The 60,948-nt window shown below is 36.0% G+C and overlaps 1 protein-coding gene across 1 annotated transcript; it reads left to right on the top strand.

Annotated features, from left to right (window-relative positions):
- The first annotated feature begins 1,565 nt into the window (after positions 1–1,565).
- Positions 1,566–39,528, top strand: LOC132551856 (carcinoembryonic antigen-related cell adhesion molecule 5-like). Its single transcript, XM_060215999.1, has 9 exons — positions 1,566–1,647; positions 26,762–27,163; positions 27,594–27,941; positions 28,657–28,920; positions 33,186–33,290; positions 37,060–37,185; positions 37,648–37,669; positions 38,097–38,175; positions 39,391–39,528. Exons 1-9 carry the CDS (start codon positions 1,566–1,568, stop codon positions 39,526–39,528), a joined length of 1,566 nt encoding a protein of 521 aa, XP_060071982.1.
- Positions 39,529–60,948: the final 21,420 nt, after the last annotated feature.

Raw genomic sequence — 60,948 nt, 5'->3', positions numbered from 1 at the left:
AAATATAATCTCTGATTCAAAACTATGTACAGTCAATTACTTAATAGCTACACACAGTTGTGTTGTCTTTTTGATCCAGCGGTACTGTGTGTTTGACCTACAGTGGTTTATACCCTGAAGGCAGCGGTACAGGTATTGATATCGCGTGACCATATAAGGAAGTTATAATCTATGGTGATTTACATGCTTACCGGCGTCTTTCATGTTTAATGACAGGTGATGAAGCACCAGCCATTTGTACAGAGTGATAACAGGTGCTAGGTGGATTTCTTACTTCTTGGTTCCTCAATATTGGTATACCTGTCATTCGAGGAAATCACTTTTAATACATCACGGTATAGAATAGAAATATCCCAGATTATTCACAAAATAAATCTAATTATTCGCCTTACGTAAAAGGAATGTTCATAAAAATGGGCCTCTTTCAAAAATAGAGAATATTGTATCTTAACCCCCTCTCCTTCAATAAAAATCGGTGGCTTTCGTTATTACATAAAGTATATATAACATTAACTGTTGCCAAATTCCTTCCTGTTAAAAATGGACATTAACCACAACTTTCTCTCTCAGCTGTGTCCTCCTCCTCTCGTTGTTTTCGTAGAGAGAGAGAGAACGAGAGCGTGTGAGTCGTGTTATATCGCCCCTGTCGCCGACTAAATAACATTTTCAACAACATGGAGATCTCGGAACTCGTGTTGTGATCTTGAACAACAGTCTCCAATCAAACTGTTGTCCTCCATAAATCTTCCTATTGTGATCTGCTCAAGATTGTGACATTTTGTTATGATGACACTATAAATGAGGGGCGCTGTAGGATGGTCCGACCGGGGAGTCCACTTAATTAGCACAATTACTGATCAAATTAGCACGCCAAACAAACGTACAGCAGCTCATATTGGCAGTCAGTGTGGTTTACGTCATATAGGACGAATATCTTGTAACGAGTTCCACTTCTTCGATGTAAGATCGGGAAAACCATTATTACAATCACGCAACAAATATCTTCTGGAAAAAGTTCCGTACATTAACTACAAATAAAAAAAGAAACATGATTCATGTGCTTCAGGTCAGTTAAACTCAGCTGGATTTCATGCGTTTCCAAAATATTACTCAATAAATTTAGACAGTATTTCAGAATAATTTAGATGTTTGGCTGACTATCGATCTAAATATTCAAGTTGACAGTCATCGCTCACCGAGTGTTACTCATTACAGCTTCCTATGTTGTACCTTCCGGAGGTCAAAGAAGGGTATTTTTATCATCAACAAAATAAATATGCTGAGCTATCTTTCTTTACCTTAACAGCAGTCATTCGTATAAATTAGAACGATTTTTAAAGAACTGTTATGGCAAAGAGAGGATTTTAAAAAAATCGATTTTTTTTTATTGATTGCACGAAAATGTCCATAACAATGTCCCCGATGGGGCCTCAGACAATCTCAGGTGGATAGTTTTACCTGAGCCGAACTGCATTGTGGGCATTTCGGGAAGTGACTCAAACGATGGCGGATGTGTTGTGAATTTGAATTGAGCAGCAAAGAACTTTCAAACAAGCTTTTTCGACATGGATCTTAGGAAAACTAGTACAATGGAATTATTGCAGTTTTGTCTTTATACGACTGTCGCAGTTTTGCTGTTTGTCAAAGGTAAGTTTTCCGGGACATGTGCTAAATCAACACCGTCATGTCGAACAGCCGGTTATGTCGTCTACATATGATAAAAATAGCGTCTGTTTTGGGAGTGTTTCGCTTGGTTAAACCTACACACAACTGTTATTTTTCTCTAGATTAAACCAGAACGTGTTAATGTCACTTAATACTGTATGTTTGTAGAAGAACTTTATCAAGAAGCGAAAACCTGATCCGACAGTCAAATATTAAAAAAATAACGAAAACCGCTTCCTCAGGAACGGGCACCTGTTCGGAGATATAGGCCCAGTTACATTTGCCAACCTTGGCTGGGCTGAATGGAACTGTTGACCTGTAGGAGATAAAATGATTCAAACTGCACGATGTTTAATAGAAAGTTTGAATCTACTGTACACTGACAATAAGTATTGTCCTATTAAGCTGTCTGCGTTGTTATGACTAAGGTTAGGGTTGTCGGTTAGACAAAATAATTATTTATTCATTATGTTTGCCATTGTTCATATAAAAAGATACACAGACAGTAAAAATGTATTAAAGTTTAGCGACTAGGAAGTTTCATTGCAATTTTTCGTGAAACTAAAAAACACCCCACAAAAACAACATATTTCAAATTTTGATTCAGTTATTTGAAAAAAACCCAGCAAATTCATACAAATACAATACTGTTTTAACTTTGCTTTGTAATAATATAACTTTATGACAAAGTACACTTATATATGTCTATTTAAAAGCCATTTTGTTCCCTTTGTAGCAGACTGCTTTAAAATTAGGGGACAAAAACAAACTGAATATCTGAAACAAAATAGTTGACAATGCATCAGATAAAGGTTTATAGAAACTATTTGTCCAAGTAGTGTTACAAAAATCATGAAAATGATTGTAAAATATCGCTCAGGGTACTTAGCATGGTTTCACTTCCAAAATATTTTGGTTGAGCAAGTGAAGATATCAAACTTCAACTGTGCAAAGTTTGTAGATATAATTGTTTATTTGAACAGTATATTCAAAATTCTCTCAAGCCTCAGTTATTAATGTGACTAACTGTGAAGATAAATGATAAGGTAGGTCCTTTAGATATTTTATCTCCCAGGGAAAGAGTCTTACCCGAAACTTACCTTGAATGTCATAAATGTATTGGTCATGGTAAATACACTTGATATACATTAATCTTCATAAGAAGTGGATGTAAAACATTGTGACTCTCAGTAGATTTGTGGTGATTTCAAAATTTTTGTCTGACTATAATGGACTGAAGAAAAAATACCTATACATGATTTGATGTTATTGATTCAAACACCTGTTTAAGCTTTTCTTAATATTTTTGATTGAGTTGAGTCTTTTAAATCAGGACTTTTGGAGAACCTTGTCCTGGATATATCACATTTAGAATGAAGTTGTCAGTTTACAGTTAAAATTTTTCTGTAGACAAAATATTGGTCTTTCACTGGAGACGAAAAACTTTGACAACAAAACTTCAGTTTAAGAGCTGATCAAGATGATATAGGGTCATCCATGTATTAGATTGGACTTGAAGAAACAAAATTCTACTCTGAAATCCTTTGAACTTGTATCAACTATCAAGGGGAGGTGTCAGTGGAACATGGAGTTGTTTTGGCATTTCACTTCAAGGATCATTCATTGTGTCATTAATCAAATATTCAATGAACCTTGTCATTGAGGTGAAGATTTACCAGTCTATTTGCACACTTAGAATTTTTATCCCAGACAATTGCTGCACCATTTCTTGATGGTCTGTATGACGATAAAGTGGGCTTGACTAATTACATTAAAATTGTAAGAAAATGGGGCTGAAAATTCAAAGTTTCTGTCCTTAATAGAAATGGCTACCAAGCAAATTGATGGGTTTAACAGAATTTGATCCAAATGGTGATAATTTACTTGCGGAATAAATTGACCAGTGGTATGCTTGAAATCTGAACCCCTGACTTAAATACCATTAGCTGTTACTAACTCTTAAAGTATGTCTGCAGTTTCTACCCAGCTCTGGCCCCAACTGTATAAATGTAGTTTGATGTCTGGACACATGGATAGGCCATAAACAGGCTATTAAACTCTCAAACCGTTTAAACTAGTCCCATGACATGTTACTCAGTTTTAATAGGAAGTAACAGACAGTCGTAAATTGTTATAGCTTGGATACAGATAGAATCATCAGCGAGTCAGTCATTTCTGTAACAAAGTTCAAACGTATCTATGAACTGAATAAATATTTCTTGTTTTGATGTGTGTTTCAAGTAAGTATTTTGACCGAATTGTTTATAAACTTTCAAAATTACACATGATATATACTGGTGTTGGCAATAATCATCTCATTCAGTTTAACAGTTAGGTTTACAATGTAACTGATAAAACAAATATCTAAATAGAAATATCAATTAAGACAGATCTTGCATTTGTTATAATTTTCTGCAAAACACTGAACAACTGATGTACAATTTGCAACAAATATTGAACATGAGATGAAATAGGCCCTGAGGTTTTATCTATGTCCGACAGAGCAATTACATCACAGAATGGAGAATGATGTGTGACATCTTTCCCATTACCCTTAAGCTACCTCTAACACAAATGTACCATTAGTTAGCCTGTCATATATGGTATGGTTTACTATACAATATATATAGTAGGTCAGTTGTAGGTTTAGCCTTGTCAGCTTTAATATTAACCTACATATTAAGCTGTATATTACCAAAATTAAACATCTGTCACATCAGATCTAGAATTGCTGGCTACTTTATCACTAACATTAAAAATAAATTGCTACATTTTTGGAGTCTCCTGCAGCACTGTATTTCCTTAATTTTTTGCTTCTTTTAGAACACAATAACATCCCTGTATATTGAAGGCCCTTCTGGATAACATTTTTTTCTTGTCACTAAAGTACAACTTGGGAAATATTGAGTGACTTTAGTTTCAATTTGGAAATCATACATAGTACAATTTAATAATTTCACATTTGGATTTTTTTTTTGAATAGGGTAAAAATATAGACTGTTTCTGATTGGAAGTCAAGTGCAATCTATTAAAGAGGTAGTTTTATAGGCAAAGTCCCCAATCAGTTTTATAGGCAAAGTCCCTGATGTAAGAGAAATGTAAGAGAGAAAAACTTTTCATAGTATTTGACCTGTCAGTTGTCATGTGTTGCTAAAAAATCCTGTAGTAATATTGGAAGTCTGAAGAAAGAAATGATTTCTTGTTTGTCTTGTTAAGTCTTGATGAACTTCTGATAACAAACTGCTGAATAAGAGAAATATTGTGAATTAATTGATCTATTTAGATTAGATCAGGAAAAATGAAAGGAAAAAAAAAGTTTTAAATGTGATTTGACATTAGATACTGGAAGTGCAGAAAACTTAGAAAATAAACCTGTGATGTTTGAAAAAATACAGGTTAATTTTTCCACTGAATGAAGGTACTGCTGTGTATGTATCTGGGGTCATGTGCTGTGACAGGGCAATGTTTGGGTTACTATAGCAATATTCATCCATCTGCTGTGTAATGTAGTACCCATAGGGACATAGGTATACAAACTTAGAGGTAATCTCAACAGGTATACTCACCTGTCAGTACAGCTAGTGATAGATAGAGATTGTAAGAAGGAAGAATTGGCAAAAACAACCCCCAGGATGGCTAGAGAAGCTGATGAATGTTCCCCAAAATAAACTTTAATTGACTTGATAATTTTAACACAGAACAACATTTCTGGAAATGATGAGTTTCGGGTCCTGTATTGAAACACTCTCATCCTAGCTCTTAGTATGTCCAATGTAAACACCAAAATCAACCATAGCAAAGTTATGCCAAAAAATGTTTGGGAAGCACAAAAACTGGGGATAGACAATAAGCTTTTGGAGGGATGTGATCATGAGATAAATGGGTGTGTGATACATCCCTGGCATGTGCAGGGGTAATTCATATGTGTGAATAATATATGTTTAGGATGTTATATGTAATAGGATGAATTGAAAAAAATTGTTGAGATTTACACAAATTGATGTTGTTGTTTATAAGGGTTGGTGTGGCTTTAAAAGTAGTTGTTTGTTACTAAATCAGTTGACAGCTCATGCACAATGTTTCTGTGACAGCTACAGTTGATAGAGTTCCTGCACATGAACTACCCTACAGCTATATTTGATTGCTTGACAAGATTGAAATGAGCATTTGAATATAATGAAACACTGTGAAATGATCTGGTTTAAAAACTAATATCTAATATGAGGTCATAACCCCATGTTGAAAATAAAAACTAGAATTGATTTCAGGAAATGTTTTAAGTGAGTTTGTTTCCTTTTACTAAAAATGTAAATATATCTGTTTAGCAAAGTCAATATTTATATTCATTGATTGGAATCAAGACAAAAAATTACAAATAATTTACACATATTAAGTCAATATTAGCTAAACATGGTTTATATACATACTAATGTACTGTGGACAATTATATAGTCCGTTATACACTTAGATGTCAGTGAAGTTTGATTGTAACCTGATAATATATATGTTATTGATTAAGCTCTGTTACACACAGTGATTTATGTACTGGACACATTGTTTTAGGAAATCTTGATTCAAAGTGCCCTTCAAATACTGCATATCATTGTGTGGATTGTATATACACACCATAGTTTTATAAATTAGTAGGTCATATTTTGTGACAGAGAATGGTTTTGTTCTAAATCTGTACATCTCGTCTTGGATGAATATCGTATATAAAGAAAAAATGAAATTCAGAAACTTGTATAGCAGATATTTAAAAAAGGAAAAACAACTTTTGAAGTTACAGATATTGTATGAACCTCTGGTTAATGTCCAGTCCTTACTAGCTAGCAAGTTAGATATTTAATGAACTTGTTTATGACCAGTCCTTATTAGCTAGCAAGTTATAGATATTGAATGAACTTGTTTATGACCAGTCCTTACTAGCTAGCAAGTTATAGATATTGAGTGAACTTGTTTATGACCAGTCCTTACTAGCTAGCCAGTTGTAGATATTGTATGAACTTGTTTATGACCAGTCCTTACTAGCTAGCAAGTTATAGATATTGAGTGAACTTGTTTATGACCAGTCCTTACTAGCTAGCAAGTTATAGATATTGAGTGAACTTGTTTATGACCAGTCCTTACTAGCTAGCAAGTTATAGATATTGAGTGAACTTGTTTATGACCAGTCCTTACTAGCTAGCAAGTTATAGATATTGAGTGAACTTGTTTATGACCAGTCCTTACTAGCTAGCAAGTTATAGATATTGAGTGAACTTGTTTATGACCAGTCCTTACTAGCTAGCAAGTTATAGATATTGAGTGAACTTGTTTATGACCAGTCCTTACTAGCTAGCAAGTTATAGATATTGAGTGAACTTGTTTATGACCAGTCCTTACTAGCTAGCAAGTTATAGATATTGAGTGAACTTGTTTATGACCAGTCCTTATTAGCTAGCAAGTTATAGATATTGAGTGAACTTGTTTATGACCAGTCCTTACTAGCTAGCAAGTTATAGATATTGAGTGAACTTGTTTATGACCAGTCCTTACTAGCTAGCAAGTTATAGATATTGAGTGAACTTGTTTATGACCAGTCCTTACTAGCTAGCCAGTTGTAGATATTGTATGAACCTCTCGTTTATGACCAGTCCTTACTAGCTAGCCAGTTGTAGATATTGAATGAACTTGTTTATGACCAGTCCTTATTAGCTAGCAAGTTTAGATATTGTATGAACCTCTCGTTTATGACCAGTCCTTACTAGCTAGCAAGTTATAGATATTGAGTGAACTTGTTTATGACCAGTCCTTACTAGCTAGCAAGTTATAGATATTGAGTGAACTTGTTTATGACCAGTCCTTACTAGCTAGCAAGTTATAGATATTGAGTGAACTTGTTTATGACCAGTCCTTACTAGCTAGCAAGTTATAGATATTGAGTGAACTTGTTTATGACCAGTCCTTACTAGCTAGCAAGTTATAGATATTGAGTGAACTTGTTTATGACCAGTCCTTACTAGCTAGCCAGTTATAGATATTGAGTGAACTTGTTTATGACCAGTCCTTACTAGCTAGCAAGTTATAGATATTGAGTGAACTTGTTTATGACCAGTCCTTATTAGCTAGCAAGTTGTAGATATTGAATGAACTTGTTTATGACCAGTCCTTACTAGCTAGCAAGTTATAGATATTGAGTGAACTTGTTTATGACCAGTCCTTATTAGCTAGCAAGTTATAGATATTGAGTGAACTTGTTTATGACCAGTCCTTACTAGCTAGCAAGTTTAGATATTGTATGAACCTCTCGTTTATGACCAGTCCTTATTAGCTAGCAAGTTATAGATATTGAATGAACTTGTTTATGACCAGTCCTTAAGGGTTTACTGGACCTAGATATTTCATTAAGTGCACAGCAAAGCCTTAATCAGAGTAATTATTTTTTCCTCGGTCTTTTTTCTGCTGCCAGTTATAGCTGTACAATCAATTTGATAAACAGGCCATGACTGTATTATGTACAACATAACAGTGGATGATAAGATAATGCTTCAGCTTAGGCTGTGCTGTCATTGATTGTGTTCCAGCCACTCCTACAGAACTCCACCCAGTGAGTCAGGTCCTGTGTCCATTTGTTGATTGTGTTTCTATAGTGACAGACCACATCTTTAAGGATGGCTCTGATCACAAACATCATTATAAGACAGAAAATCTTTGTCAAATTTGTGTGAAAATTCGTTGAAAGAAATGAAACTTGAAATTTTACTCTCATTGATACTTGTTGATATATGCCACACTTCTTTTTCATTCATTTAAGAAAAAATTTTTTTTATCTCTCTTAGGGAAGAATATTAATAATTTTAAGGACTAAACAATATCTCATAGTAAATTAGTCATATTTTGAAATATTTAAATCCAATGGGGAATGTATGGCTGTTGGTTCCACTGTTGTATCCCTGGTTTGTTGGTTCCACTGTTGTACCCCTGGTTTGTTGGTTCCACTGTTGTACCCCTGGTTTGTTGGTTCCACTGTTGTACCCCTGGTTTGTTGGTTCCACTGTTGTACCCCTGGTTTGTTGGTTCCACTGTTGTACCCCTGGTTTGTTGGTTCCACTGTTGTAACCCTTGTTCTCCTTCCAGAACACTACATATTACTTACCAAGATTTACATGGTGGGTGTCATTGATTAAGGTAAAGACGCTTACTCTTCCGGAACATCTGGTCTTATTATCCTGGTACTTTCTTTTGCTCATATTTTGCCCTAGTTTTATTGAATGTGGATTTGAATTGGACTGTGATTATTTTTGCATTATGATATTTTCTTTGTTGTTATGGTACATCTTAAATGTCTTGTATTCATTTGAGATCATTTTAAACATAAGAATGATTCTATTAATATTGGTTAGCCAGGAAAACAACCCTGCCCTACCTCCCATATATCTGTCTCCTACACCTGTTATACAGTCTATCATTGTCACTAATCAGTCATCATTGACAGGTAATAAACACATGTAATTTAATCTATAGACATATATCTGCTCACCTTATACAGGTAACACATCATTTCTTACACACTTATCTGTCAATCATTTCTCATCCTATTGTTACATAGAATTACCAGAGCTGTTTTAGATACAGTGTTTGTTATTTATATTCTGGGTTTAACAGCTATCAACACACAAATAAAGATAGAAAATGAGTTGAGCCTGCAAAGTGAATAATGAAGTGAAAAGTAGAGAAAGGAAGAAATTGTTGGGGGAATATAGATATATGATATATATCATATACAGGAGATGACTGTCCCATTACTAGTGTTTCTATTGGAGTGGGGGAGGGGGTTAGATATATGTCGGGTATATTGCTGTCCTAAAGTTTGTGTTTATTAAGTTTTGTAGTGAGTTCACCTTCCTAATTGTGTGCTATACTGTAATTTTTTTTAAACATTGATAGATTGCTTTTATTTATCCTTAACAGCTAACTGACAATCTAGAACAGAAAATCTTTTACATTTTGTTATGGTGAAATGCACGGATACAAACTTAGTACTAATATCTACAAATGACACTTTTAACACTTCGTTACACCATCACCATGTTGATACAAACCTACATACTTAGCTGTGGTATGTCATTGCGGGCTACTTAGTGAATGGATTGTGACAGATTACCATAATTAGCTGACTTAGGTACATGACTTTGGTCGATGAGTTCTTCATGTGTCATGCAACGAGTGGGAAATTAGATATATAGTATATACATGTTTCAGGAATCGTTCTTTTCCTGTGGCAATTTTTCATCAATATGTTGAAAGTCTGATCATTAATAGCCATTTAATGAAATCTAGGGTCAGGAAATGTCTGGAAAATTATATATGAAAATCCTTGGAATTCGAAAAAAAAACCAAGGGTAAAAAAAATCATCAAACTTCAAAATTGGTGAAATGAAGACAAGAAAGTCAACATAGATTAAGATAACACAAAGTCTCTTTGTCACCAACTCTTACAGAGATATTCTGATCAACGCCTGACCTACTTAAACTAAAGGTGACTTTCAGGACGCTTACAATAAATTTTGATACTAAATAGGGAAAACCACTGGTATAAAATGTTCATAATTAATGATTTTTGTCTTTATGTCACCAAATTCTCAGAACTACTTAAGGTGATCTCAGTGAGAAATATTCCAAGTCTTTGTGTGACATGAAGTTGGACATGCGTGATGCTTGTTAGTTTGGCTGTTGGTTCTGTTGTGTGACATGAAGCTGGACGTGTGTGATGCTTGTTAGTTTGGCTGTTGATTCTGTTGTGTGACATGAAGTTGGACGTGTATGATGCTTGTTAGTTTGGCTGTTGATTCTGTTGTGTGACATGAAGTTGGACGTGTATGATGCTTGTTAGTTTGGCTGTTGATTCTGTTGTGTGACATGAAGTTGGACTTGTGTGATGCTTGTTAGTTTGGCTGTTGGTTCTGTTGTGTGACATGAAGTTGGACTTGTGTGATGCTTGTTAGTTTGGCTGTTGGTTCTGTTGTGTGACATGAAGCTGGACGTGTATGATGCTTGTTAGTTTGGCTGTTGGTTCTGTTGTGTGACATGAAGTTGGACTTGTATGATGCTTGTTAGTTTGGCTGTTGGTTCTGTTGTGTGACATGAAGCTGGACGTGTGTGATGCTTGTTAGTTTGGCTGTTGGTTCTGTTGTGTGACATGAAGTTGGACATGTGTGATGCTTGTTAGTTTGGCTGTTGGTTCTGTTGTGTGACATGAAGTTGGACGTGTGTGATGCTTGTTAGTTTGGCTGTTGGTTCTGTTGTGTGACATGAAGTTGGACATGTGTGATGCTTGTTAGTTTGGCTGTTTGGCTTCTGTTGTGTGACATGAAGTTGGACGTGTGTGATGCTTGTTAGTTTGGCTGTTGATTCTGTTGTGTGACATGAAGTTGGACGTGTATGATGCTTGTTAGTTTGGCTGTTGATTCTGTTGTGTGACATGAAGTTGGACTTGTATGATGCTTGTTAGTTTGGCTGTTGGTTCTGTTGTGTGACATGAAGTTGGACGTGTGTGATGCTTGTTAGTTTGGCTGTTGGTTCTGTTGTGTGACATGAAGTTGGACTTGTATGATGCTTGTTAGTTTGGCTGTTGGTTCTGTTGTGTGACATGAAGTTGGACGTGTATGATGCTTGTTAGTTTGGCTGTTGATTCTGTTGTGTGACATGAAGTTGGACTTGTATGATGCTTGTTAGTTTGGCTGTTGGTTCTGTTGTGTGACATGAAGTTGGACGTGTATGATGCTTGTTAGTTTGGCTGTTGGTTCTGTTGTGTGACATGAAGTTGGACGTGTATGATGCTTGTTAGTTTGGCTGTTGGTTCTGTTGTGTGACATGAAGTTGGACTTGTATGATGCTTGTTAGTTTGGCTGTTGGTTCTGTTGTGTGACATGAAGTTGGACGTGTGCTTGTTAGTTTGGCTGTTGGTTCTGTTGTGTGACATGAAGTTGGACGTGTATGATGCTTGTTAGTTTGGCTGTTGGTTCTGTTGTGTGACATGAAGTTGGACGTGTATGATGCTTGTTAGTTTGGCTGTTGATTCTGTTTTGTGATATGAAGTTGGACTTGTGTGATGCTTGTTAGTTTGGCTGTTGGTTCTGTTGTGTGACATGAAGCTGGACGTGTGTGATGCTTGTTAGTTTGGCTGTTGGTTCTGTTGTGTGACATGACATGTGTGTGTGATGTGATGCTTGTTAGTTTGGCTGTTGGTTCTGTTGTGTGACATGAAGCTGGACGTGTGTGATGCTCGTTAGTTTGTATGTTGGTTCCGTTGAGTGAAATGAAGCTGGTCGTCTTTGATGCTCGTTAGTTTGGCTGTTGGTTCTGTTGTGTGACATGAAGCTGGACTGTATGATGCTTGTTAGTTTGGCTGTTGATTCTGTTTTGTGACATGAAGTTGGACATGTGTGATGCTTGTTAGTTTGGCTGTTGGTTCTGTTGTGTGACATGAAGTTGGACATGTGTGATGCTTGTTAGTTTGGCTGTTGGTTCTGTTGTGTGACATGAAGCTGGACTGTATGATGCTTGTTAGTTTGGCTGTTGATTCTGTTTTGTGACATGAAGTTGGACATGATGCTTGTTAGTTTGGCTGTTGGTTCTGTTGTGTGACATGAAGCTGGACTTGTATGATGCTTGTTAGTTTGGCTGTTGGTTCTGTTGTGTGACATGAAGCTGGACGTGTGTGATGCTTGTTAGTTTGGCTGTTGGTTCTGTTGTGTGACATGAAGTTGGACATGTGTGATGCTTGTTAGTTTGGCTGTTGGTTCTGTTGTGTGACATGAAGCTGGACGTGTGTGATGCTTGTTAGTTTGGCTGTTGGTTCTGTTGTGTGACATGAAGCTGGACTGTATGATGCTTGTTAGTTTGGCTGTTGATTCTATGGTTGTATACCTTGTTCCCATTCGAGAATGTGACATTATTTACTTGGATTGACCAAGGTTTACATGGAGGGCATTGTCGATAAAGCAGAAAACACTTACTCCTCCAGAACACTTGGTTTTATTCTCCTTGTACTTTTTCAGGATTATCTGTTTAAATATTTCTTTTGCTTATATTTGTCCTAGTTTTATGGAATTTGAGTTTGAATTATGATTATGTTGCCATGTTGGTATTTTCTTGATGTTTCCTGTATCACATGACTGAGTTGTGACAAGTTTGAGATATTAGCCTGAATTAAAGCGAACCTATTCCCAATCGCAAAAAAGGTTCAATTTTTCCCAATTTGCTTCTCTAAAATTCCCAATTCGCACTTCTAGAAAACAAATTTATGATTTTTTTTTTAAATTTTAAAATGCAAAAAAATACCCTGATAAACCCCTTGATTTAATTTAACATTTCATCGTAATATCCCATTGCTTCATATTTTTCTCTTTCTACTCATTTTTCTATCTTTTGTCTGCTGAAAGACCAAGAGGCTGTAATAACGGATGTAAAACCTGTTAAATAAATCAATTAAAACTCATTAACATTCATATATGAATTATTTCACAAAATGTAAAAAATAAGGCTGCCATGTCTTGTAAGGTTTAGTGATTACTTAAGTGAATAATTTGAAAATAATTTAAATATATGAAATTGTTGTACTAAAAATGACAAGATATGTTACTGTATATTGTCTAGCTAATTAACAGTATGTTTTGTTGTAGGATAGTGCATGACAGTTTGACATTGTGATGAAGCTGATAGTGCTTGTCAGCATGTTCAATAAACAGTGTGGTTACACAGCTTTTTCTTCAATGTGTATTAGCTATAATACTGAATTACAATCACCCTATGAACAGATATCTACCAATAACAGGACAGTTGTAAACAAAAGTGTAACTTATCTAGGAATCAGAGCATGACCTACACATATACTACAACATGTCTGTCCTACATTCATTTGTTTTGTGACAAACTGACAACTGGTATTTCAAATTTTCAAACGGGACTGACTAAGCTCATTCTGTTGTATATACCAAGCTATCTCCAGACATTTTTGCAGCCATCTTGAACTAAAAAAACTGTATGAGAATTGTGATTTTAAAATCTTAAACAGGTGCATTTTCTTTTATATATAAAATTTGTGTTTAGTTCATTGTAATGTGATTTGACTGAGTTAGTGAAGCATATTAAAGTCTGTTCTGAAATGGGATTTAAATCTAGTCTTCTTCAAAAAACTGAAAGTTAGGAATTAAAGTCCTACCAAGGTCAGTGTTTAATATTTTACACTTGGGTACTATAGATATTCAATTTCATGTTAAAATCATCATCAGGATGACTGGGCAGTTTTAAAGGTACACTTAAATGGGACTGATTTTTTTTAAGATAAAAGAGAATGTTGATGTTTTTATGTTTGTGCGTCATGATCAATAGATTTGTCAAGTTTGTAAAGAGTCCAACTTGTTAGAAAACACCGAGTGATATATGAAGTAAGTTTGGTTTCTTAAAAGATGTTCAAATGAAAAGAACAGACGTGCTAGCCACTATTTTTGTCTTTTCTGTACAGGATTAAAGCTAGTGTTTGATACATATTATAGGATATATTGTAATTTAACATGTGAACAAGAACCTGACAGGTATATAATAGGTTGAATATTAAATATATGTATTAAAAACCAGTAAAATGGGGAAATGTTTTCACCACAGGAAATTAATGCTGTAGTTTAATGTTGAGTATTGAGGGACGAGGCAAAGTTGATGTTAATATATAAATTATTTTTGGCTCATAAAACTTTTCACATGAAATATTTATTAAGTGAATTTTACAGTTAGATCAGAGTGGAAGTGATATCAGTATTTCTCATGAGATCATACTGATTTGTGAAAATTTCCTTTTAATAATTTTATACATTTCCCTGCATCTTTGAAATTCACAAAAATGGATTTTAACTTTGTAAGTGATAACAGATATTATGGTATATTCAGAATGGTGTGTCCTTTGTAAGGTATGCCCTTGAGAAGGTAAATTTTGCCCTTGGGATGGTGACTACTTTTATGTCCAGTGCTCTTGGGTAGATCACTGACATATTATACTTTACTTAAAAATGAATTGAATTAGAAAATTTATCCAGTAGAGGACTTTTTTAACTGTAGTTTTTATCAGAAATCTTGAATCTGACTTCAATAAATAGTTCTAGTAAAGCTTATTATGTACAACTTCCTTATGCAGTTCTTAACTGAATGTGTTACAGGGAACTTTTGTGATGATGAAATTTGGATAAATAGTTAATTCTAGATTAAATCCTGCAATATATCAGTGATGAATTTTAATAGAATGTTCCTTTAGCTGATTTATATATTTTCAAACTAATCCTGCAATAAGATGTCAGAACACTGACATCCAATGCCTAGAGATAGGACAAGTCACAGAGACGGAAAACTGTAACCAAGCAACTGCAATAAGGCCAAGGGGGGACGAGTCACAGAGATGGAAAACTGTAATAAAGCAACTAAAATAAGGCCAAGGACAGGACGAGTCACAGAGACAGAAAACTATAACCAACCAAATGCAATAAGGCCAAGGGCAGGACGAGTCACAGAGACGGAAAACTGTAACCAACCAACTGCAAGAAGGTCAAGGGCAGGACGAGTCACAGAGACGAAAAACTGTAATTAAGCAACTGCAATAACGCCACGGGCAGGACGAATCACAAAGACGGAAAACTAACCAACCAACTACAATAAGGTCAAGGGCAGGACGAGTCACGGAGACGGAAAACTGTAACCAAGCAACTGCAATAAGGCCAAGGGCCAAAGCATTCTATCTTTGAATACAAATCAATGTTGACTTAATGTTACTAAACAGCAATTTATATCATGGATGGGCTTATTACCAGGCATGAGCTTATTGACAAATAAAAATGGAAACCTGTCATCAGAGTATGACCTGTTGTTAGGATAGCATGGATAACAAGTGGACATGTCACTACCTACAGTACTAGTAGAATGTTAGGATAGCATGGATAACAAGTGTCACTACCTACAGTACTAGTAGAATGTTAGGATAGCATGGATAACAAGTGTCACTACCTACAGTACTAGTAGAATGTTAGGATAGCATGGATAACAAGTGTCACTACCTACAGTACTAGTAGAATGTTAGGATAAATGGAAAGTTCAGAAGTTGCAGTGAAGGAACTGGATAAAGTAAAAATACTAGTATTTCTTTTACTGAATATGTTTTGCCTATGTCTTGATGATTTGGACAGTGATGGCATTAATTTTTTGGAGATGAATTTAGAAATTACTGATATTTCCTATTTTTTTGACAGAAAATAAGACTTTTTATCTAGGAGAAAGGGTTAATTTCTGGATGTAAAAGCCATTGTACACATTGTTTCCACTAAAATGTTAGTAATGTTCAGTTGTTTGTTCATGCAATAGACCAACAGTTATTTCTCTTTGTAAAATTCCTTAGAATCAGCCATTACTAAATATATATTTGATGTAATACAATATCATATTTGGCCTACTGATAAAGTTTTAATTTTCTGTTCAAATGTTTGACAAAGTTTCTTGTTCTGGTCTGAAACATCCAACATTTGTCCATGTTTATCACCAGACTTCTAGTTTTACTGATAAAAACTGCCATTGTTATCTGTCACATTGGTCATTGTCCAGACATTTCAAGTCTTGTCAGTTTAAAACAGTTAAAAGTCTAGCTAGGAATACCTGCACAATATTCACACCAGAGTAAAATGTGAGTATGGAATATGAACACGATTTGAAAGTAAACTACTACTGGAATTTCAATGTTACTCTTGCTTGAGTTGATTTGTTAGGTGAAGCTGTTGGTAAATTCGTTTTTGTGAGGAGATGGGTTTGTTATCCCTGCCCAGGTCAGGACAGGGCACCTGTGAAATCTCACCTCACACCTTCATTGTTTGTTGCAGGTTCTCTCTACCCTCCAATACACTCTACAGCAGTAAATTAAAACTTGACACTCTCATTCTAAGGGGCACCTCACAGGCAAATCTTTACCTGAAATACTCATTTTCAGTTAAGAGAAATTAGACATTTATATTATGAGAGTCAGCTCCTGACTGGGAACAGTTTCTTTAAACACTCAATGTCAGGAACATTTTAGGAATATAGATAAGAAATAGACAAAGTCATGTGAAATATACATTGTTAGGTAGGGGCACTACAGGAGGGGAATTGAAACGTGTAGGTAGAAAGATTATGACTGTTTGTCCCTGAGGGTGGTACTCATCCTCAGGTAAAAAACAAATAGTTAGAAGAGGTACCATAGGAGAAAATTACACTTAAGAAACATTCCTAAGTGGATTATCAGAGAAAAAGATTATCATTGGTACTGCTGATGTTCAGTTCAGTTTTATAAAAGGTTACAATGGATGTGTTGTCCTTGGTTTTGGAGGTTATTGGGGTGGAGGACAAATTTGTAATGTTTATATTTTAGGGAAGTAACTGACAGCTGCTCATTAGGACCATATAATTGATGTTGCTCCACAGCACACTAGTGGTCGTGTTATCAGGGTGTCAGAAACAGATCTGAGAGGCATTGTTTACATTTCTATAATGGTATTTACAAAAACCTGACAGTTGAATTACCTCCCCCTGGTGATATATGAGCTTAGGCTCAGAGGGGACAGTGGAGAGGTTGTTATTGCTGACAGTCTTGGAGACAATTTTGGTCAAAACTATACAGAATATTTATTGGGAGTTTACTTGGTCAGTTCTATTTCTAGGTTTCTTTTGAATAAGAACTTGACAATAATATTTAAACCTAAAATCTAATTGATAAAAGCAATCAGTCAGAAATTACATCGGTTTGGAGACGACTAGTTAGTTACAATCCAGGTACATAAGTCGTATAATGTTGAAAAAAAGTTATCATATAAAAAGTTGGAAATGAAACATTGTTTTTCTAAATTTTGAATCCAAGGAAATTGATTCAAATGTTGATATAAGACCAAGAGTTCCAGCTTATAGCTATAAAAAATCCTTGTTTCCAAAGTGATACCCCCACCCCAGTATGGCCCTAATAGGCTAGCTGTTCCCCCAGTGATCTACAGAACATTTTTTGCTATGTTTCCCACTTGAACATTAACAGGTAGCTGTAAAATCCAGTTTCAAATGATATAAAATATTTTGGTGAACATTTTTCTGAGATGAAGGCCATTTAATCACTGATTAAATTTAGGTGCTGAGTATTTATAAATTCTCATTGTTTTCAGCTCTAAGATCTCAGGAATACTACTTATATTATATGTCTTACTAGGTAATTCAACTTTGTATGAATTTTAGTTCAAAAGGCAAGAAGCCAGATATCTGGGCTTCTAGATTAGTTTGAGGTCAAAGTTTAAATATATATGCAGGTATTACATATCAATATGTGTATAAGGTTGTATAAGGAATCAAACATTTATGAAATATAACTCAATATAGACCAGAGCTAGGTAAAGTTTTGTTAGATTAATCACGAAATTACCAATATTTCTGAAATCAATAAAACTTAAACTATCATGCATATTGTGGGATTGAATAATAAATTAGATAAATGATATAGATAGTTAAAAAGTATTGAAGGATTTGATGAAATATTTAATTTGAAAGTGAAAAAGAATTGAAGTGTTTGAAATATTTCATTTTGAAAGTCTCAGACTTGTAACACAAAATCCAAAACTACTGATGGATCCTGATCAATGTCTCCATTCACACAACAGATCTATTGATAATTTTGTGCATGATTGTATGTCTGTTGTATGGTTTGAGGTTTATGGTGTAGAAAAGATTGGTTATGATCATGATCAGAAATTGATTGTTTGAGACTATTACAGTGTGTTGTGGTTAATATTTAATATCAGTGATTCGTTCTTCATGCTCGACAACACATGCCTTTGTAGATATAAAATGCAACATAAATTCTTTATGACACTGAAGAATTTCAGATGAAGTAATATATTTTTATGAAAAAAGAACGGAAAGTATGCCTGACAGTGGAAATGAGTGATGATCTGTATGGCTAGCTGTTGTCTGTAACAACACTTAAATGTTTTCTTTAATTGATAAATGATAAAGAAAATAACATTCTCTTTAATTGATAAATGATAAAGAAAATAACGAACATAATCTGAAATACACATGTATGAGCATCAACAACATTGATAGACCAGGAAGTGTGAGTAGAAATGATTAATACACCATTATACTGAGTGGTGCATGTAGCTAGAAATATCAAACAAAAAAATACAAAGTTCAATTTGTTGCCCCATGTGTACAGGGATAAAGTGAGAGTTACAAATTTGGGTATGAATTATTCATTATGTTAGTGTTGATACCATCGCAGCACACCTGCACACATTGGTTAAACATGGCATTGGGAATTTATCAGTTGTTTCTGAAAGAATTTTTTATTTTGGATTATTTCCCAACAGAGGTAAATTGTTTTTTAGTTTTTATAACCTCTTCCATATAAGGGTCCAATAAAAGGAGAGAAAAACTGATTAGAAAACTCAATTGGCAATAAGTCCATTTCTGGTAATAAGCAAACTTATGTATATAACAAAGCAGTAAAATAACAATCTTTGCTATTTCATTGTCCTGTAATAAGCCCACCCCTGGGTTTGAGTAAAATATTAATGTGTTGGCTCCATGGGTGTGATGACTAAAATATGTTATTACGGAGTACAAAGGGGTATACATGACTACTGGTGTCTCGTATTGATAAAATGAATTGTAAATTGTTTGGAATCAGGTGGTTTGCATTATTTTAGAAAAATATTGAGCATACATTGAAATGGGTTGAAATATAGGAGATTGAAGATTTGATAAATATTTGGTTGTTCTTGTTGGCAATAAGTTTTTACCAAGAAAACTGATAAAATACTATTTCTTTTTGTAAATATTATGTCTTGATGTATGTGCAAGATTAATTTTCTGGCGTTAGAACTTAAAGTTAACCGGCAAAAACGATTGATTTTTCTTACCTTGTCATAACAAGTGATTCTTGTGTGAAAAGATTTTAACCACAAAGACCTACACACACATATATATCAGTGGTAGATTAAAGGCCTGTTACTGGCTGATATTGTGTAATGTTGTACCATTTATCACTCACTCTTAAATGGGGAAGGTAGTCTGTATATTATTTCCATATCATTTCCATTTATGCTCAAGGTAAGGGAGCGTTGTAAAAAATCATAGTGTAGAGATATTTATAGAAATCTACTCTTAAGATACTTTGATTCAATGTACTTGTGTTAGGCAAGAGCTGAATGTTGTGCTCAAAGATTGTTTACTTGTTTGTAGTGAAACATTTGAAAGAATTCTTTTCCAGATTTGGAATAAAGCCAATTTGTTACAGGTAGACATCCCAGCTGACTTGGGGTGATATTGTACATATATATATTGTACTACTACTACACACACACATATATATATATATTGTACTACTACACAGATATATATATATAGATATATTGTACTACTACACAGATGTATGTATATATATATATTGTAGGTCTATAAGGTAGGAATACAGTCACTTTAGTTGACTGATCTAGACTGTAACTTGACATCTATATTTGTCAGAAGGAAGAGTTTTAAACTGGTGATCAGCCGAAGATCAAGTTTCAGTAATATGGCTGATAAACGACACGTATACACAATAAAAGATATGCAAGATAACTGACGAATACAGTTGTGAATGTTTTGATTTTTTCTAATCAGATCAGATTTCTGTGTTATGAAAACAAAACTTTTAAGCTGACATTACGCTTGGAAAAAAGTCAAAGTTACAGACAAAAAAGTGTTAGTATTTGAAGGTTGAATCTATTCTATACATAAAAAAGTACCAACATGTGCGATAACTTATATTTTGTATACAAGTGTATAAAGGTTGTCTGTACAAGATTGTTAGTATTCAAGCTTAAGGTATCACATTGTCAATGTTCAAGGTCATTGGTGTTCAAGATCTTGGACAGTAAGAAACTTTATGTTTACTTGACATGTCAGACTGTTGTTGAATATCTGAAGTGAGCTAGATTTAATTTTAGTTATGAAAAGTAATTTTGACATGTCTACTTCAAGGGCAGATTACTCTGTATTTGCCCTTGTACAATTGGTCAGTGGTGACGTGTATGCAAGGATACAATTACTGTAAGTAACTAGAGGGCATGGACATATGTGTTATATAATAGTGAACACATTATTGTATAATTGTATATTAATCAGACAAAAAATGTCCAGTTGGGGAAATTTCTGAAAAAAAAACAACACACTGCTAAGATCATTTGTGTACTGAGGTTCATCTTGAAGGCTTCTGAAGGAAACCTAGTGGTATACAGAGATCTCCTAACAAGCATTGTATCCTTAACAATGTAGTTATATAGGGGTGCTTGATAACTGGGGATGCATGTCTTGAATTTCAATAATTTTGAGTGTTTTGTACTGTATATACCCTCATTCAGTAAGTAATGGTGGGTTGCACTGTTTGATCTCAGCTTCCTGTTAGACATGTACCATTCTCCGATGGATTGAAACAAACATTAGACATTGAATTTTCACCGGAGGCTTTAAAGTCTGATGGTCTATCCAGGGAGTTATCAGGGCCTCTGGAACAAAGCATTTACATGTATTGTTCACTCGAAAGAATTTCTTTTTTCTGTAGACAAACTTGCTTTGGGAAATCAAATTTTAGGGGATTGTCGTCTTTTGGTAGATTTTAGGGCATGGATAGATTTGAATGTGGCTATAATAACAAACATACAGAAGGTTCAATAATCAAAATCATACTTTAGCTTTATATTTTCAGCATGAAAAATGAAAAAAAATATTATTGTTAAAATATGTCTGTTCTCAATACCATTTATTTAATCTGTACTTAGTATGCACAGCCATCATATACAGTTGTTGGAGGAGGTAAGGTTAGGCCAGTAACAGTAAAACTCACCTGTCTTCATGTATAATCTTTAAGGTCAGACATTTCTAATACACTAACCCTTTGACCCCTACAATTGCAATAGACAAATCATGTCAGTTGAAATAATAAAGCCCATTACAGTCCAATAGGCGTGCTAGTTAGGGTCATTTATCTCAATACAAGTTTGAGAAGAGACAGCATTTCTTAGTATCTACCTAAGCTTGAGTCTGCTTTGATGTAGATCATCTTTGAAAACTACATAAAGACTGGTCAAGGTTCCGGAAGAGCGCCTCTCTTATTACACCGGTCTGTATCCTTATTTAAACTCCAGTGTAGGAATGTTAGGTATTGGTGTGTGGAGCTTCAGACCATGTACTCAGAGTATTGTAATACATTCTTACACCCAATCATTTACAATTACATGCTAGAAAAGCTGGAGTCCTAATGTTATTTTAACCTTACTAGAGGGCGCCACTTGATCATTTCATGTTGATAAATGTATTTAATTGTATCATGTTGTGGGTTTGGAATTCTATTATCATTTCTTGTTAGAATCAAATTCATTTTAATTAGAAATACTTTGTACAAAATATGATGTTTCCTTGTGAGGTTGACTTTGTAAGACTGGGTGTTTATGTTTCCTTGTAAGGTTGACTTTCTAGGTTAGTGAAAATCTTCACTACGTGCTGTACTAAATTCTAGGTTAGTGAAAATCTTCACTACGTGCTGTACTAAATTCTAGGTTAGTGAAATCTTCACTACGTACTGTACTAAATTCTAGGTTAGTGAAAATCTTCACTACGTGCTGTACTAAATTCTAGGTTAGTGAAAATCTTCACTATGTGCTGTACTAAATTCTAGGTTAGTGAATATCTTCACTTCATACTGTACTTAATTCTAGGTTAGTGAATATCTTCACTACGTGCTGTACTAAATTCTAGGTTAGCGAAAATCTTTACTACATACTGTACTAAATTCTAGGTTAGTGAATATCTTCACTACGTGCTGTACTAAATTCTAGGTTAGCGAAAATCTTCACTTCATACTGTACTAAATTCTAGGTTAGCGAAACATATAGTAAATGTTATCTTTAGTGTCTTATCACTATTGTCATTATTGATGACAGGAATAAATGATAATATTTTAATTTTTATTAAAATGGGTTTTATTTGCAGAATTTTTAATTATTTCATTATTTTTAGGTTTTTTTTCTACCACTATTCAAAATAAGATTTTCTAAATATGTGATGCATGCGTGTTAAGGTAGTTCTGATAAGTAAATTTCTGATATGTGACAGTCATGTTCTGGGTTAAACGTATATACGATTTAATGGCTTTTGGCCTGATGTGTATCATTACTTCGTCAGAAATTTGTGATAATTGTCAGCCTAGCTCTCCAGGTGTAAGCCCCAGTTGTAGTGGGATAATAGGTTGGTTTATCGTTGTCATGGCTGATCACACAGGTGGCTAAATCATTGTCACGTTTCCATGTTTGTTTTCAAAAATAAAACAATTAAAACTCTGAATTTTTAAGTGAATTTTTATGAGGGTCTTCAGACTGTATTTTAAATTTTATTGCAAGTATATTGATGACAAAACATTAAATGCATGTAAATATCTTATGTCGCTGAGGGCAGCAAACAAGAGAATGGTGACTGAAGTTCACATACCTGTGGCAGAACAGTAGTTAAACTTGTAAGGCTTCTGAACTAATAAGGGCAAAATTAAGTTCATGTTCATTACACATATTTAATTCACCTGAGTTTTTGATAAATTAACAAGTTTGAGAAGGACTGATAAATACCCCAAATTTGTCCGATCACATCATGCATATCCCAAATCAAGAAGTGCAGAAATCTAGGAAACAACTTCAACTTTGATCTATTTTCCTAATTGAAACCTTGAAATTTTGAAAATTAATGGTAATTTTATCCTGCTACAATTTTCAGACTGACTTATATTAAACAATTAACTTAAACGTGTGTTATGAAGGTTATCGGTCGATGACAAAGGTGGTAATTGTGGGGAAATATTAGGTATCACATGTATAGCCATGTATTACAGGATAATTACTTGTTCTGCTTCCATGATCAGGACGAAATTGAGGAGATATTACTATACATACAAAACAGTCCTGGTTGTATGTGATCTGTAACTTTTGTGCCCGGACCAATTGTATCAATTTATGTTGGGATGAACTTGGTAATTACAGGAAGGACATTTCAATAAATTAACCTACTTACCACCTACACATACAGTAATATACCACAAATATGTGGTGATTAGTGGTATGTTTTTCAGGTGTGTATACCTACATTATATACCTGGTATACCACAGGAAGTACAGGTAGATTTGTACAGTAGTACATGTACATAACATATGTATCCAGTGTCTGGTTGTTTATAGCTAATCAAACATTCCAAATTGCTTGATCTATAAAATCAAATAAGATCAATTAAATTTCAAAATAAACACTGAAACGAGGAACTGAGAATTATGAATTCAAGGAAGAAAATATTGATAAACTTTGAAATGGTTTTAAGTCTATTGAATATGCTGACCAGTCTGTAGAGACTGAGGGTTTACACTGGTGTATGGCTCTATATATACCTGTACAGGTACTTAGAGGGGTGAAGTTGACCGATCACTAAGACTGAGTACATATTCTACATATCTTACATTCCAACAGTAGGTATTTATGACTTTGCCTTGGGTATTGAACAAAGTGACAGATTATGTTTAGTCCAGTAAACCTTGATATGTACAGTTCAAACTAAATAGTAAAAATTACGCTTACGTTGTGTCAGGTCTCCTGTCAATGTTAAATTATCCTTTGTATACTTAGATAGTTAACAAAATTAAAACTTTAATAGAACTACCTACATAATAAGTACAGCTTGTACATAACCTTTAAATGTTTACCATAAAACCAACACTTGGATTGAACACTGCTTCTTTTTCATTACTACCTGAAATATAACATTTTAGCCCTGTCAGAGGTCAGTATTATTGTAGCCCTTTTGGAGGTCAGTATTTTTGTAGCCTTGTAGGAGGTCAGTGTTTTTGTAGCCCTGTAGGAGTTCAGTGTTTTTGTAGCCCTGTCGGAGGTCAGTGTTTTTGTAGCCCTGTCGGAGTCAGTGTTTTTGTAGCCCTGTCGGAGGTCAGTGTTTTGGTAGCCCTGTCGGAGTCAGTGTTTTTGTAGCCCTGTCGGATGTCAGTGTTTTTGTAGCCCTGTCGGAGGTCAGTGTTTTTGTAGCCCTGTCGGAGGTCAGTGTTTTTGTAGCCCTGTCGGAGGTCAGTGTTTTTGTAGCCCTGTCGGAGGTCAGTGTTTTTGTAGCCCTGTCGGATGTCAGTGTTTTTGTAGCCCTGTAGGAGTCAGTGTTTTTGTAGCCCTGTCGGAGGTCAGTGTTTTGGTAGCCCTGTCGGAGTCAGTGTTTTTGTAGCCCTGTCGGAGGTCAGTGTTTTTGTAGCCCTGTCGGAGGTCAGTATTTCTGTAGTTCTGTCGGAGGTCAGTTATTTAGTACAGTGCATGCATACATGTTTATTTCACTTGAGGATTAAAATAACAACAAATAGAAAGTGTTGAAGAATATTGCTCACATCACAGGAAAATAACTGCGTCAATCTACTACATCAGGGTTTTTCACGTTTTTTTCATGCGAGTCCAGATCACCAACTCCAAAATTTTGACGAGTCCTTCTGGTATTGAGATATAATGGGACCTCAAAATATGTAGGAGTCCCACAGGAAAAGCATGAGTCTGGAACTCAAATATCTGAGTCCCAGAAATCACTGTTACCTTTACAAGTGATTATAATTTAAGAAAAGCTATTCAAGTATTGTGTGTTTGATGATAATATCCACTAGGTGTGTATTACTGGTATGTTTTAATATACCTGGCCCCACTTTTATAAAATATCTCAACTTGAGACTTCCTCAAGCCCAGATTTTCCTCAGCTAATATCTCCTTGAAAATATCTTGTATGAAAATTCCTCAAGGAATTTCAGGACATCCTAGCCGAGGACTTCCTCCTGTCCCTTGAGAAAATTTTATACAAGCCGTTTTTGAGGAGATATCAGCAGAGGAAAATCTCGACTTGAGGTAATCTCAAGATGAGATGTTTTATACAAGTGGGGCCTGTTATCATACCTGTCACTTGAGGCTGAATATGTAAAGCATTAAATATGATACTATCAGCTGTTACGGCAACTGATTCACCTTGGTGAATTACCTCCCTTTGTTGTCAAAGTCAAAGTAACACAGAGGACAGAAGTGGTTGAGTAACACAAGATGGTTACCTAGGACACAGTGTGAAGCAGGTTAGCAACAAAAGGCAAAATTATCTTTTGTTGATGAATGAAAAAAAATCTGATTGAAAATTAATCTTGATTTGATAAATCAGCTTTACTTTCTATGAAATTATGGTCAGTGTTTGAAGTCTACATCAATATCCTTCCTTGTTCAACTGTATGTGTCTCTCCTCGTGTCCTAATACAACATCTGTATGTGTCTCTCCTCATGTCCTAATACAATATCTGTATGTGTCTCTCCTCATGTCCTAATACAACATCTGTATGTCTCTCCTGTTCTAATACAACATCTATTTGTGTCTCTCCTTATGTCTTAATACAATATCTGTATGTATCTCTTCTCATGTTCTAATACAACATCTGTGAAGGGATGATTAATTTGAGTATGATATAAGGAATCAGATGTATTTCTATATCAGAGGTATATGGTTTCATTTTACAGTTTTATAAAAACAAGTTAAGTTGGTTTACCATATTTGAAAATAACATCTTACAAAAATAGTTTGAAAATTATTAAGATTTTATATTGATTGAGTTGGTCAAAACTTAATGGTTATCAGATTAAGCTCAACAAGAGGTCCAAGGGACCTGCATCCCTCACAAGCGGAGACCCAATAGGGTAATTATTTAAAAAATAATCGACCTCATGAACCTCTTAGTTTAGTTTTTAATTGAATATCATGGATTTTCTCTTTCTGAGTTATGGTATTTCAAATTTAATACAACATAATGCTGTTTTCCAGTGTTAAAACACAGAAAATTTTCGTGAACTGACTGGTATATTCATTTGACGATTCTTGTGAATGTTTCATCATCATATATTTGAATATCTCTTAATATCATAATGATGTACCATCTTTATGTATTCTGTAATATAATAATTGTCTTTTATTTTTCAGAATTACATGCAGTTGTCACAATCTCATCAACAACAAATCCTGTTGGACTTTTAGGAAATAATGAAGTGGAACTTGTATGTACATATGATCTATCTCCTACTGATTCAGTGTTTACAATAGCTTGGAAAAGGGAGACATCAAAAGACTCTGGAACATACGAACAATTAGCATTGTTTTATCCACCAGGAACAAATCAGAATGAAGCAGTATTAGCCAATTTAACTAACCCGTCTGTGTTTGGACGAGTAGTGCTAACAAATCCAACAGATTTATCACTAACAGCTAAGATAAAGTTTACAAGTGTTGTTTGTGATGATGAGAGGAAATACCAATGTGCTGCTTTTGGACTAAATAATATTGAACAAGCTGATCCAACCAGTATAACCAGTCTTACAGTCAAAGGTATGGCAATGTATGAAATAAAGTAATTATCCTGATTTCCTCACAGCTTTTAGGGGCAGGATGTTCAACCTACAAAGTCCCTGACTGTGCTAAAGTCTTCAATCCTTATAACTAGTCAGGGGTCTCCCACCAGCTTCTCTCCTCAAAAAAAATGTTATGATTTATTTCAGGTTTCTATTAGGTACAAGTAAAATGTTTAAGTAATGCATAAGTGGTTCCATTTGACTCTTAATACCTTGGTGTCAAATCGTCTTTTATTCCAAGTGTTAAAACTAGGGTGTTACAATATATCATTTTGAAGTCAGATGTCTGTTTAAGAATTGAGCATAATTTCTATGATCATATTGTCTTTTATTCCAACTGTTAAAATTGATAGATTATAATGTCTTTTAGAACCGAGGAGTTTTATAACGTATCATTTTTTTGACAGCGACACCCAATGCTTCATCCTTCGGTGAGGTAGAAATGGTCCCAGCGGCTAACATTGCTGAGGGACAAACAGTCCAGTTTACCTGTACCAGTAATGTTGGTCGTCCTGCAGGGACATTTGTATGGACCAAGTACAGTGGTATATCAGACTCCGTTGGTACCACTGTAGACTCGACCACACAGACGTCCGCCAGTACCGACTGTACCTTCACCGGCAGTAGTGTCATCTCTTTACTGATGACCAACAGTGACAACGGTATCATTGTCAGGTGTACCCTACAACAGGAAACTATCACCAACCCTACAGACACTATCTACTATAAACAAACTGATCCCATCAACGTGTACTGTAAGTGTCAAGGAAATCATTATCATCTCACAGGAATCACTTTTCAAAAAATTGCATTTTACCGTTAGAAAATTCCAACTATTGAAGTATCATAGTTTTAGTTTAAAGTTCTTACACAAGTGTCAATTTAATTTGAAATTAACCAGTGTTCAATATTTTTATATGTGGAATCTGAGATAATATCAAAGTCTTTCACAAGATTTTAGTAAAAAAGAAACCAGTGGAAGATTAGATTGAAAATTGATTTATTCTTAAACAATTAATTCAAACTCGAATTTGACATTTTTATCAGTGTAGACTTGTGAATTTTTATGATATATTTTTCCACTGCTGTAACAATCATTTCATGTGTTGTTGAGTGATGACAGAAACTTTGCTGCACTTGGGTCAGTTTTGAAGGGCAGTACAACAGACCATATATTTGATAAAATACAAGTTACATTGCTGTAATTTTCCTGAAGAGATTGAATGAAGTCATGTTGACTGATCTTCAATACAGCAATATATAATACAGTACATGCAACAACATCTATTGTTGTAATGTAAAAACATGTTACAAATTTATCTTCCTTGTAATAATATTTAATCATTTTTAAGTTGTATCTGGGTTAGACTGATGAAATGTTCTTGAAAATCTGCTTCTTTCACTAAAGTTAGCATTTTGATATTGAGTTTATTACATCTATGTGTTTTTATAAAATTTCTTTTGACACAGACAAAGTAAGACAGCCCATTGTAACTCCACCTACCAACCCAGCTGTGCATTATGAGGGCACCACATTGAACTTGAATTGTGCTGCTGAGGGTAACCCTGCCCCTACCTATATATGGCGTGTTAACGGAACACAAATCGGTACCGCAGCACTGTTACAGCTGACTAACATCAGGATTGACCAATCTGGGGATTATGTCTGTGAGGCGAGGAACAACTTTACTGGAAATATGTACAATGAGAGCAGAACTGTCTCCATCACAATAGGTATGTAAACATGTAGACCTGAGTTTATAGATATAATTTAGGATACTTGAGGTATACAGGTCTGTAAAATAACTAAATCTAGGTTTTATCTGTTAAAGAGAAAATATTAATGTGTTAGGTATAACAATATGTTTACATATTTCTGAGACAAGCTTTGATCTTGTGTGTGTGTTCAAATGATCTGTCTTTCTTTCTGACTCAATTTAAATGTCATTTATTCAGATTTTGATCTTTGACAAAAATTTCAATTAAATTCTATCGGAAAACAATTTTTCAAACTGATTTAACAAAAAAAGAAAAAACATACTGAATGATTTGATTGTAAAGTTGGGTCATTTTCACTTTATAAAGTTTAACCTTCTTTTGTTGATTCATTTATTTTCTTTATTTCTCATTTGTTTATTATGTTGTTTTTTTCTTAATCACATTTTGTATGTCCACTACCACAATATTTCCAAAGTTACCTCCCTTTCCTTCACTCTTCAATCCCTTTTAGTTGTCTCCCTTTTCTCTCACTCTCCTGTCATTAACACTGAATATGAATCACTGGAAACAAACCTATAAAAAAATCTGGTAATTGTAAATATTAATGAAGTTGCTTAATATGATCAGTAATACACAGACCTGGCCCCACTTGTATAAAACATCTCAACTTGAGATTTCCTCAAGTCGAGATTTTCCTCTGCTGATATCTCCTCAAAAACGGCTTGTATAAAATTTTCTCAAGATACAGGAGGAAGGCATCGGCTAGGTTGTCCTGAAATTCCTTGAGGAATTTTCATACAAGATATTTTCAAGGAGATATTAGCTGAGGAAAATCTGGGCTTGAGGAAATCTCAAGTTGAGATATTTCATACAAGTGGGGCCTGTTTGATATGTTTTAACTGCTCTACAGTTTCATATGACTGACTTTCTAGTTTGTTGAGCATGGAAATGTTGTGCAATGATAAAATATTATGTTATCTGTAAACAGTAGTTTCCTGTAATTTGTATTCTTCTTTTTCACTGAATTTAGTTTTCTTTTTTTTCCATTTTCTTGCTTGCATCATGTATTAGATTGGTGTTGTTTCCTTCTTTTTCATTTGCTAATATTTTTGTATCTTCTATTAAATGGGACAAACAACATTCTATAATCACGGATCAGAAAAGTTGTATACACACAGAATATAACACTATAAATACATTATACAGAAATATATTACATTTGTATCATTTTTACATCAGGAACTTTTTTTCTTTTTCCTTTATGGCGCTTTAATTCAAGGTCACACCTTTGTGATATATTTCCTGGAACAAACTTTTAAGTTATCATACATGTTTTCTGATATTTTTGTTTTCATTCCTGATTGCTAGCCCCAGTAAGAAGTGACATTGCACTGCATTAGATTTATATATAAAAATATACAATGTTTATTTGTTAGTAAGATCATTTCTGTTATATTAGCCCACCCAATAGTTCTGCTGTTAAGTAGCATTTAAGTGTCCACTGATAAGCTCACCCCCAAATTTTGAGGTAATGGGCCAGCCTTGTGCTCCCTGAGTTTACTGCAGCATAAATAGGTGAAAGGAGATGCTGTTGAATTATAAGCGCTGTACAGAAATTCATCCTATATATTTATATTTATTTAAGATATATCACAAATACTATATAACCTATCTATTGTCATAAAAAAATGTTTGCTCACTTATTGCAACAAAATCAATCTGAAAGGAAAATAACTTAATTTGAGTGATTTATTTACGTCTGAGATAGGTGAGGTATTTGTCACTGGCGTTCTGTTCGTTACAATAATTATGTCAGACAGATTATTGGACAGTCACATTTAAAAAGGAGGTGCAGATGTTATAACAAACTTTTTTTGACTTTATTGATACATTGGTCAGTGATGTGATAACTCAAGTGTCTATACAGAATGGCTATTCATTTAAGATCAAGCCATTAAAGTGCTGTGTTGATGATTTAGATGTCTCTCACTCTAACATAATAAAACATTGTATACCCAATTAAAATGGATAAAGTGGATTTAAAAAAAAATTTTCTTCTACATTTCCTGCTTTTTGATATTTTCCCACGAAGTTTACTGCTTTTTATTGACAACGTTTGAGTAAATCATTTCAGTTTGCTTTTTTAGTTTCATTTTTCTGGCCCTTTGGTTCTGTTTGTATATCCTGTCATCTTGGTTTTGGTTAAAACTTCCTTGAACTATTTTATCATTGTCTGTGTTACTCAATGCTTGTCCAATCTCTATCTGATCAAACACTGATCCTTCATGCATACAAACAACCAGTAAATAATGTCATTTCATTTGGAATATTTTTTTCAGTTAATTGAATGAACAGTCCCCAACTTTGCAAAAAAAAAAGAAAAAAATCTATACTATATTTTGAGAAAATCTGTAATTAATGATATTCTGTGTATATCAATGTATAGGTGTTGTATATACAGTTAGATATTTGATTTTTTGCAAATTTTCTTGTTAAAGATGATCTTTTGAAATACATTGAGAGCCTATCAAAATAAAATACACTGATATCCAGAATATTTTATCACATGTAAAATCTGGATAGATCTTTGTAAAAAAGGATTGTTCTTTACTTTTCAATAATACGATGACATCAGACCAGATAGAAACATAAGTTGTAGACATTATTGAGTAGGAATTAAGTAGTGACTAATATTTAGGCTTGGAAAACAGGAACGTAACTTTCTGTTTAATGATTGTGGAACTGGTTATGGAGTTTGTGTTTGAGAACATGATATTAGTAATCTTTTCAGTTTTGTGTAAGTTTACATTTGTTAGTAGTAAAACTAGTTATCAATCAACACAAAAAGGTTTGGTATTAGTTATAACCAGGTTATAACTTAGAATTTGGTATCTATTATAACCTGGTTATAATTTGGTATCAGTTATAATGTGGTTGTAAGTTATAATTTGGTATTGATTATAACCTGGTTATAATTTGATATTGTTTATAACCTGGTTATGAGTTATAATTTGGTATCAGTTATAACCAGGTTATAAATTAATAACAGTTAAAACCTGGTTATAATTTGGTACTAGTCATAACCTTGTTATAAGTCCTCCTGATTTGGTATCTATTATAACCAGGTTAAAATTTGATGTTTAATACAGAATCTGATAGTTTATAGGTTGTTATTTGTTATTATTTAACCTGATATGATTTAGGGTTAGTGACCAATAAGTTGTATAATATGATAAGTACAAATGCATTTGGAAATGGCTTACACATAGCTGGAATGTACAATTAATAATTTGCATGCATAAATAAGTTCTGTAATCCGGGCTACATAAGCTAGTATACCAAAGTGTATGAAACTGTCAGTCATATTAGTATCTGTCATTTTGACTATAAGTTTCCTGGAAAAAGTGTAATTGAAATAAAGTGATATATATCCATGAAAGTGACCTTTTTGAACTAAGGAAAATACTGTTCTGTACAAAACACTGTCACTGACATGTATTGATAAATGAAAGTTATGAGGTCTATGTTTGATATTTTCAATTTTGACCAAAATGACTTAATATGACTTTCAGTGATTAACGGAACCTCTTGAAAGTAAATAGAGAATCAGCTAGTTGTTTAGATACAGGTAAAACACTGAATTTTCGACGTTTTATTGTTGTTTTGCCAGTTTTATTTAAGAAATGTTTTAAATCACATCCAAACAAGGAATCATCCTTGTCCAAATATCTATGTAGTATTTAAATGAGCTTTTATTGGAAAGATTGGTAATTTAAATGAACCCGTACAACATGAAAAATTGAGTATTTTCAAGAGATTCCTTGTCTACACTTGAGGCCTAACAATATGAAAATGCTGTTTCCTGACTTACACTTCGCAGATAATCTTCTTTGGAATCATTTTAGAAATGATAAATGAAAGGCATTCTGATTATACATGTATTTGAAGAAAACTAAATTTATGGCTAAGTTCAGCCCTTCATAGATCAGAATTGGATTCTGCAGTGTTTTTTCCAAATATAAGGAACAATCATGAAAAATGAAAAAAAATATATTGGATTTGGAATTGGATTTCTAAATTCAGCCATGAATGATCTTCTAAAAAATGTAATATAAACTGATTGAAAATAGACACAGCAACCCTTATGAAAATAGGGGACTTGTGAAAGAGAATTGTTTAATGAGGTAGCAGGGAACAGTGCGTTTGTTTGTTTGGCCTGTGTTATGGCTGAGAGAGTTTTCTGCATGATTCTGGACATCTATTACCTGCCTTCTCTACAGAAACACCACCCACCACTACCACTTCTACAACTACTCCTGTTCCATCTGTAGACCCCACACCAGGAGGAGGCGGTGGTACAGTTTCCCCCCAGGACCAGGATGACAGTAAGTACCACAACAATGACACTCGTTGTGTAACTGGTAGTGAGCCCAAGAGGGGCAGTTCTGTAAGGAAATCACCAAATGGAAATTCAATAATTCATTCTCCTGAGAATAGGTCCAGCCATATCTACTGTTGACTAGAATTACAGAATCATAGACAAGTACTAATTCATTCTCCTGGGAATAGGTCCAGCCATTCTACTGTTGACTAGAATTACAGAATCACAGACGAGTACTAATTCATTCTCCTGGGAATAGGTCTTCTACTGTTGAAGAATTACAGAATCACAGACGAGTACTAATTCATTCTCCTGGGAATAGGTCCAGCCATTCTACTGTTGACTAGAATTACAGAATCATAGACGAGTACTAATTCATTCTCCTGGGAATAGGTCCAGCCATTCTACTGTTGACTAGAATTACAGAATCACAGACAAGTACTAATTCATTCTCCTGGGAATAGGTCCAGCCATTCTACTGTTGACTAGAATTACAGAATCACAGACAAGTACTAATTCATTCTCCTGGGAATAGGTCCAGCCATTCTACTGTTGACTAGAATTACAGAATCACAGACAAATACTAATTCATTCTCCTGGGAATAGGTCCAGCCATTCTACTGTTGACTAGAATTACAGAATCACAGACAAGTACTAATTCATTCTCCTGGGAATAGGTCCAGCCATTCTACTGTTGACTAGAATTACAGAATCACAGACAAGTACTAATTCATTCTCCTGGGAATAGGTCCAGCCATTCTACTGTTGACTAGAATTACAGAATCACAGACAAGTACTAATTCATTCTCCTGGGAATAGGTCCAGCCATATCTACTGTTGACTAGAATTACAGAATCATAGACGAGTACTAATTCATTCTCCTGGGAATAGGTCCAGCCATTCTACTGTTGACTAGAATTACAGAATCACAGACAAGTACTAATTCATTCTCCTGGGAATAGGTCCAGCCATTCTACTGTTGACTAGAATTACAGAATCACAGACAAGTACTAATTCATTCTCCTGGGAATAGGTCCAGCCATATCTACTGTTGACTAGAATTACAGAATCACAGACGTGTACTAATTCATTCTCCTGTGGATAAACCCGTCCATATAGATTTAGTGATCAAGCCGGTCCCTATCTGTGCTTATTTCCGAATATATATCTGATGCCTTCACTTCTTCGCTTTATTATCGTAACACCAAGATAAAGTTGCCCACACATGTCCTACTGTGTAATATCTAGTCCGTTTGTAGCACTTAGTTCTTAATGCCCTAAATCCTGATTTTAACCTCAGTTTTTGAAGTTGTATAAATCTATACATGTCATTGTAATTATTATACAATTAATATTATATCGTTAATTATTTACAGTGCATAAATTACCATCTAATGTTGTTGTTTCTATACATTTATAACATTGTGATTTGATTTTAATTCTTCAATTTGACATTACATTTACAATCAATAACTTGAAAGCTCTTGGTTATTTTGCAGATATTTTAAAATTTTCAGTATTTCAGGTTCAAGTAAAGAATTTGATAGCATCAGGAAATGAGTGTATTGATCTTTTATGATTGTATTGCTGAACTGATAAAAAACCTTTAAAGTAAATTTACAGTTAACATGTGGTCAGTTCAAATCAGGGTGGTTGACCTGCAGTCCGTTCAATTTGGGAAGGAAAATCCTTTTGCTCAGTTCAAATCTAGATGCTTAACCTTTAGTCAGTTCAAATTGGGAAAGTCAACCCTGGTCAGTTCAAATTAGGAAAGTCAACCCTGGTCAGTTCAAATTAGGAAAGTCAACCCTGGTCAGTTCAAATTGGAAAAGTCAACCCTTGTCAGTTCAAATTGGGGTAGTCGGCACTGGTCAGTTCAAATTGGGGTAGTCGGCACTGGTCAGTTCAAATTGGGAAAGTCAACCCCTGGTCAGTTCAAATTGGAAAAGTCAACCCTTGTCAGTTCTAATTGGGATAGTCAGCCCTGGTCAGTTCAAATTGGGGTAGTCGGCAGGTCAGTTCAAATTGGGAAAGTCAACCCCTGGTCAGTTCAAATTGGAAAAGTCAACCCTTGTCAGTTCTAATTGGGATAGTCAGCCCTGGTCAGTTCAAATTGGGGTAGATGGAACTGGTCAGTTCAAATTGGGAAAGTCAACCCCTGGTCAGTTCAAATTGGGATGGTCAGTTCAGATTGGAATAGTCAGCCCTGGTCAGTTCAAATTGGGGTAGTCGGCAGGTCAGTTCAAATTGGGAAAGTCAACCCCTGGTCAGTTCAAATTGGAAAAGTCAACCCTTGTCTGTTCAAATTGGGAAAGTCAGTACTGGTCAATTCACATTGGGATAGTCAACTCTGGTCAGTCAAATTGGGAAAGTCAACCCCTGGTCAGTTCAAATTGGGGTAGGCGGCACTGGTCAGTTCAAATTGGGAAAGTCAGTACTGGTCAGTTCAAATTAGGAGCGTCAACCCTGGTCAGTTCAAATTGGGATAGTCTGCACTGGTCAGTTCAAATTGGGATAGTCAGCACTGGACAGTTCAAATTGGGAAAGTCAACCCTGGTCATTTCAAATTGGGACAGTCAGCACTGGTCAGTTCAAATTGGGAAAGTCAGTACTGGTCAGTTCAATTTAGGATAGTCAACCCTGGTCATTTCAAATTGGGATAGTCAGCACTGGTCAGTTCAAATTGGGAAAGTCAGTACTGGTCAGTTCAAATTAGGATAGTCAACCCTGGTCAGTTCAAATTAGGATAGTCAACCCTGGTCAGTTCAAATTGGGATAGTCAATGTACAAAGTGACACAAATTCAATGAAAACATGAAAGTACTTAATAAATTATATTAGATTTCAACACATGACATCTAAGCCGATGTGACATCCAAGCTGAGCTGACTTCTGTCTTAACCTGTGAATAATGAATGATGAGTTTTGGTGATTTTTATTGGAATTTAAGAGATTTTTTTATAATTCAAACAGTTTCAACAATGTTTAATTTTCACTCTCTAATCTGTCACTAATTGTGTTATAAGATGAATGTGATCTTGGAGGCATGGAAAGGTCACACTCTAATCTTCTACTGGTTGTGTTATACTATGAAGGTGACTTTGTAGGCATGGAAATGTCACACTAATCTTCTACTGGTTGTGTTATACGATGAAGGTGACCTTGTAGGCATGGAAATGTCACACTCTAATCTTCTACTGGTTGTGTTATAAGATGAAGGTGACCTTGTAGGCATGGAAATGTCCCACTCTAATCTTCTACTGGTTGTGTTACACGATGAAGGTGACCTTGTAGGCATGGAAATGTCACACTCTAATCTTCTACTGGTTGTGTTATAAGATGAAGGTGACCACACTTGTAGGTGTTATGGAAATGTCATGGAAACGTCACACTCTAATCTTCTACTGGTTGTGTTATACGATGAAGGTGACCTTGTAGGCATGGAAATGTCACACTCTAATCTTCTACTGGTTGTGTTATAAGAACTTCTGTTATAATGATATTACCAGCCAAGTAAACACTAAGAAATATGTATATATCATTCTCACTCTTTCCCCTTGTACTAAAGTTTATGTTAATTTTTATCTGGTTATCGTTTCCTGAACTTCAGATTTCATGGATTAAGAATACCTAAAAATTAAACAATAATAAAACCTCTAGGAAATTTATGATGTTACAGGATATGTTAAAAACCTTGGAAAAGTTTGCAGCTGTAGTTTTCTTTTTACAGGTCAAGGCTAAATGTATAGATTCATTATGTTTATAAATTTACAGCTTCCAGTGGACCCAACACCACTATCATTATCGTCATTGTTGTTGTCGTCGTCGTTGTCATCGTGATTGCTGGAGTTGTCGGCTTTTTGTGTCTGAAACGTAGGAATGCAAACAAAAGTATTGAAGGTAAGATAAGTATGATAGATTTAATGATTATATGTCTATAAAGGTCCTGAAGGGAGTCCAGAATAATGGTCTTTATAGACAGGTGTTCTTAATAAAGAAGTTCAAGTACCAAGGCTTATAAAACATTGGAAAATGAAACGATGATGATAGGTGTTTTCAGGTAGATGGTTTAGTCAGTATCAATTGTAATACACAGTTGGGACCAGAAACAAGAGGTCTTTATAGACAGGTATTTATGAGAGGTGACCTTTATAAGCAGGTATTAGTTATGTTATCAAGGTGGTCTTTTAGACAGGTATTTGTTGTTTGAAATAAATCCATTTTGCTTCAAACTTTTGATAACCCACAGAAATTTGAATAAAAACCCCAAACTTGACAGTTATTGGTTTGATTGAGATCTACATCTCATCAGCTTAAGTTTACATACATTTTGTCTTTAAAAATATTTCATTTATTTTTCAGAACCTCCAGAGAAACCAAGGAAGTAAGTAACACTGTGTGTGTGGTAAATAATATCTTGCTAAAGGGAAGTAACTCTTATTGTTGTCTTGGTGTTCATATCATTGTCTCAAAATGTGAAAAGTTTCTGGGGTAAGTTTCCTAATAATTCCATAAGTAATCAGGCAGAGCTGTAGAATGTAACTTGTAGCATTTTATGTTGAAACTGTTTGGAATATCTTTAAATTTTGTGGATAAGTTTTGATATCACAAATGATAACATATCCAGATTTCAGGAACTGATCGTGGTTGTACAAGAATACATAAACTGCTATTGTAAATAGAGTAGGGGATTATCATGTACTTCATTGAAAAACAAATCAGTTATAATAGCGTACCACGGAAAAACCTCTAAACATAAATTGACTGAGATGTTGAGAACTGTTGTTTCATTGATTTCTTTGTTTCCACAGTAACTCCGACCTTAGTGCCCTGGGCAAGCCTCCAGATGTGATCCGTAATGATGAAAAACATAACATTGGTTACAATAATGTAAGTAGTTGTGGGATCATTGATTGTTATTTTCCAGTCAGAGTATAAGTTGCCCGTATGTGTCCTTCCTCCACCCCATCATAATTTGGTTTTCCATGATTTGTTCTTTGACTGGGTAAAAAATGTGTTTTGTAGTTGTGTTCTGAGAAAGTGCAATTGAAGATTTATTTTGGTCTGATCTATTCCATAGCCCTTATACCTGTAAGTTTTAACATATGTTGGTAAACGCTTAACTCCATTTTCATTAAGAAGAGTTTTAAAGACTTATTAGTTATTTCATTCATAATGTCGTATTGCAAGACTTTTTAAGCGGAAAATAGGCCCAATTCCAAAATGAAATGATTTAATATCCAAGCCAAATTCTCAAAATGTGCAATTTACTCCTAACAATTTCCTTCCAAATTCAACAATTTTCTTCCCAAAATGAAGTAAAAATACTCCATCCCTGACCAGTGCAAGAAAACCCCTTGTTGACTTGTTTAGGATACTGTAGTCCGAATAGCATTGGACAAAACAACATTGTCTAAAGTCTGAGATATATAGTTTCAGACCTGCCAAGTCTCACGCATTTGGCCACTGTCACACACTCATGCAAGCCTTAGTTATCTCACGCGAAATGAATTTATTGGTCAGAAATTTTCAAAAACCTCGTTTTCTACACTTATACTGCGGTTATATGATCCTAAGCAGTGGTGATGATGAGTCGAGCGATGTGCGGCGCACTCTGCCACCTAGTGCTACTGATTAGCCAATCACAGTGACGCTTACATGTAGCTCTGGCAGTCTAATAGTTTGACTAGTTAAGTCTTTTAGCATATATAAACATTAATAGTTAGTGAACATATTCCCAGGAACCTCAAGCAAAATATGAGCAAATTCATCCAATCTCAAGCAAAATTTCAAGCAACCTCCAGCAAAGTTGTTATACCCCCTTGGCAGGTCTGTAGTTCATTCCCTCAGATATGTTTGTGTTTCTATGTGTGACTGTCCAATGCTGTGACTGTCCAATGCTGTGGTGGTTGTGATGTCTTTGGGTAAAACATTTGATCCTTACAGGATATTATACAGTGTGCTTCCTCAAAATGATGGTGGCTGTTGATGAGTGTCACAGTCCCAACCGTTTATAATTACATAATATTGAATATAAAGAGAAATGTTTACTGATCTGTTTGTTATTGAATAACAGCTGACCATACTCTTGTTTCTATTTAACAGTTTGATAAAGGGAAAGGTGAACTGCAGTACGCAGACCTAACTTTTGATGATAGACCACGAAGTCGGCGTCCTATACAGATCCTAGATACCGACCTTGGACCCACGACTTACTCAGAGGTCACAATGCCCAGTGTGTGACCTTTGACTTTGAGTGATGAGGACATTTGTGCCAAGGACATCGCAGGAGTAGTGTAGTGCTAATCTGTGATGTCTTAGTATCTAAGGCAACTAAATCACAAAGGTCACGACCTTTGAAACAGCAGGTTGCCGTCCAAATATGGGAATCAATATTTTCATTGTAACACGATATTGACAAATTTCTCTTAAAGGACGTTTGAAATGCCTTTGAAGAATTAATATTTTATCATGCTGTTGATCGTGTTTATACTGCCTTATAAAGGTAGTTGTTTGTTACGGACAGGAGATGGGGAAAAGATTTTATGCCCACCATTTCTAGACAGCTTCCATCATTTCTCTACCATCTCCATGTCATCTGTATCATCACCAAAGATATATCTTATAATCAGCCAGAAACAACACGATACATAATCTGTGCACTGTATGTATCAGTGCCTGGTAATCACATATACATATTCTTGATGGAGGACAAGTTCCTGTAAGATTATTTTCACAAAGAGTTAATCAAGTTGAAAATGTGGATACTTTTAAATCCACATATGTAAATGTCTATTGAATTGAACTGAATACTTAGTGTGAACAAAGTAATGAATTTTGAGCTGAAATGTGATTTTAAAGTGACATAATTCAACAAAACATAAAAAAGTAGAACAGAGTGAACATAAGAATGTTTTAAAATTATAAATATTTTTGTAATAAGTTCAGAAAACATACAATATGGTCTTTAATTTGTGAAATGCTGAAGTCTGTACAAGTTGATAACAAGTAAAGGAACTGAATTTTGCCAAAAAGTTATTATTTGTTAACATTCTGACTAAAAAGCCCAACATTTATTTGATTGGATTCATTATTTTGGTTTAATTATCCATATTTCTCAGTGGACATAATTGTTTATCAGGGGACATAATTGTTTATCAGGGGACATAATTGTTTATCAGGGGACATAGTTGTTATCAAACCACCTATTAAATATTCAATTCTAAATCGGTTAAATTGTCACCAAAATCATCATGTTAATATAAATGTGACCTCGGACATTTTTACTGTTTTTAAAAGTAATGCACAGGAACTGCGCAATAGATTCAGAGAAAATCTACAAACTGAGGTAGTGTTCACCAATCACAGCACAAGAAAGTTGTTTGGGTTCTGACAGAGTGGAAATGATGTCTTTGAGACGTAAATATGGACAAACTTTTAGAATTAATCTTTTACAGTAATCCAGCTGGATTATCTGAAATGTAACTATAAACCCACTCCCTTCCACAGCTGATAGAATTTTACAATATCATCAATACAAGTTCACAGTTATTTAATTCTGGGATTTTGCTTTGATTCTGAAATTAAATTTTACACGAAATAATGTTGGTTTTATGCAATGTTGATATGTGTTATTAGTTTAAATTTTCAACCCAATTAACGGGGTTGAATCATGTGATTTTAAATTTATAATCAAAAGGATGCTTGTTTCTGTAGCAATCTGACTGTCCTGTAGTTGTTCTGGTCACAGAGTTATAATGATATCCTGTCTGTTGTCTTCATACATTATACATGTTTGGTAAAGACTTTAGGTAAACATAACTTTGATAAATTATATTTAGGTTATTAACTGGAATATGTTATCTATATAGAATTTATTTACTGAATTTACTAAATCGTGTTTTAATTCATTTTCTGAGTGGCAAGGTTCAGCATATATACATGTTGGAAACATCCTTCTGAAGTTATCAGATACCTAAAAGTGAAACTGCCAATCTAGATTTTGAAATTTCTTTCAGCCACTTTGAATTTCCTTAGTTGTCACCAGGTTACAGTGTATATTTATAAATAAAAGACTATTCCGTGAATAAAAAGAAGACCATTGCTTCACAGATGAAAAAAAATCTTTCTCCCACTATAAATGTGTCTAAATATCATTCCATATCTTGCATGTCATGATGTAAATGTTAAAATCAGAACATTTCTTTGTGTCGTCAAATATTTTGTGTTTCACTTCCTGCTTTGAGCATTCATTGTAATAAATATTTGTAATGATTGATCATTGATGTTATTCCAATAGTTAATATATTTTTCTAATCTTGAAATTATTATAATTTTCATTGTTATTTCATTTTAATTGAAAACAGGAGGTGTTCATTGTAATATTTTTTATCATGACTGGAGTTGTTGAGATAATGATATGAGTCAGTGCTACAAAGAATATTTCATATGTCAATATCATCAGAATATGTACCTGCTAGCTCACACTAGTTTGAGTTGAAAATCCAATTTGCTACCTAGATTTAAAAGATTAACCTGCAAAACTTTGTATGAAATTTTTAAAATCTGTTTGTCAAAGACCTGGTAAATCTACTTTCATCAAGTTTTGAATGCATCTACTTAAAAACTGAAATGTGTCAGAGTTTTTTTTTGTACATAGTGTTTTAAAATGGGAAATACTGAATTTGACTAGATATCATATCTGATAAATGGTTACTTTGTAAATGTTGATTTTTGTATAAATTTTTTATTTATTTTAGATTTGCTGACTCCAAATAAGAAATGTCTTGGTTCTTAAAAAAAACACCTAATGATGACTTTTTGGAGTTTGATATAGGATCTGATTTTTGGATGTTACAACTTGTTGATCTAAAGATAGGTTACAAGGTTTGATGGATATACTTATATAACATTTAGTAGTATACAAATTTGTACAATTACTGATAAGCTAAAATTTATTCCTGATGTGAAATACCATTACATTGATTTCAACACCACTGACAAAAAATTTAAGTAGAATACCAGATGTGCTGTGGATTTCTGATAACATAGTTTTCCATATTTACTTACATCCAAAAAAACAAAACTCGGAAAATGTAAAATCAGCTGTAAAAATCGGGCATATAAAAATGTTCTGGTATTGCGAACAAGCAGTAGGAGAACCATGGCTAACAGAATGAATCACTACAAACACGATTTGTTTTAATCTCTCTTATGTTGTGGAAATCAGATGGAGGTAACAAACAATACCTAATGTGATCTGAAATATTTCTCCTTGGTTAAACACATGTAACAGTGATCCCTATCTATGATTTAGATTTATATCAGGAGAGCGATGCAGGCCTATTGAAGCCTCATGTTACAGCAGTGCTACAAGGAACTAGTTATATCTCCTGTTTGATTTTCAAAAATAGCTGGTTCTATATGTTTTCTGAAATAAGATATTGTCAAACTTTTATGTATGGAAAAAAATTCTTTTGGTACATTTCTACAAAGTCTACAAGTATTTAGTTTAATTGTAAAATATTTTTTGTATAATACATTTAAAGGGTTGTAAGTTAGACAAGTATAATGATGTTTTCCGGTGATGTCACCAAGTCTACTTTGAAAACTTTTTCTTTTTGTATGAGAAATTCAGTTCTGTGAAAACCATATTTTGGGGAGGTATCAGATTTGTTAATATGAACTTGGAATTCATTACTTAAATCTCTTATCATGTTATATTTTTTCATTTTCAGTTTTCCTATTTATGGAAAAAATGAATATTTTTGAAGAGTTTTTATATGATGAAATGTTTTTAAAATTATTTTCATACTTATTAACAGTGTGAAAGCAGCTGGTCCAGAAGATGGACCAATTTCTACTAACTTAAATTTATCCTACATTGATAAACATATCATTAGCATGTCTGCATGTCTAAATCTCATTTTCATGAAAATTTAATAAGTTGTCCCTGAAATTTCAAAATGTTTCAAAATCTCATAATTTATAAAGTTTTTCTTTTTGAAATGCGTGGTAAAGTTCTTTTGATGTGTAATATAACGATGTTCCTGTACACAAGAAGTCATTTTACCACTACCCAATCCAAGTTTCCCCTGACCCCTATAACAGACATTTTGATGGACAGGTGTCTGATATGAAGCTGCAGACAAACTTGTTTGGAAAGTAAGAATTCTCTCAGTGTGGACTAAAGTACAACTATTAATCAATGAGGTCTTTATTTTTCTCAGCCCATCCATTTCGTCCTAAATTAAAGTTTGATATAGTGTAATGTTCTTGCTCCTAATCAGCCACCTGCCACACCAACAAATGTGAGAGGAAACTGATTTACCATTGCTGTGGTTCTGTGGTTGATTATACCAATAGCTTTGCCTATAGTGCATTCCATGTTCTTTTATACATATTTTTCTGACACCTTGAACAAAGCAAGTTTATATTTATCTATCATAATCATCAATCTGTTGTTTGTTAAACAATATTTGTGAAAAAAAATTCTTTGGTAAGAAATTACATTTTTTTCTTCACGAAATGATTAAGGAGCTTGAACATTTTTTCACAAATGGTGCATATTCAATGTAGTGTTTACACTACATCAGTGTTTAGGTAGTGCTCCCTCATGCAGACTTATCTCCCTTTGTGATGGAATTTACCTCCCTTCCATACAATACACACATATATATATATACAATATCACACACTACGAGATATTGTTACAGAATTTCTGTATCACAATACCAGTAGATAGCTTGTATTTGTCACTATAAAACGAACTAGAGTCTGTGTAACTAGCATCACAGGATGAAAGTCCTTTCTGAAAGAAAAGTCTGCACAAGTAGAATTATATGTCTAGGATTAATAACATATCATCTTTGTTACTCGATTCCATGTTAAATCAATCTATTCTACATATTAAAGAATGGTTCTACTTCAGAATCACAAACCTGTCGTATTCTAATTTTTATCTTTCTCAGCATTTGGACTTTGATGTAAAAAAAATTCAGGGACATCTGGAAGGTTGCTAATGGGTGCCAATTTTCCACTTGTACATAATCACTGGTCTTAAAATTAAGCCAGAATTTCTTCTTCAGAATGACAGGCCTAACATATTCTAATTTTTTTTTTCACTCAAAATTTCAAACTTGGAAAAAAAGTGAGTGGTTCCAAGGTTTTTATGTGTAGCTATACATACATGTCTTAACTTGTATTCATCTATTTACCAGGAACTGGTGAAAATAAGGATATTTTTGTATGTAATAGATATTTTTTAAGATTGTACATATTATATACATATATCATCAATAAGATCCAGCTATGTACAAATATAATGAATTCCATTAATATGTAATAAATTTGTACATATATTCAAGATTAAACCATTGTTTTGTATTTAATAAATGCCATTCTTCTCCAATGAAAAAGTGACCCAAAACCACAAACAGGAAGGATGTATGATTAGTGTCTTCCCCCTACTTGGGCTTGAGAATGACTAGAAAGCATTCACAAATATTGTTTAAGGACGGACATTGGAGCGTGGATGGCACAGGGCACCATCAGATGATAGCAAACTAAAAGCGGTCGTGTACATACCAACCTAATTAGTGTTGATGCCAGTCAATTTTATCCCTCAAATATGGGAGTGCGAAAGCTGAAAAAGGCAGCTTTGGTAACACTGAACAGTTCAATATCCTAAGACGAACAGACAGGCACACACAAATTGTCTCTGACCAATTCTAATATCTAAGCCTTCAATCCTAAATTTCTACTTCCTGGTACATGTATCATTCTGTTAATACATGCATCACCATATAAAATAGACATTTTTGAGACATTTCATCTTAAAAGGCTTTGGCATCTTGTTTTTCAGATATGAAGGTCAAGAAACCAAAAATTGTTAAGTCTTAGTTCAAACCAAAGAAGAAAGCAACTGAGTGTGTCTGGAGAATCTCTGCGATAACATTCTCGGGAGAAAACATTAATCCACTGCTTTTTGGCTTATGTAGATTTTCAGTTTTATTCTCTATATTGATGACATTGTTTAGATATATCAAGGGCAGGATGATATGTAGAGGGTGAAAGTTACACATGTCAGACATTCTGTGTTAAATTCAAATTACTGCAAATCTCCCACCAAGTTTACTAATAATCATATCTGGCGTGCGCATAGGTCGTGGTTGCAAAACCAGGTTGAAAGATTTGAAAATAATCTGATATATGAATTAAAGTTTTTGGCTCTCTACTGGGCAGCCACAGGCATGTTTATTACTATCGACCATGACCTCGATAAGATCTTATAAAGGACGCTGGTAGGTGACGTGCACAGAGAGATGACATCACTGTCAACATTAGTGTACGCAGTGGGACTTGAGCGTTTCGGAGCAAGGCAAGGAGGAAGTAGACAGAAGGAACAAGCATTACCAGAAGGAGATACTCAAGACAGTACAGAACAGCAGACGAGGACGAGAAGAGTGGTCGAAGGGAAATAAGAGCTGTGCTTAGAGAGAAAAGGTAAAACCTCCAGAGAACAGAAAGAATACAGAAAGCTAGGCGGGAGAGTGTTACACAATGACTAAACACAGTGTTTACTTGGGTTGACCGAAACGTTTATTTTATCGTATAGTGGTTTTCCATAGTTAGTACTTTGCGTTAATATCCATTACAAAAGATAAATCCTAATCAACATACAGCAGCATGTCGTGGCACCAAAAATAAATACCTGTATGAGGCAGATAAAGAGTTCTATACAAATGTCTATGGGCCAACTTGGCCAGGCCCCACTCCATCGCGGAACAGGTCCCATACGGGACTCTGCCCGTCTCCACTCTCTCTCGCTACTCGATCCCAGACTCAACTAACTTCTGTTGGCTATTGTCTTAGTATAAATAATACCCAAATACTTAATTTCATTCAAGTCCCTATTGGACAACAATAACCCAACCCACGGAGCATCTAATTATGAAGGCACGTGCGACTAGAATACCAGTTATCAACTTCCCATCTTTGATCTATCTTATACGTTGTTTCTTATCTTGTTCACTTACAAATATGTTCGCCAGCGCGAGGCATAAAAAAGACAGTTCCATGGGAGGAAAGGTGCAATGAAGCACACGAACGGAAGAGAGAAAAGTACGAAGCATTGCTGATGGAGTGCAGGGAGAAAGGGTGGCAGACTTGGAGCTACCCGGTCGAGGTAGGATGCAGGGGCTTCCCCGCACAGTCTGTGTGGAGAAGCTGCATTGGGAATGTCGGGCAGGACCAAGAGATCAGCAGTGCAGAGGATGGCCAAGGCAGCAGAGATATCTTTATGCTGGGTGTGGATGAAGAAAGACTCCAGTAGCTGGACACCCATCACCGACGCGCAGTGACTGATCATCACTGTGGACCCCCCATCCTGAGAGTGTACCGAGCTAGGGGTCGAAACAAGCAATGAGGGATGGCCTCGGCTGAGGACGTCGGTGAAGCAGTAGAAATTACTTAGCTGTATTAAGGAAAATCTACACATAAGTAAATGGTGATCCAGCACTCCTAATGTAAACCTTTGCGGCAGTGTCTTCGGGCGGATCCATGTAGGATTCAATTGCATTCCTTACTAAGAAGACATAATAAATTATCATTATCATTATTTTTACATTCTGAACGGTCCGTCAACACATAAAAGGTCATTTGGGCCATCAAACTGTAAAATATACATCGATTAAAAAGGAAATAACATTAAACAAACCAAAAGGTAAAAGACAAATGTTAAAAATCTTAAATGGGTATGTTAACACAAAAGATTAGAATGGTACGTCATAGTCTATTATATAGACCAACATCTTTCAGGTGTAGAATTTTACAAATCTCAACAGTTTCAAAAAAGGATTTTAGACATGTAATCTTACAATAAAAACGTTCTCAAGTAGAAAAAAAATTAAAAAGACTGTAAAAATTGTCTACATGTTTCGGTTGCTTTGCGATTGTCTTCAAGACAAAAAGGTTTATTGTGAAAAACATCACAGGTTTATTATCAACATTATTATCATGACATCTTTAACAACCCGTCAACACATAAAGGGTCATTTGGGCCATCAACCGGTAAAACACAGTGATCCAAAAAGAAAATAACTATGAACAAACTAAAAGGTAAAAGAAAATGTTAAAACTCTTAAATGGGTATATTAACACAAAATATTAAAATGATACATCATAGTCTATTATATAGACCAACATCTTTCAGGTAATGTAGAATTCTAAAAATCTCGGTAGTTTCAAAAAGGGTTTTTTAGACATGAAACATGTTACAATAAAACATTCTCGAGTAGACAGAAGGTCAATGCAGTCCAATAAAAAATGTTTAACGGTGAATGACTCATCACATCCTATGCACCAAGGACTATCTTCGTCTTTCAGCATATATGAATATGTAGGGTATGACGAGTGGTTGTCGCTGTTGTCTGGAGACCATTCACCGATACAAGGTTTTACGGAATGCACTTTATTATTGGTATATATATTCCATTCCTCCTGCCACTGAGCTTTTAAAATTTGTTTAATAAATGGCCCTTTTATCCCATACCTTTTTGGTAGATATACTGGAACATAATTTTGACACATAAGATCTCCTAGACAATATTTTGTGTAAACTTATAGCAGGACGGCCTTTTGTCCTCATGATTTTATAATTGTTTAAACTATCGCTTGTGGGATTGTGTTTGAATTGCCTCAAACCAGTTTTTTCCTATTTCTAATAGCTTTGTCACAATCTTCATTAATCAAAGATTTTTTGTGATGTTTTCTTTTTGATTTGGTATACATTCTTTCTCAAAAAACAAACTCCAAAATAATTTTAGCACCTGTGTGGCACAGAAACTAAACATAAACCGATAAAGCATATCAGTGCCTGATGGCTGTCCCTTTGGAAATGTTTGTCTAGGTTGTTAGGTTAATGGGAACCTTTGATACATTTCTTTGCTTCGGAGATACAGAAAATGTGTCCAAAGACGACTTCTAGTAAAAAAAACAGATTACGTGTACTAGCAGAGAACTCAGCAACACCTCAAAAACAAAGGTTAGGTCAACATTTGGCCCCATATAGATTTCAATTATTTTTTCGCCATATGTAGATGCATGAAAATAACTTACAACCGCATAAATGATTAGTCATTTTAACTACTTATATTCATACCGGACCTCCTTGTATAACACCAGGTTGAGTGACAAAGGTACCCTAACATAATGACAAAAACTTGCTATATGAAAATTTTAAATGAAAATATTTATATACCACCTAAAGTACATAAAATGTCCGTTATTTTGATACCACATATGTTATATTGATATCTTTGATTTTAAAAAATGCAAAAAATTTACAAAATAAAGAATACATCAAAGTTTGTCAAGTTCATTTTGTATAGTTGCAATCTCAGCCTACATTTCATACTTCTTTAAAAGTGATTTTATAATCGATAAAATATATTTTTAGCAATTCAAACATATAAAGGTATTACTATAAAGTATTCATACCATTTTTGCTAAATGTCGTAGACAATTACATAGACAAAGTTACACATATGTCAGATATTCTGTATTAAATTCAAATAACTGCAAATATCCCATCAAGTTTACTTATAATCATGTCAGACGTGTGCAAAGGTCGTGGTTGCAAAACCATGTTGAAAGATTTATCTCAAGGAGCCAGAGCTCAAGTAAGACTTGTATATTTATCCCAGTATAACTGGCTGCACCAGCTCCCGACTGCTGAGATCATTAGGTACCTCAAGCAAAGGCCATTGTAGCCTGAATTGTATGAACCTTCTGATATGAGCACTCAAGATGACCTGGCGAGTGATGCAGATGATGATTACACTGATTTCATGTCATCCAACCAACTACCACTAATTTCTGTTGAGAAATTATTTTATGATGGCAATTCACATAAAAGAGGTGTCATATGTGAAAAAAGAGGGCACTGGGCTATGCATTATACCCCAGCGTGCCAAGACAAACTTGATATTTTTCCATTTTCTATGGTGTCCCCCTGATGCTCGTGTTTGCAATGACCATGTAATTGGTGACTTTCTGAATCCTTCTTTGCCACTAGATCTGCAAACAAGGGAACCGTTAGCTCTTCATCTTCAAGAAAGAGCTAATCAGGTTATCAATGACCTTCTTGAACTAAGCCATTTCCTTCCTGTTGATACCCCTACCAACACAGGCATAGATGTAGACCATCTCAGAAATGAAGAATTCAAAGCATGGACTAGTTACACAGAAGAAGCGCAACTATGGTAAATTCATGAACATTGCTATCCACATGGTTATGTACTTAATACTATTGGGTCTTTTTATGGCAATGAAAATAATGCAAATATCTTGACAAAAATTCTTGGAACAGCCGAGAACCTGACCTTGCAGCTCAGTGAAGATGACAATGTGATTGTTGACCGGGGGTTTAGGAATGTGTTGGAGCTGCTGCGAGGTTCAGGGTTTTCTGTGTACATGCCTTCCTGTCTTCTGTCAGGTCAGACACAGCATGATACACTTACTGCCAACGAGAACCGCTAGTGTACTAAGTCAAGATAGGTTGTGGATAGCTACCATGGTCGACTGAAACAGTGTAAGCTGTTCAAAGAACTCAGCTCAAATTACGTCCTTAGTGTTATAGAGGAATGGTTAAAGTAGCTACTGCTTCCTTGAATGTTGTACATGGACCAATTTATGTATACACACAAGAAGGGACTTCGGGACCGTCGTCTTGCTTAGCAAATGCAATCCCGTTTGGCTCTGCCCAACACCTTGGCCTCAAGGGTTGCAGGTGAACCTGAACCTGGATTGCGTTTGACAGAAATGATCAAGATGACCCTATCAAAGATTACTACTGTGCCTGTCCAGCGGGCAATGTGTGCATATGTTGTGTGCATTTTGTATTCCTTGTATGTTCAGCATCAAGATCAAACTAACCCAGTCAATGCAACACTCAAGTTCAAACAAGCAATCACTTGAGCAGTTCTGATATACTAAAACGCAATGTAATGTGCTGCAAACTGCACCTGTTCCATCTCTTATTAGCTTCTCAAAGTGCCACAAATTATGGATCGGAACTGACAAAGGCAAAACCCGTCACTATTTCTGTTCATAATCTATCTTATAAGGTCACTTTATTGATCTTCATCAATTCTTCAGATTGTGAAACTTGTCTTTATATCACAGCATCAACTAGGATTCGTTGTGTGTTAAAAGTTTTTACTGGTGCCCCTGTTTTAGGAATGAAACCACCTCACATCACCGACCGTCGGGTCGTGTCAGTACTTTACATCCGTAGATATATGTGGCGCCTGGACTCTTGAGGACGTGGCTTATCTGTGGTTCTGCTCAGCACCCAAGGGTATAGTTTTATTTCTCACCACACTCGCTCTCGTATGACTTTCTCACATGTCACACCTGGACACGAACATGTCTCAAGACAACACCATATAAGGACAGACACTGACAAAACCTAACAGGTTACACACCAAATAGGGACATACACATAAATGCACCGACAGTAACGAAAAAAAAACCGTTTACAGACATTTACTCCTATTTACCCATACTCCCTCTGTAGGGAAATGTCGTCCCGACATTCTACCGACTTGCGTGGAACCCTTACCTACAAAGTGAAAATAACTGCTTGATTACTTTCCCTGAAACAAAATCATTGCAGTACACAATTATTCTTAACCACAGGTTAGTACTTACAAGCAAATACTATTGTTCAAAGTGCAAATGTAAAATATGCAAATACCTGGAAAATTAAACAAAACATTGGAAAATTAGTAACATTCCAGAAATGTATAAATGTAACATTTAAAGTGAAACATTATTCCTGAAATAAATGCATTTAAAATAAAATATCAACTTGTGCATAAATTATTGTATACGGTTTACGTCTTTTTCTTGTCGACCTACGTACCTGAGGACTTTCTATTGGTTCTGGAACAGGGGAGACGATTTCACTGGGATTTGATTGTGGGATATCCACACTGTTACCAGATTTCGAACCAGGGGAGACAACTCTACCATGTACCAACTCTGGCTCAACCCTGGTTAACGTTCCTCCAGAACCCGACTGATATCCTAGCATTTCCTCCCTTTTGAACCTTCACTAGTCTAGGACACACTAGCAACCCCTCTGGGGCACTCCCACAAGTCTCAACCACCACAGAGTTAAACCCCTTATTTCTCCGAACAACGCCATCAACCACTCTACTTTCCCCAGGACCTATACTGTAAGGACTCCTGTTTGTCGTAGTAACACTACCCACCTGGGATAAACCTGTCAATGCCTTTTTCCGTACATAAGCCTCATCGGAGACACCTATATCCTCCTTGTCTAAACGGTTAAGAACATTTGTCCCTATGATTATAGGTACCCGCCTATTGTACTGGGACTATGAGTACTGGAGCACACACTGGATTTGACATGACATTTTTACAAAATACGTCTGCCTCAAAATAGCCTAAGTAGGGTGGGTAACCTGCTTCCATCCGCACACCACAACTCTAATCCAAAATCTTCTAATGGGTTTAGTACACGATCAGGTAAAGAATCAAAGGAACTTTTTGCACAGGTACTTACCATGGCACCGGTATCAACCAAACACTTGGTCGCAACACTAACTATGTCTACAGTAGCATCACTAGCACTACCTACAAGTTTTGTCCAAAGACTTTTCTTGTCTTGTTCATAGGGCTGTTCTCTGCCTGCTGTTTGCCCTTTAACAGTGGGAGTTACTCTTTTGGCTGAGTTTTCTTGCTTTGATTCTTCTCCTTGTCATAAGCCCTCTTTTGAGGTGACTGTTGATCAGCATTTCTTTCGAGTTTCCTTGTCCCACTACAAATGGCCTGGGGTTATTCCTAGAGTTGTTAGAACAATCAGAATAGAATATTTCTTTCTACACTTATGTATAAATGTTGTGTATTAATCAAAATTTAGATGTGCTATGTTTACATGCATTGTATCATATTGATTGGTTACGTAAAAACCAGTTTATAATTATTTGGCACAATATGTGTAGAAAGTGCTAGGCAGATTTTACTAGAAAGCGCGGTTACTAGAATGACCTGTGTGTTTCCGGAAGTTTCTAAATCTCGAAAGCTCGGTTATTAGATTTACCTGGGTGTTTCCGGAAGCTTCTAGAGGCAGGTAAACAAACTATGTACCTGCTAGTCTAGAAAAAAAAGTTACGTGAAGCTGTAGAGTTTACTCTTTGCCCAAAGACAGGACCTTTCCATCGCCTGCAATGTGTAGACAGAGAGTGTCGGGAATATGGACCAGTGAAGCGACACTTCGTGCAGACCTTGAAGCTGGATTGGAAGAAAGAGATGATCTAGAATGGAAAAAATGGGCCCTACAATTATCAGTAAATAAGAAGACAGTGAAAGAAGTGAAGAAGGAACTTACGGGCGATATTGATGGGTCCCGTAGTTGACCTTTTTCCTCTCAGTATATATATTAAAATACTTTTAATTGTTTAATTGTACATTAAGAGTTATTTCCCTTACCATGTTCATTCCGTATCCTTTTTCATTTAATTAAAATTTACTTTTTCCGGATATTTGGTTTCTTAAATGATGTAATCTTTGTCGTGAAGAAGTTTGAAAAATATATAATTTTGAGAAGCTTTGTTTTCGAATGTTGCAGTACCCTACTGAAAATATTAAATGTACATCTTGGGTACGAATCGTCTTGGGTACGAATCATCCTGATCCCCTCCATTCGTCTACATGTGTATAAGATACGAATCACCCAATGTAGTACCTATATTACCCTAATTTGAAAGGATTATGTGGAACATGTCGATCCACTAACATATATTGAAATGCGGAGCTGATTACGTGCGATTTACTTCTGTACCAACGGTTAAAGAATGTGACGAAATTGTAGTTTTAATCAAATGTTTGTGAATTCGCGCCATTGGGCTTGCTCCGGTATTAAGTTAAGGCGATGACTCGCCCGACAACAAATCCTGATAGTGATACGATACGAGACAATACGAGACAGCTAGAACCAATCATATCACATTACAAGAGACAGAACACCCCAAACACGGACGAAAATGCAAGGAAAACAAGACAGAACTTGCACGTGATATACATAGACCTCCGATACGGGTAACAGGTCACACGACAGAACAATGAAGGGGTCACGGGTACACAGGGTACATACACTACACACCGACGCCTGTATGAAGCTGACTAAAAAATCAAGCATTGACAGCTTTACATCAAATAAAATTAAACATGACATAATGTCCCCGCTACACTGCCATGGGGAGAATTGTAGTCGTTTCAGTCTCTACGGCGTCCTACTAATGTCAGGAATTCCTGCCAATGAATGGCAGGAAAGTCAGGAAATGGCAGGAATGCATGTTAGTGGATTAAGTTTGTGTTTTATGAATTAAAATAAACTATTCTAAGTTAATTAAAGTATTTTACATGTTATTTTAATGTTTTACAGATTTTATTATATTTTAGATTGCACTTTGAGAACTAATGTGCAAGTCGTGATAAGTAGGCCTACTACTATAGTAAGTAATGGCGGCCGTCGATATTCATGGTAATATCGACACCTTATTGAAATGATTTTTGATGATCAAATATTTGAATTGATGTCAATGCAGGTGATCCTAGGAAGATGATATGGGGTTTATATAGATCTATTTGAATTTAATTATGTTTTCGTATTGTTTACCAAGATATAGATCTACAGCCAGTAGGCTACGGCAGTACGGTAATCCTGTCATTCATCGCCAGTATTAAAATAAGTTGATACATATGTCACAACAGCACCAGTAAGTAGGGACCTAGTAACCTTTATTGAGACAGGAGAAAGAGAAACAACGACTAATAGCATGGCGAGGATACCAGGTAGCGGGATCTGGAAGAAATGTCACATGGCCATCACTGGCGCTACCCTTTTTCTTTGCAAACCAAAAATACCTTTTACAAAACTTCAGATGACACTTTAGACGACACTGAACAAGTCTGACTTCCTGTCATTAAAAGACAAAAACCAAGTCAAATTTTCAAACATACAAGACATAGTCTTCAAATGCTGTAGGTGCCCGTTTTGCACGCCTCGACCGACGTACAGCATTGTCATTGGACTGTGAAACAATGTCCTCAACTGCTGCAGGAGTATCAAGTAATGGTACTGGGTTGACTGGAATGTCCGTGATAACTGATGGAATATCGGGCTCTGGCGGTGGATCTAGCACTATTGTAGACTGCGGGACTGGAATGTCCGTGATAACTGATGGAATATCGGACTCTGGCGGTAGATCTAGCACTATTGTAGATTGCGGAGTGTCACCGTCCTCGTCTTCAGATTCCTCACCATGTAAGAGTGGCTGGGGAAAGCTGTCTTGTAACATTACCTTAAAACAATCAGAAAGGTGTACTCGGTAAGATCCTTTTCTAAGCTGGTTACCTGCAAACTTTCGGATATTACACCACGAGCCCTCAATGCTTGTGACTAAGCATCAGTCTCTAGATTTGGCTTTATTGCGATCACCGTGGAGGTAGACTAAGTCTCCAGGCACTACTGCAGACGGCAGTTGGGTGCGGCCAGATGGCGTCTTGCACTTTTCGCTGTGAGGGTGGTTTTTCAATCGAGCGGAATTCTGTTGGAGAATGATATCCTGATCTGCTAGAGGGATTTGTTTGTTGAAAAACTGATCTCTTTGTGTCATCATTTCACGAGCAGATAATCCTTGCCCACGTATGCGTGTGTTTAGACGAGCTGTTGCCAAAGACAGAAGAAGAGGGGTCACAGCACGACATCCTGGCTCTAAACGTAATATCTCTTCCTCCAGCTCCTGAATAGCCCTTTCTGCGACGGGGTTTTTGTTGATGTTTTTAGCATTACCCAGTTCTATTGCAAGACGATACTTTTCCAGAGATTCATCATTGATCAATGCTTTAAATCCTGGAGCAGGGTCGGTTCTTATGACGGCAAACGGGCCGTCAAGCGGATGGTGCTCAATACATAGCCTAATCAAACCATCACGTAGAGTATCCTTGCGTTCGTTGTCAAGGAGCAACGTAGATGTGAAGGACGTTACACACTCTCGTACCACCAGTATTAACTGTCTGGCACATTTGATGATGTCGGCTGCAAATTGGCATCCCACTGAATCTGATGGTGGGCCCGTTGTCTGTTCCTGCAGAAATTTAGGTGTCTTCTTTAAGGCTGCACATTGATGACAAGAGTCCGATACGCGATGTAGCGCAGTGTCCATATCCAGGGCACAGAAAGAACGACAGACGGTTGCTCGCAGCTGATGAAACCTCGGGTGATCGAGCTTGATATGCAGGGAGGTTAGTAGGCCATCAAGGGCATGCCTAGGTACAACGATGCACTCAGTTAATTTCGCCAAAGGTGTGTGGCGTCGTACAACTAAGAGGCCATCTTTAGAGAGTGTAGCTGCGTTGATGTATCGTTTCACATCACGTATGTCAGTTTGTTTTTTTGATGGACGTGTTCCTTGACGAAGGTGGGCTTTTGTTCAGACTGAATGGATAACCATGCTGCATGGCTGGCAAAGGGTACGCCAGAGGAACTGTCCAGAGGAACTGTCCAGAGTATCTGTTGGTGATACACTACGGACAACAGAGTCAATCGAACAATTGACAAACGTGCAAATTTGGCAAGTGGGCTCCTTACACTCTGGTGCATTGCGACTCGCAAAATCCAAGGGAAGAATTGCAGAACCAGCGACATGTCTTATACTAACCTGGTATCTGCTAGCAGTGGATAGGAAGGTGGTCACACGCGGACTAGCAGAGAACTCACCCCAACACAACTTCCAGAATGCCTGTACACACGGCTTGCTGTCCGTTAAGACACACACAGTGTGACAACTCTGAACAATGTAAAGACTGAAGTGCCTAATGGCAGCTGCAATGGAAAGTGCCTCAATTTCGCATGGAAGCCATGTTCTCTGGGTTTTCCTCAGCTTAGCACTGAAGTAGCCTGCAAGTTCAACTTTATCATCACGTGATAAATAGAGTGTGGCACCAAGTCCAGGGTTTCTCAGCGCGCCGTCAGTTACAATCCAGAGATGATCCTCTGGACGTGGAAGTGTAACAGATTTGCATGTAGATAGGGCAGACTGAGCACGAGAGAAAGAATTTGACAGCGCATCGGACCAAGCAACAACCTCTTTTGAATCACGGCCTGCAACAGCATCATCCAGCGGAACGAGGAGACAGGCAGTACTTTTCAGGACTCTCGCAAGAACTTTGTAAGCACCGATGAAGGAGCGGAGTCCCGCGACATTTGATGGCTAAGCACAAGTGGACAGGGCAGCTATGCGATGAGGACTAGCTTGTATGCAACCAAGACGCCAGATCCAACCAAGGATGGTTGTTTGCCGAGGGGCAATGACTGTCTTGTGGGCCGACAGGCAGAGGTTGCAATGCCGCAACAATCTCAAAACGCTCTCCCAGATAGTAAGCAGATCTTCCAATGTATTTGCCCCACAATACAAATCGTCAGCTACTTTAGCAACCTTACCCTGTTGGACAAGATCTCCTAGAACACGGCAGGTGAGCTCTTCTAGGGCTGTTTCGGAGCCAGGCATACCCATTGCTGTACGTGTGTACACTCGTACACCCTTGAAAGGCGTAACAACTCCACAGTACTTCATTGAGTCACGGCTCAGCGGTATTTGGTAAAATGCCTGGCTCAAGTCAGTGGTGATAATATACTGCCACTGGGCTATTTGTCGAAGAGTAGAATCAACATCAGGCAACAATGATGGTTGCTGTAGCGTCCTACATCAGCAAATGCAGTTACCAGACGAAAGCCACCTTACGGTTTCCTGTCCTCAGGATGTGCGAAAACACCAAGAGACTCAAGTTCGTCAAACTTTGCTTGCAATTCCTGTAACTGACTTCTTGCATACTGGGGTACCCTGCCCTTTCGTTGAGGTGGTTGAACTGGTCCCATATTTACGCGACTCTGGAAGGGGCCGACCGCACCATTGTAGCCCGGGAAAAGAGGGTCGAAAACCTCATCATACTCATGAAGAATGGCAGTGAACTTGTTATGCATTTCAAATGACATGATATTATCTGGGTCAAGACTAACAGCATGCGAATGAAGAGAACTAACTCCTTGGCGACGACGCACTGGTACAGAGTTGGGGGATTGAACGACGTCATCCTGAACGACAGTATAGCGGACCTCACATATGTGGTCATTTTTCTGCACATAAAGCGGGTCACGGGTCAGGTTAGGTACTCGGATCTTGCTTGCAACTGTCTGTACGATTGCGGGGTCAGGCCACATTTGAGGCTTGTTAGTAAGATAGTCGGCGTGAGGTTCGATGGCAACCTCTTGACACGTAAACTCCTCCGGTAGGTCAAGTTCAATTAATTCACCTGGCCAAATCACTGCCTTTTCCGTTGCGCGTATGACGCAGGCCCTACCTACTGCATGACGATCTACTGTAGTTTGGTTGGACCCATACGTGTAGGTGTCCGAATTCTTTATGATCACTTCCTGCCTGGCTGGTCGTCCGGCCACATCATTACGTTCCATGAATGGTATTCCTGCCAATACCTCTGTGTCAAGGTTTTCTACGACTAGTCCCTCGAAGAAAAAATTTTGACCATCGCGGGAAAAGTATGTTCGTGTTTCACCAACCACACGCAACAGTGATGAGCCGTCAGCCTGGTGGGCGGACTGAGTACTTCTGGTAACCGTAACTCCTAGACGTGTAGCACACTTAGACTTTATCATGTTGCCAGTCGCGCCGCTGTCGATTGTGAGTCTGACTGGATTATGCCCATGAAATGTATCTAGGTAGGGGGACTGTTTGATTATAACCCATTGTATGAGGCTAGGCTCTTCTGTAATCTCTGGAACCTCATTGGGGTTGTCATCGATGTCGTAGTCTGGACTGAGGACCTGCCGGGCTTTGGCAAAGAATGATTTGTCTTGTTGAGGTAAAAAGGGACACTTGCTGAGGAAATGGCTGTCTGGACGACGCGCTTCTTTGCAGAGAGGACAAACTCGCCTATTTCTCACGGTTGTAGGAGTCGGATTAGGATACCTTTTTGGAGTGTGCACGGCTGCTCTCATTGCTTTGGCATCTTCGCAAGATTGTAAATCCTCACAAAGGGAGTCAAGAGCCTGCGAAATCTCGGGCTTAATTGAAGCGAGGATGCGAGCCCTCAAATCAGTACCATACGGTTGCTTGACAAGTTTCGGTAAGTCTGGGTTAATAAGGCGAAGCCACGCGAGTACAATAAAATTTTCGAGTGAAGGCGACAATTCCTCGTCCTCATCAATGACACCTCAATGATGTGTGATACCAGAATCTCGTCGTAAGAGGTTATCCTCAACAAACACCATAAGACGTTGGTACAGATCTTCCGGGCGCTCGTTCACTTCTAACTTTATTGATGAGAAATCGATGAAATGAGCACCAGTTGATTGGAAGCCGTAGTGAAGGCGAATAGATTGCCAAATCTGGTCAGTAGATGTAGAGTTTTTAACAATTGTGTTACGTGAAATCACGGGGCAGTAGTTGGCTTTCTGGCCCAGCATCAGCTCCAGCATGTTTACTTCCTGTTCACGTGTACGACGATTAGCCGCAGCGACAGTATCGTCATCATCCACGAAACCCCGATATGGCGATGTACGGGACTTTTTTTCCCAGCGGGCGCCATCGACTAGGAATGGTGCAAAGTTTGTGTCCAAAGATAATGTATACAATAAATTCTGTCTTTTGGTCAAACACCACTGCTTTGGCACCCTATGTGTAGTCGCCATGATCACGTCCCTATGTGTACCGGAGCTATCCACAGTAGACTTTACTACGATGTGACACTGTATAACAGTTTAGAATGGGTAAGCGATTCACTTAAGCTTGAGTAACTGCACTTTTCAGTAGGCTTGTGAGTCTGTAATCGCTGCCACCACGCCAGTATTAAAATAGGTTGATACATATGTCACAACAGCACCAGTAAGTAGGGACGTAGTAACCTTTATTGAGACAGGAGAAAGAGAAACAATGACTAATAGCATGGCGCGGATACCGGGTAGCGGGATCCGGAAGAAATGTCACATGGCCATCACTGGCGCATGACAATCGACTCGATCGACTCGTCCGTGAATCACTCATGTTCCTGGCTATCATATAAGTCTAAAATTGTGAGTGATAATGCCAATGATGTAAAGAATTAAATTTGATTTTTCATTTTAGAGAGTACAGTCATGTACAGTCACCTAAATCATCTGTAGTATATCGTGTATTGTAGCCTACGCTTTTACCTAGTAAAGGGCGATAAATCTTACATGTTCACAATCATTAATACTAAATATGACACTGAAATAAAGTGACAAAACATGTGTAAGATTCTATATAAAGGTATTAATAAACTCTTATATTGTGATAAACTATATTAATCTTGTTTACTTCCCCTGTACTTTGTTTTATTAGTAAAATACCTACTAGATCTAAAATACATAGAAACAATTTATAATGAATTAAATCTGCATTCTACACATTAAATATGTTGACTGAACTGAATAAGTGTAATTGAATGTGTAACATGAAACTATAATTTACAATATAATGATGCATTATAGGGGAAATATACAGGATAATTAAATCTCTGTACATATATAACAGGTCAGTAAAATTACTTTATTGATATTGATATTATTTAATAGTGCATATATTTTATATATACAAAACAATGGTTACTTTTCTAGACATTTGTGTAGCCCTGAAAAGGGCTGTTTTGGTTATTTTATTATGCAGTTGGTTTGCATAAAATTCTTCTGATCCTGTTGCCATACTTGATGATTCCTGTGTTTCTTCTATCTGATGTGGGTGTCTGTAAGTGGACCTGGTCTGGTAAAAAATCTTGTGGGTACTTGATGTCATCGAATGTGATGAAGTCAGTGCAAAATTTCTTCTTTAGGAGCTTGTTTACTTGTTTTCTTTGTCTGTCAAAGCTGTCTTTTGTTAACCCCGGAGATTTTGTGAAGTTCCCTCTTGTTAGTATTTCCCCAATAAAAACACAATGAACCCCTATGTTGTGGAAATGTGCAACTAGAGTGCACATTCTGTCAAAGATGTCCCTTGGTGTTGATGTAGTTGTTATGTTGTTCCCGCCTATCTGTATAAATACTGTGTTGGGTTTGTGTCTGGCAACTGTGTTGAGTAGTTTAGGATCCATTCTATCTGTACGAAGTCCCCCCTTCCCACAAAATACTGTGCATACTCCTGGAACGTGAAGATCTCCATCTGAAAACCTCCTTAGTCGTTCAATAAAACTGCTTCCAAACAAGACGGTTACTGCCATGATTGTTGTATCACAAAAAATTTTCCCTTCATTTATATGATTTGATAATTATTGACCCATACTATGATTAGCTTGGAATAAGTGTTCACTTTCTTTTTTTTAAACTTTTATAAACCAATTATTAAAATGATACATTTAGGTGTCATCAAACATCATGTATTCAGCTTCTAATGTGTCATTATCATGAGTGATTGTTTATTAAGGGAAATCAATTCAGGAGTTTATTGATTACTAAATAATAGCTGTTAAAGTCATGCATGCACTGTTGTTTGGACAGGTGAGACACTCCTCAGGTGAGCTGTCAGCCACTCTTGTTTATTCAAG

Source organism: Ylistrum balloti, unplaced genomic scaffold (assembly GCF_031769215.1).
Source record: "Ylistrum balloti isolate Yb309-2 unplaced genomic scaffold, AGI_CSIRO_Ybal_v1 Utg370222, whole genome shotgun sequence".
NCBI lineage: Eukaryota > Metazoa > Mollusca > Bivalvia > Pectinida > Pectinidae > Ylistrum > Ylistrum balloti.
The sequence above is the reverse complement of the archived record's forward strand: the minus strand, read 5'-3'. Positions and strand labels throughout refer to the sequence as shown.

Coding starts and splice junctions, on each gene's coding strand:
- LOC132551856 (XM_060215999.1), top strand. CDS start 1,566: ATGGATCTTAGGAAAACTAGTACAATGGAATTATTGCAGTTTTGTCTT. Junction 28,921..33,185: donor AACTGTCTCCATCACAATAG/GTATGTAAACAT, acceptor CCTTCTCTACAG/AAACACCACCCACCACTACC. Junction 33,291..37,059: donor CCCCCAGGACCAGGATGACA/GTAAGTACCACA, acceptor ATAAATTTACAG/CTTCCAGTGGACCCAACACC.